At 43.5% G+C, this 72,089-nt stretch overlaps 1 protein-coding gene across 1 annotated transcript; it reads left to right on the plus strand.

Annotated features, from left to right (window-relative positions):
• The first annotated feature begins 13,730 nt into the window (after positions 1-13,730).
• LOC116938763 (integrin alpha-9-like) lies at positions 13,731-55,082 on the plus strand. Its single transcript, XM_076055967.1, has 28 exons — positions 13,731-14,440; positions 15,271-15,380; positions 16,737-16,846; positions 17,932-18,052; positions 19,022-19,098; positions 19,340-19,466; positions 19,680-19,765; positions 20,532-20,594; positions 21,213-21,350; positions 22,015-22,123; positions 22,221-22,315; positions 24,264-24,354; positions 25,752-25,797; positions 25,971-26,125; positions 27,049-27,206; positions 33,451-33,597; positions 34,903-34,979; positions 35,512-35,662; positions 37,763-37,846; positions 37,996-38,075; positions 41,539-41,628; positions 42,233-42,326; positions 42,785-42,892; positions 46,634-46,762; positions 47,264-47,380; positions 48,608-48,694; positions 51,230-51,349; positions 52,605-55,082. Exons 1-28 carry the CDS (start codon positions 14,256-14,258, stop codon positions 52,662-52,664), a joined length of 3,015 nt encoding a protein of 1,004 aa, XP_075912082.1. The 5' UTR covers positions 13,731-14,255; the 3' UTR covers positions 52,665-55,082.
• The last annotated feature ends 17,007 nt before the right edge of the window (positions 55,083-72,089 follow it).

The raw sequence follows: 72,089 nt of genomic DNA on the forward strand, positions 1-72,089 counted from the left end.
GTTATGTGCCACGTGCAGCACCTCCCCTGTTTGGCGCCTACCCTGGCCCAAATGCATGCAGCGCATGCCCTCTGTGCTGCGCCCAGAGAAAACGGGTATCACAAATGCCGCCCACCAGATGACACATTCAGCGTCTGTCCACGTTCAGGGTTGCCAACATTTCGCCAGGCCAAAACCACTTTATATTTCTCGGTCGGCCGAGGTATATCACCACGGCGCAATGCACTATAATAAAATTCAACACAATAGCACCAGAACATCTTATACACAATGTGGATCCACTCACGGCTTCCTCTATATGCAATTATTCCTGGATGGGGATCATATGGTCTGCATGGTCTATGGAGACATTGTTGGTGGATCATTCAGATGCTCTAGGTTGATAAGGTACCCATGTTTAGGGCAATGAGATGATGTAGGGGTGAGTACACCTTTTGATTCTTTTGCAGCTCGGGTGTTGATTTTGAATGTTCTCGCCTTCTTGCCTTGGTATTCTCCAGACGATTCGGAATGCTTTCCTCATGCTCCGATCGGAATTTGCTAAACATCACAAGTGGAGAGCTCCCAAAATGAATAATATAACTCCGTTGAGGCTCTTCTTGGTAAAATAACAAACAATATTTATATACATTAATCCTACGTGTTAAACTGAATATTTATATACAGCACAGTAGTTGTGGTACACACGTTGATGGTGTTAACATTCAATGCATATTTTTCAGGTCACCTGCAGAGATTACATTTTTGTTGTTTTCATAAATCAAATAAATATATTACATTTTTGGTTAATTACGTTCGTAAACAATACAGTACGTTTTTTTTCACCGATTAGCACGTTGTGTTGCTTATAATACGAAATAAGTTCAACATACGTACTAAAAAACTAGTTCCCCTTAATTGAGGTTCATCTGAAAAATTATAATCTGGATTCGTGAAGAGACGCAGTAATGTAAAACCTCATTTTTGTACGGGATTGTACTGAATACACTGGATATTGAAAGGAGGCAAGACTGCGCACCATCCTGATTAAAATGCACTCTTAAGCTGCACCACTAGAGGGAAGATTTGGCATACGTAATTTCCACAAGCAGTGAGCATCACTCGGTAGACGATGGCAAGTTTGCAGAGCTACAACTTAGGAATTTTAAGATACATGTAGATACACCATTACGATATTGCACTACTTATCACGACACGTATGTATGCTGACCTTCTTTCGCACCGTATGTAGCCAACCGTGCTCATCGAAGTTGCGGGGGAATGAAAACAACTAAAATATGTACAATCATATAATTATCATCATCATCAGACATGTTCTAGCCACGGCTAACTAAACAAAAAATGCACATGTACAATCACATAAGCATTGTCAGACATATTCTTAGTTCTTTCGGTAAAGTCACGTTGAAGGGAAACAATAAAATAATAAAATATGTATTGTTATATATCTTTTGTTATATATTGTTATATATTTTATTATTTTATTGTTTCCCTTCAACGTGACTTTACCGAAAGGACTAAGAATATGAATTACTGCAGTCACGAAAGCTTTAAATCAAAAATTGTCAGACATGTTCTAGCCACAACAAACTATATTCTAGCCACAACAAAGTAAAAAAAAAACTATATGATCATCATCATCAGACATGTTCTAGCCACTGCTGGCATCATTATCTCACACGGTGCGCAGTCCGTCTCGGGCCCTACACAAAAGTTGATCTCACTACTACATATCCGCGGGGCAGACGTCTTCCAGGGCGTTGTCACGCCTTTGGCTGTCACTTCGTTATCATCCATTCTCTCCAGAAGGTGCCCTGCCTAAACCCACCTACTCTACTCAACAGTAAATGAGACGTCTCCAGTGTGTGTGTTTATTCTCTGATTCATCTGTTTTCTCGTAAAGCTTATCGGTGCAATTAAAGGAATGTACCGCTCCTTGCTGCTTTGCGTATTTTCTTCTATCTATTGTTCCAGTTTCATTGTCAACTTAAATGTTTCTGATGGATATCACGGTAGGTAATGTGTGCTGACTGGAATGCATTTTTTCCCCTTTAACACATTTGTGTTTATTTCTCCATCCGTCTCTCGTTCGCCTCTTTTTAAAATAATTTTGATCCTGGTCCGCCTTCAATAATAATTGCCCTGAGTATACATGTTCGGCTGTCTGTTCCAGTTGTCTCCCACAATGTTTTTGTTATTTTCGTTTAGCAAAGTTAATGTACGTGACTTTTTGTCTCGTATTTATCTTGAGAACAACTTCACAGCTTTCTTTGTTAAGTTGTTTTTATAATTCTTGGCTCTTTCGGTAAAGTCACGTAGAAGGGAAACAATAACATCATATTTTTTTATTATTTTATTGTTTCCCTTCTACGTGGTTATTTCAGTGTTTAGTCTCTGATTCAGTAAAGTCACGTAGAAGGGAAACAATAAAATAATATTTTTATTAAAAGATTATTAAAAGATTATTATTATTAAATGAACCAAGAATATGAATCGCTGCAGTCACGAAAGCTTTAAATCAAAATTAGTTTTTATAAGTTTCTGCGTTAATTTCCACTGAAATGGTGAAAATATAACTGTTCTCATTTTACTGTGTTCATTGAAATTAATTCATACGTACATTACATATAGTGCAGTATAAATGCTATGTATTGCGGCTCAACCTTTCCTATTATCTGCGATTTTGCGAATAGGAATAACGTGGATAGTAATAGCATGGATGTAACCACTGTTGGCCACAAATTCGATTGTACACAATGAAGTCTCTACTCGTTTTCTTTGACCCTATTTTATGTGAATCCTGTTGACTGCAACCCTGAATCAATCCATACAACTTTTAGTAATTCACAAATCAGGTAATCCAATTTGCGAAAATTTTGCGGATAAAGAGCTGTCCCTATATCTTAATTGACTTCACTGCAATATCGGCGCTCTGCAAAGTATTAAAGATCATAACAGTATGTTGGTCACTTATCAGTGACACTATACATACGTAAAAAAATAAGACTTACTTAAATATAAAATATCACAAAAGTTGAAGTGCAGGACCTTCCTCTTTCGAGTGGAGTTTATTGTTTTTATGTGTGTCAAGCTATGAAATATCAACGCGTAATGAACGTTAACATCTATGATTCACAATTTGTTCATATGCATTTGACCCATAGCCAAAACCGTGGCAGTGGTTTTCCAGTGAGATATGACGGGATATTAATGTTGAAGGTTGACTTGTCGTTTCCATTTCACATCTGTTACAGTGAGGGAAAAAAGTATTTAATCCCCTGCTGATTTTGTACGTTTGCCCACTGACAAAGAAATGATCAGAATATAATTTTAATGGTAGGTTTATTTGAACAGTGAAAGACAGAATAACAACAACAAAATTCAGAAAAACGCATGTCAAAAATGTTATATATATGATTTGCATTTTAATGAGGGAAATAAGTGTTTGACCCCCTCTCAATCAGAAAGATTCCTGGCTCCCAGGTGTCTTTTATACAGGTAACGAGTTGAGATTAGGAGCACACTCTTAAAGGGAGTGCTCCTAATCTCAGCTTGTTACCTGTATAAAGGCACCTGTCCACAGAAGCAATCAATCAGATTCCAAACTCTCCACCATGGCCAAGACCAAAGAGCTCTCCAAGGATGTCAGGGACAAGATTGTAGAGCTACACAAGGCTGGAATGGGCTACAAGACCATTGCCAAGCAGCTTGGTGAGAAGGTGACAACAGTTGGTGCGATTATTCGCAAATGGAAGAAACACAAAAAAACTGTCAATCTTACTCAGCCTGGGGCTCCATGCAAGATCTCACCTCGTGGAGTTGCAATGATCATGAGAACGATGAGGAATCAGCCCAGAACTACAGGGGAGGATCTTGTCAATGATCTCAAGGCAGCTGGGACCATAGTCACCAATAAAACAAATGGTAACACACTACGCCGTGAAGGACTGAAATCCTGCAGCGCCCGCAAGGTCCCCCTGCTCAAGAAAGCACATACATGCCCATCTGAAGTTTGCCAATGAATATCTGAATGATTCAGAGGACAACTGGGTGAAAGTGTTGTGGTCAGATGAGACCAAAATGGAGCTCTTTGGCATCAACTCAACTCGCCGTGTTTGGAGGGGAAGGAATGCTGCCTATGACCCAAGAACACCATCCCCACCGTCAAACATGGAGGTGGAAACATTATGCTTTGGGGGTGTTTTTCTGCTAAGGGGACAGGACAACTTCACCGCATCAAAGGGACGATGGACGGGGCCATGTACCGTCAAACTTGGGTGAGAACCTCCTTCCCTAAGCCAGGACATTGAAAATGGGTCGTAGATGGGTATTCCAGCATGACAATGACCCAAAACACACGGCCAAAGCAACAATGGAATGGCTCAAGAAAAAGCACATTAAGGTCCTGGAGTGGCCTAGCCAGTCTCCAGACCTTAATCCCATAGAAAATATGGGGAGGGAGCTGAAGGTTCGAGTTGCCAAACGTCAGCCTCGAAACCTTAATGACTTGGAGAAGATCTGCAAAGAGGAGTGGGACAAAATCCCTCCTGAGACGTGTGCAAACCTGGTGGCCAACTACAAGAAACGTCTGACCTCTGTGATTGCCAACAAGGGTTTTTCTTCTTTGGTTCTTTCGGTAAAGTCACGTAGAATGAGAATAAAATAATAAATTGATAAAATAAAATAACACATTAATTTTTTTAAAATATTTTATTTTATCAATTTATTATTTTATTCTCATTCTACGTGACTTTACCGAAAGAACCAAAGAAGATGAATCATTGCAGTCACGAAAGCTTTAAATCGAAACAAGGGTTTTGCCACCAAGTACTAGGTCATGTTTTTCAGAGGGGTCAAATACTTATTTCCCTCATTCAAATGCAAATCAATTTATAACATTTTTGACATGCGTTTTTCTGGATTTTTTGGTTGTTATTCTGTCTCTCACTGTTCAAATCAACCTACCATTAAAATTATAGACTGATCATTTCTTTGTCAGTGGGCAAACGTACAAAATCAGCAGGGGATCAAATACTTTTTTCCCTCACTGTAGCAATACAGTATTCTATCCATCTTTTGTAAAACACCCAACAAACACACTTTCATTATTTTCATTCTCTTTACGGGAGAAGCGAAACAGTTCAGACCGTCTGAAAACTTTCAATCGGATGTATTTGTATATGACACACTTCATTATCATCATTAGCCATGTCCCATCCACTGCTGGATGAAGGCCTCCCCAAATCTGTCAACATCTCTCACGCTCACACAATGCATCAATTCAACTAGCACCTGCACACATGCTGATTTCATCACTCCATCTCCACGATGTGGTGTACTGTCGGGCACATTATCTTGGTTTGTCTTCCACTCCACCCTCGGTCTGGACACCAGTCATCGCCCATTCTAGTGATGCATCCTGTCCAAGCACACTTGAGTTACTAAATAGTTTATAGGATGTCTCTAGCTTGCGTTTTGTTTGGGTCTTAAAATTGTGTGTCGTACACCCCCCCGCACCCGACACAGCCAATTAATAAAGTTATCACGTGAACAAACGTACCAATTTATTACTGCTTCAGCACACCAACGGTAACGTTGCAGAGCAATCCACAAAATTAACAATTGGGTACAACGCTTCGCTGGTTAGTTATAACCAGCATGATCGGCAGGTGACAGAATAATATTGGCCGTGAAAGAATGCCTAAGTTTTAAATATGCGTTTGTTCCTTACGCTTGTGGACTCTCCCTGCAACCTCACTCTGGAGCATGGGGGAGCCGGAGTGTAGTGGTTAGCGCGCTGCGCTATGAACCCAGCGGCCCGATTTCGATTCCCACTCACGGACAACACCAGTGACGGTTATCTGAACCGGTTTCGTTAGCCTCCCCTAGATCGACTCAGCCTCAACTGAGTACCTGGTGTGGTGTGTAAACACCGCCAATAGGGAGACAAAGGCGGCCGGGCGTGGTGCTCGTCACCCACCCCCACGTGTGTCGCGCCGGCCTCTATAGATGCTTGCTAACAGCACTTGCCCCTACAGTCTGTTCAGGCTATACGGGGGATCTTTGTCTCTGCTGCCGCACTCAGGAGCACCTTGGTTTGGTTTTTTTTTTTTACAGGGAATGTAGTTTCTACCACAACTTCTGTGTGGGCCGGAGGCTGGCTGGATGAGATAAGAAAGGGGTGTGGTAGATGAGAGTAAATACAATGTAATACACCATTAAGATAAAATACTTATATTTGTTTAATGAAGCTATATGGATTATACTGCAGCATGGAGTTTTGGAATGAATTGGTATTCATTACCTTCTAAGCCAAATCAAAAGCAATATTAAACATCACGTTATTAATGTTAAAGGAACTCACATTGAATATTGTTTCACGTATGTTCTACGTATGTTGAACTTCTTTCGCACCGTACGTAGCCAACCGTGCTAATCGGAGGTTCAAACCTGAAATGCATACATGTAACTCAATATATATGTACATTGTCAATCCATGAAACGTGGGTTCTCAAATTCCTAATTTTGAGAAATTGCGATATCCGCCTGCTGTTTCATTGCTCGGTTTTACCGCACTACCATTGCATGGTTGCCCACAAAGTCGCTCCTCAGCAACACCTGTTTTAATGCATGGAGGTCACCCAAGCACTATCCATCCCCGTCCTGTTGAGCTTACACGATTCAATACGTTGTGGTGTTACAGGTGATGTGGTCATTTGCATTGCATGTACAAACTGATATGCAATAAAGTTTGTTTTGGGTTTGATTGCGTAAATATAGAAATGTGTCGTTAAACCCGCCACCACCCGACACAGCCAATTAGTAAGGGTTGTCACGTTAACAGGTACATGCCAATGCGTTACTAGTAGAGCACTACCGGTGTGTTGGAGAGCAAAGCCACACCATTTACAATCTGAGTACAAATGTAAATGTTGTGGCATTGCTCTCCAACAAACCGGTGTGCTGTACTAGTAACGAATTGGCATGTTCTGTTTACGTGGAAAACCTTACTAATTGGCTGTCAGGTGTTGGCAAGTTTAACGACACATTTATATATTTACGCGATCTGACCCAAAAACAGCTGTATTATGGATGATATTGGTCACGAAAGCCTACGTGTGAAACTGATATTTGATAAAAACAACATATATACATTAATTATATTATTCGCAATGCAGTAAATTCATCGGTTACAATTTTGTAAGCCAAAAATGGTTTGAAATAAGATATCAAAGGGAGTTTCGACACTTGTATTAAAGTTTATTTATTCATGTCCATCGGAATAAAAATGGTCAATTACTTATTTTATTCATCATCGGACCATCAGCTCGATCTGTACCAACAAGTGGCCAAATGTTTGGCTGATAATGTGTGGCGAGGGGATTATACTGGGTGAACCGGAGAAACCGCCTGCTTTGCCAGCCTCAAACAAAAAAAAACAGAGGTCAAAACCACACCGAAAACAACAGCCGCCAGACCTCGTGGCCAGACAGGTCAAGTCGGTCAACTGCAAAGCTGTGAAAAACAAGTAGAAGGAAATATATTTCACTGCAAATGGCATTAAAAATGCATTGCGATACATTACCTCTGCTTCATTAGACTGTACGTGCACAAACCATCACACTGGCCAGCCTTATCATCATCATCATCGTTCATCATCATTGTCAGTTATGATCTCTCCACTCTCGAATTAAAGACCTATCCAAACTGTCCTTTTTTCCCAAAATTAAATTCTTGCTACCCTTTCATCACCTGAAGGACACTCGTATATGTGTGGAGGTGCTTAGTTATTTCCTGCTGGTTATTTACATTTCTGTATTAGGGTTCATTCCAGTATGCAAGAAAGCTGCCAATGTAATCATTTTTTTACAAATCAAACATCAAATTGAAATCATCAGCATTAAAATGTATCCTCATTATTTCCAATCTACAGCTGTACAAAGGTTTACCATAATGTCGCCATGTCATTTGTATCCTGTGCTTTTGAAATACAGTATATATAAACTCCTGTATTTTTCACTCGTTAGCTAATCATCGACTACAGAGCAATGTACTTGGGGCCTCCTCCAGTGATGTTAGAGGGAGCGTTAAAAGTATTGCTTTAGCTTTCTTGTCCGTCATAACAACAGCACAGTTATTATTTCAGTTGTGCATATGAACGGATTATTCAGTACATGTCATACCGTATGATGCTGTCAGAGCTGGGCTTGACCGAATTTAGTACAGTATAACAAATAGCCAAGCTGAGGACGTCCAACTCACTTTGCATACAATATTGTTTTTTTCTTTCTTAAACGGGAGCCTGAGATTCAAGCCTTGGATCATCGCGGTCCTGGTTCACAGCTCCGACACAGGCTCAGCAGGAGCATTAACTCCTCTTTGGGCAGTGAGCCATTACTGCTGCACCTCTTCTTTTAAACATTGCATCGTGGATATCCCATTGTTTGGCAGCCATTGACTCACTATGTATGTTGTTTTTCATTGGTGCTCGTGATTGGCTTTTTTTCACAATTAAGTTATCTTGTGGTAATGACGCTGCATTGGCAAATTTTACCAAAATAAACCCTACACATGTGTCAATGACACTGTGGCCTTCAAAGGACAATATATAATAGGCGATGTTTCAGGCAATGGCCCTTCTCTGTGGCACACCTCGACACTTTAAAAAGAGTACATTTAAAGGTGTTTATTTTCTGTTTCATGTTAGTTGAGAGTCATTAGTGTGACATTGGGATGAACATTTAAAATGCAGTTCCCTGTCTAGATAGATTCATCCACTTTAATTGCAGGCATCTGATGTGTACACAGAGATACGACCGAGTGCACTGCAGATAGGGTACATACACCCAATGAGACAAGGTGTCATGTCAGTCAAAGACAGACTACAAATTAGGTCCAGGCAAGCATGCATAGCAAATGTGAAGTAAACATCAGAAAGTTATTCCATGATAGAATCCTTGCACTATTTAGACAAACGCTGTTTCATTAAAAAAAAACATTGACGAGCTCCGCACTTGTTACCGTGAATCTGAGGTATATCCGTATTTTGTTTTATTTCACGTTATTTATTTTATCGATCAAGAACACAACAAACAAACACACAACCGCGAGTAGGGCACAGGTCACGGACGCAGTCACACGTCGGGGCGACACCCTCTCGAAAAAGGGGACCCGCTGGCAGCGCTTGGGCTCACATAATGATTGTGAGTTCTTCATGTTTGCCGGCAAACATGAAGAACTCACTGGCGCAACATCCGTTCACTATTCCGGTGCATAATTTTTCGGAGGCATAATTTTTGTCAAGCAATGCTGTCTTTAAATCAATCTAACGTGACGTGAATCTTGATTTGAAGCTTTCGTGATTGCAGGAATCCATACCATTTGGCTCTTTCGGTAAAGTCAGTCACGTAGTTAGAAATAAAAAAAACAAATCAAGACGTTTCGATCGCAACACAAGCGGTCGTCATCAGGCAAAGGAGTCAGCCTCTAAAGGCAAACTGTTTAGAAAGGTTTGGGGATGGGGGCCTAGTCCAAGTGTATCAATAGCACCAGCAGCATGGGCGGTGTACGAGTGCCAATGTAGCAACAATGTCAATGCAGCAACAATGTCAATGCAGCAACAATGCCAATGCAGCAACAATGTCAATGCAGCAACAATGTCAATGCAGCAACAATGTCAATGCAGCAGCAATGCCAATGCAGCAACAATGCCAATGCAGCAACAATGCCAATGTAGCAACAATGTCAATGCAGCAACAATGTCAATGCAGCAACAATGCCAATGCAGCAACAATGTCAATGCAGCAACAATGTCAATGCAGCAGCAATACCAATGCAGCAACAATGCCAATGCAGCAACAATGCCAATGCAGCAACAATGCCAATGCAGCAACAATGCCAATGCAGCAACAATGCCAATGCAGCAACAATGTCAATGGAGCAACAATGCCAATGCAGCAACAATGTCAATGTAGTAACAATGCCAATGTAGCAACAATGCCAATGCAGCAACAATGTCAATGTAGCAACAATGCCAATGTAGCAACAATGTCAATGCAGCAACAATGTCAATGTAGCAACAATGCCAATGCAACAACAATGTCAATGCAGCAACAATGTCAATGTAGCAACAATGCCAATGTAGCAACAATGTCAATGCAGCAACAATGTCAATGCAGCAACAATGTCAATGTAGCAACAATGTCAATGTAGCAACAATGTCAATGTAGCAACAATGTCAATGCAGCAATAATGTCAATGTAGCAACAATGTCAATGTAGCAACAATGCCAATGCAGCAACAATGTCAATGCAGCAACAATGTCAATGCAGCAACAATGCCAATGCAGCAACAATGCCAATGCAGCAACAATGCCAATGCAGCAACAATGTCAATGGAGCAACAATGCCAATGCAGCAACAATGTCAATGTAGTAACAATGCCAATGTAGCAACAATGCCAATGCAGCAACAATGTCAATGTAGCAACAATGCCAATGTAGCAACAATGTCAATGCAGCAACAATGTCAATGTAGCAACAATGCCAATGCAGCAACAATGTCAATGCAGCAACAATGTCAATGTAGCAACAATGCCAATGTAGCAACAATGTCAATGCAGCAACAATGTCAATGCAGCAACAATGTCAATGTAGCAACAATGTCAATGTAGCAACAATGTCAATGTAGCAACAATGTCAATGCAGCAATAATGTCAATGTAGCAACAATGTCAATGTAGCAACAATGTCAATGCAGCAAAAATGCCAATGCAGTGGGCGAGTGTTCCGTCCAGAACAGTGTCAGAATTTTGCCAACAAGAATAGTGTGCATATATTTTGTAGACAAGGATTAATTATATTGTCAACAGTGCAAGGACAAGTCACTGAGGTGATATGTTATAACTTCTTGTCAAAAACACAAATCTCAATGTCTCAATATATGAACTTTAAATGACGCAGTTTTCATTTTAGTTGGATTATGTAATAGTTTACACATTACAAATAATTTACTTAGCAAAAAAATCCCTAATTGCCATTAAACAAATGTATATCCAAAAGTGGAGATCAAATATTTTCTTACTAGCCTTTTGCCCCTCGTGGGACGGAAGCTGTAATATTTGGGCTATTTTAGTAGCAACAAAAGTGATAACGGGTGCATGATCTTCATTTACATTTGCAACTGATACAGAGTTCTCAATTTTTTAAGGCAACCACAAGGTTTTATAAAAACGGTGATACATGTAATAAAACACCTACTGCAATCCTTGCATTTTAGGGAGAACATTAAAGTGCCTTTTTTTCTTTTCTTCAAATAATGGTACATAAAAAAATAAAAAAACAAAAGTGTTCTTTTCTTTTCTTCAAACAATGGTACATAAAAAAAATTAAAAACCATAACAAGTGTTGAAAAAGTATACACTAAAACCTATAGGGTTCCTTACCTGAAAAAGCGGAATCATATTATTGAATGTACCAAATATATGTGTGCTCCTTCTCTCTCTCCCTACATCAAATACGGAATGCCTAATGCTTTACTTTTATGAGACATGTTGCTTTAATTCTAATAGCGTATAAAAAAATGTATTTAATATTCAGTGCTAATCAGGATATATACTATGCATATGCATTAGCTGCGCACCGGCACACCCCGTATATACCTTACAGCTCCGGGGAGGGCAGAGGTGACTTTAAAAATGAGAACGTGAGTGGGAATTGGTGCGGTGCCCCCCCCCCCCCAGCAAGCACGTAACTCTGGCACAGGCAAACACCACACCCCACCCCACCATCTGTCACAGCGTCTCCCCTTGCGTAATGCCACAGCACTTACTCGCAGCATGAATTTTCGTAGGGTGGCAGATTTATTTAAGCGCCGTGCAAGAAAAGCCACGGCAAACACTTGTGACAGCCCCCGACGCACGAAAGGAGCTGGCTTCCAAGTAAATAAATAACGCAAGCATGTACATTTTAAACAAGCTCGAGCAATTATGACCGTCATCGTGGCGAGTGAGTTCTTGTAAGTGGAGAAAATATTTTGCTGCGGTGTATTCCATCACAGTGTGTTCAGCCAAGTTTCAGTAAATACCCCAATGCTTTTTGCATTGCTAAAAAAATGTACAATTAAAATCACGTTGGGCTCCAGTATATATGTATATAATGAATTGTTGAATATTCTAAATCAGTGATACTGATTTGGAATTTTCCAATGTTAAGTACTGAATTGCATGATAGAACAATTAAATATACAAAATGTTTCGTATTCTTATGGAAATCTGTCATCGGTAACAATTTCAAATTAATCCCACCTGAATAAATGTGTATTGCCTAATAAACATCCTCACGTGCGTTTAGGTATACACAATGTCATATATTTAATAGCTTTAACGACTTCAATTGTAACTAAGATAACACATGTGCTGACTTATTGCAACAGTGGATAAACCATGATGACAGTACGTTTTTTGTCAACTTCAACTTTTAATTTGAAAAGGTAAGGCCCACTGAGCTATTAGCTTCTTTTTCAGAAGCGACCAGGCCACAAATGGTAGCTCAACGAAGTGGCTTGTCATGTTGAAATGATTAGCAACCAAATACTCTAAACGAATGTTGATTCTAAATGTGGTAGGAAAAACCGGAGGACCCGGATAAAAATCTACGCGATCACGGGGAGAACATGTAAACTCAAAATATACAGGCGTCAGGGTCGGAATCGAACCCACGACCAACTAAGTCAACTAAGTCAAGGTCTTGACCATAACTTTAAAATGGTTGTGCCTACATTTTAAACGATAATTTCAAATTGTGACGTAAGTAAAAATAACATTGTACAATTTGTATACAGCATTGCACAATGAAAATTATATTGATGTAATTTTTTTGTTTTGTAACTGAAATCAGATATTTTCAACATGAAATTGCAAAAATAAAACATCCTTTTGATATTGTTTATGTTGTGGATTGTTTTTCACTTCACTTGCAGAGTTATCTCCAAAGTTCCAAATATTCACTGACGTTTATGATCATATTCAGGACTTATATTGGCACAGTGCAATACAAGATACTGAATTAATGTAATTGTTACGCAAATAAAACTAATACATTAAACAATATATTCAGTACAGCTGTATCATACAACTATTAACCATGCTCATTTTCAGTGACTAAAAATGATGTGTTGTGCAATGTCAACATCAATTTAAGTTTCTGTGGAACATTCTACGTGACACGAAGTTGTCTCGCGACTGCTGACCGCAGACCACATCAACAGGTGACCGAATGTTCAGGCTAAGCGTGATCCAGGGCTTCAGTCACACTGTGAATATTTGTGCAATAGTGGACACATCTGCCACACTTTCTCAAGAATACCACAATTTGTGGGAACAATTTTGTGAAAACATGCTTCTCCTTTCATACATCTTTGACAACTATGCCATGTCCTCTCGCGTAAATGGTTTTTCAATAACACCGCTCCATTTCTACACATCCCTGTGTTGTCTTGAGTGTGTATTTAGACATTATTTCAATTACTGTCGGCATATTCAACAGTTCATCCAAGGTCTTATGCTCCTTTGAACAATGTATAACCTGTATGCAACAAAAGTGAGTGTCCATTTTTCTAATGCTGGTAGCTCATATTTACAGAATATTAATGACATCTCTAATTGATATCACTTTCCGTAGTATTTGAATAATATGGCAGATAATTCACATTAATTTAACGTAAAAAAACCGAGTCACAATTTCACCTGGCTGACCTGTAGCTGGCTGAGAGCACTTTGAGACAATAGCATATATTGTACAAGAGACGCGTGTAGGGGCGTGCGGGTGTTAATAGAGTATAAAGGCGTGCAGTCTCTCTTTAAAATTATAATCATTCATAAGTTTACTAGAGATCCCCAAACCTTGCTACTGCACTCGGACACATCAAGGCATGCAAAAGCATCACAAACCCGCTGTCCCACGCACCTCCGTACGATGCGAAAGAAGTTCAACATACGGTACATACATGTATGCTTCCCTACCACGTAATTCGGATAATAATACATAATTTATGTTAATTAATTAGTATAATTATTAATTACATAGTCATAGCGTGTGTGTGAAAAGCGCATGATTCACCCCTAAGTTATGATAATAATTAATTAACAAAGTTGCTCTTATTCATTATTTTATTATTATTATCATTGATTACGTACAGTCATCGCCTGTGCAAAGCACATGTTTCATTCGGCACCACGAGCACAGGCAGCTGCTGTGCCATGCCCCGTGCCGCTGGCCTCTTTGCCTGCCGCCTGCTGCTGCTGCTGGCTCACGTCACCTGCACTGCCCTGCGTGGTGCGCTGGCGTACAACCTGGACGTGGCAGGCGCAGCTCCCATACGGGGAGCCAAGGGCACTTTCTTTGGATTCTCGGTGTTGCAGCATGCCTATGAGAATGACACTTGGTAGGTGCATGCTCTTTCTGGACTTGTGCGTGTCTCGACTATATTTAAGTAATGCACTTATAAACAGGAGACGTAGCTACTGAGTTGTGTGCAATGTATTGTCGGCTCAATAGTTGTATATTTGTTTGTGTGTGTGTGTGTGGAAACTGGAATCGTGCACAATGAGTGAGTGTATTCATATTCTTGGTTCTTTCGGTAAAGTCACCACGTAGAAGGGAAACAATAAAATATTAAAAATATAAAACAATAAAATTCTCACGACGTTTCGACTGCAACACAAGCAATCATCATCAGGTGTGAAAACCACAACAAGAAAATATAAAGAATATAAATCCCTGCAGTCACGAAATTTTTAAATCAAAATAAAAGTGAGTGTATTGTATATGCAAACCATGTGTATATATGTCACACAATGGTAAGTGAAACGTGCATTGGTATTTGTATACGTGATTGAAAAATAAAAGGGTTAAGATGCGTACAACTGTCTTCTTAACATCACCGACATATTGTATGTGTCACTCCTGTATATGACAATTTAAAGTGAGTAAACTACAAATGCAATTTAAATTCGTTTACCGATTACATAACCACACCTGGCATGGGAAATAAACCACGGAGCGGACGAAATTGTCTCCAGATGGTGACCCATGCATCAACATATTCATAAATATGAGGATTCTATCATCGTATAAAGGAATAGAGAAAAATACAGCACTGCAATTTCCACCACTGACTTATGCATACGCTAATGCGCGTGCATGCACACACACGCATGTGTTGCGTTAGGCGCCAGCGGAGAAAATCTGTACGGCTTGCGTTGTTTGTGCCAGGGTGTTGATTGGGGCTCCTCAAGCGCAGTCAGGCGCTGAGCGCTCTGGCGCCGTGTTTAAATGCCACGAGGACGGCGCAGGAGGGTACAGCTGCAGCGAATTACCCATAGGTATGCTCACTGCCTGGCTGGCTTGCGTGCGTCTCGTTAACAGTACCTGCTCACGCATATTTATGTATGTATGGGGTAGGGTGAGGAGGGGGGGATCAGTCAATCATCTTTTTACCACTCAGATAATAAAACCACCCGCATTGTTTTTTGAGTGTTTTTAATATCCACCATGTTTTCACCATGTAAAAAAAAGCGAAATTCAGAGCAGTGGCTGATGGAGGTTTTTTTTGATGTACAAATTCGCTCAAGATTCACGATCTTGAATATCGGTAAATAAGCAAAATCTCTTTTGCAGAATGGAGCTAAGTACGAGGCGGGATTATGGGTCTGGTGACACTTGCCTTTACTCCATAATTTTGAAATCAGGAAGTTTTGGTGGATCACATTCATACGCTAAATGTAATTTTATGATGCCTAAGTGGTAAAATATATATTTTTTCCACAACAATTGCCATCAGACTAAGTCTGTTAATTATCACATCGGTGACGAGAAGCCATTTAAATCATAGTCAAAGTTGTAAAGAGCAGATGAGCAATGTAATTTGTCATGACATCACACAGACACAGAATGGAAATAGTTTTGAATGCCCTGAAAAACACATCCATTGAGTCTAAAATGTGCTACAATTCAAGACATGCGTAAATATCAGAGACCAAATATAGGCACCCTTGCAGAATACAGCGATAGTAATCGTGCAATGAGCACGGCGAATATGGCACTTCAACTGAGACGGACTTCTAAAAGAAGCCTTAATACGTAGGCTTTCGTGACCAATATTATCCATAATAGAGGTTTTTGTTGGGTTAGATCGTGTAAATATGTCGTTAAACCCGCCACCACCCGACACAGCTAATTAGTAAGGTTTGTCACGTAAACAAAACATGCCAATTCGCGACTAGTTTAGCACACCGGTGTGTTGGAGAGTAAACCCACAATATTTAAAGGTGCACCCCTACAATTGCTTGCTCACCCCACCGCTGGCAGAAAGGCCTCCACTAGAAAAAACTACAGACAACATATTTATAGGGTACATTGGCCTACTCTTCCATGGTGACCAGACGTATTGGAAGAGGTGTGATCACCCACACTTGATCCCACCACACCGGACCTGTCGCTCGCCTAAGGCGGGTAGATTAACAAAACAAAAACTCGCTCATTATTTCCACTGTCGCGCCGGGATATCACACCAAGCTGGCGACCTCCGGATTGCCAACCATTACCCTATGGGGGCATCTTTCCTATGTGTACTGTACGTCAAATGTGCTTTTTTAAAATTCGTTGTCATTATCCACATTAAGATGCAGCAAAGTGATTTTTTTTTTTGGTTTGATATGGCATTTGCCGCATGTCCACAGATAAGCGGACTGGAAATGTGTGTGGGACCTTATGTCGGGAGACGCGTGCAGACCAGTGGCTGGGGGTGTCACTGGCGAGGGAGGCTGGTGGTGGTGAGAGCAAGGTCATGGTGAGCGCTTTATGAACAGTGCGCACAAGCATTGAGGCCCCCCCCCGAGACAAAGATCCCCCTGTGTAGCCTTAACAGACTGTTGGGGCAAGTGCTTTTAGCGAGCACTTATCAAGGCTGGCATGGCACACGAGGGGGTAGTTGGCCAGTACCACGCCCGGCCACCCTTCGTCTCCCTCGTGGCAATATTTGCACACTGCATCAGGTACTCATTTGAGGCTGAGTCGACCTAGGCGAGGCCCAGGACCGGTTCGGATAATTGTCACTGGGTGTTGGCCGTAGTACTGCTGTTCTGCACCCTTCCCTGCACCCACAGAACCTAGCCGTGAAAATCAAGTGAGCAATGGAAATGTTCTTCAAAGTTGGAAATCCAAAAATAGATCTATTAAGGAGAGTCTTGGAAGAAAATCATATTTTATCAGACCGTGGAATCTGCATTAATCGATTATATATTTCTGGACCATTTTTATATATTTTTAGGACTACATTGCTTGAAATCTACGTGCCACACAAAATTAAATTGTTTAATATTGCATTCTAAATTTATTGTTCTCAGATAACACATTACATGGTGCAGAACTCAAAATGATGGTTATAATGTAATCTTCAGCGTAGATATTTCTGTGGCAGAGCTGTTATCTCACAAGCAGCAGATTATGAGTTCACATTTCAGTCGGGGGCTGACTCAGCCTATATCTATTATGGGTCAATAAATAAGTAAGTGGTTGTCCTAAAGAGGGACTTCCCCTGAATACAAGAATGTGGATTTCCTCTGCTGACTCAAGACTGCTAAAAGATGAATATTGCCCAGTGCTCTGTTGATATTGATGACATTCTGGCTTTTAAAAAATATCACATGATCACGTCGCACTCAATACATAGCGGTACCATAATGCTATGAGTTCTGATAACTGTTTTAACATAAAATCATAATGCATATAGAGGGACTGCGATCCTTTGAGCTCTGTTACGCGTTTTAAAATAAAAACACGTTTTGTTCAATGCATAGAGGCACCGTAATGCTACGAGTTCTCTGAACGGTATTATTAACCTTGATGCGTCATGCTCGTTGTTAATGTGCCCAGGCCTGTGCCCATCGCCGGGCCAACGTAAACCCAGACGACATCTTTCCTCACGGCATCTGTTTTCTCATTCCTCCTGACCTGAAGCCCGATGCAGTGACTCACACCAGCCCCTGCAGTATCGGTAAAGGCCTGCATTGTTCAATATCCCTGCAATGCGAGTGACGGTTGCCAGTGCTCCATGGGTGTGCAGGCATGCACCGTGTAGCACAATTAATGGAATAGCACAAGGGCATGCGAGGAAAATGGCTATGGAGCAGTTTGGTTTATGAAATAATGAATCTACATTTCATATGTCCAGCACTGGGGATTGTTTCAGTTGTACGATTGCTCGTTACCTTACCCACGGACATTTCAGAAAGCAACACAGCGATAATGTAACAGGGTCTTGCGACAAAGCTGTGCGCCTTTGGCTGTTCTGAACTCTAATATATAGTAATTTATGATGTGCTATAAATATGATGTTTATGATTTGGAGCTTATTTGGAACGAATTCCGAGTTCATCAGCACACAAGTGATAGTGAACGTGCATGAACTAACACTTGTTCAGTTCGAAGCAAGCGTTCGTAACATAATTTATCAGGTCGCCTTGGCTAATGGCCTGTGCTAGTTGCTGTGGCATCATGTCTGTGGCCAGGCCCTGCAAATCCCAAACTTGGGGGAAGAATGTGTTTTCCTTCGTCCCAGAAGGTACAACTGGACTGGACTTTTAGTTTATTTTAAACACAATACATATCCTTGGATGCCAATGTGTCACAGCAATGTGGCTTGCAAATTCGATGGTTGCGACTCAAAATGTGGATTTGACTCCTCTATTAAAATAAAATCTGTATCACTTTGCGGGCAGCCACGGTGGTTGCCTTATACTCTGACTTGCCTCCGTCATAATAATGTAATTTGTTCATTATTGTGATGTGCACCTTCTATCACTGGTTCAGGATATGAGCATTTCCCAGTACTCATTTAAGCTGAAAACCACTTTGAGTTTGAAACGTGATATTTAATTATGACCAGATTGGTTCTATAGCTTAAAAGCAAGGTGGTCATGAGGACCGTGCTGGTGTGAATGTGATTGTTTCACCCTCCGTGCAGGTGCAGTCGACGCCCACGATGAAATGCGGCAACATGCCTCCTGCCAGGCTGGAATGGCTGCCTCCTCCGCCACACAGGTGGACATCTGTTGAAAAAGAGCTTCATAGATAATCGAATTCCTCCAGTATGAATCCATGTTCTGATTCTGAGGTGGTACCACCCCCCTCCCCCCCAAATGAGATAAGGCAATTGTGTGTTTGTTAAAGTTGGCAACAAATACAAACATCTATTTTATGCGACGTAACAATCAGTTGACTTCACAGATGTATTCAATTGACATTCAGTTGCTGTAACGTTCGTGGGACCGTGTCGTCGTAGAACTTCATGGTGCTGGGCGGTCCTGGATCCTTTAACTGGGCAGGCACTGTGATGCTGCACAACGTGAGCTCCGGCTTTACGCACTTCTCCACCCCTGACACCGTCGTCACGAAGGACAGCTACCTCGGTGGGTCCGAACGCATCGCAGTCACGCATCCACCGCACGCCTCTCCACACACGGCAACCAATTCACTCCCAACATGGAAAAACGTTTTACGTTGACGACAAATTACCTAAACACCAAGCAATGTATATTCCAATACCGTGTTTGAAATAATTCTAAATTGTTGTGTTGACTTTTTTTGTTTGTTTGTTTGTTGTGTTGACTTTTAACATGCAGGCTATTCGGTATCAGCTGGGATTTTTTATAATCGAACGAGCCTGGGTGTCATAGCTGGAGCTCCGCGTCAAGACAACGTGGGCAAAGTAAGAACCAACATTCATGGCCCTGGGTTATTGAATGAGAATTATGATCCCTGAAACTCTTTAATCAGCAGCTTTTCAACAGCCGCTGTGACAAAGAGGCAGTCGCGTGGAACTGCTTACCGTGGAACAGTGATCATTCTATGTTTAGACTGGGCTCTGCCATGGGAATGTGGAATTTCCACCACTAGCCCGGAACTGCCACTGGAGATGACCACCACTCCACGCTTGGTTGAGCGGTCAATGTATAGAATGAAGAAAAAAAACGTAATGTAGTGTACAATGATTTACACATCCGTGCACAGTATTGTGCACGACAGGAAGAAACATCGTGCATAGAACCTCACTTGGAGGTTGGCAGTACGTGAGCTGGGCCCTCTTAGGAGACAAGATGGAGACCGGATGGCACGTATTCTTCCGCGGCAGCATTATCGCGAGCAGTGCAGTTACGATGCGCAGAGGAATCTTGCGATCAACCGCGAATGGTCGAACCACTGGGGCGCGATCGGCAAAGTGTTCTAAATTTGAAGCGGATGGTCAAATCCGCGATGGGAAAACCGGCGATGGGCAAGGATTTGCTGTATACAAGTTGGAGTCTGGTGATTTGTTGGTCGTTGCTTTGCATTGCATATTTTCATTGTATTGATGATTATTGATGGTTGGCTTTACTTTTTGGAATTCATTGGGTTGTCCAAATGAGCGGGAAATAGCAATGTACGTTACGGCCATGCAATTTGGTAAAAAGCGTTTGTGTTATATTGCACACCAGGTGTACCTGCTGACATTAGTGGAGGGTGAACTGCAAATAACATGGCAATCCTCGGGAAAACAGGTATGTATGTAAGTGTAATGATTCGTTAACAGTCATGTACTCGTTGTGAATAAACCTTGGTGTATGCAGGATGTTGGAGAGCTATGTGATCGTCGGCACGCTGGCAATAATTTAGTTTGCATGGGGTTCACAGTTCGAATTCCAAAGTGGCCTAATAATAATAATGCACAGGTTTAAGAACTCTGTGATATTACTGACAACAGTGTGTAATTTATGGCCAGTGTCAAAATCCAGCATCCAAGTGGACTCACAATCACATAAACACATTCTGCCAGTTGTGTATTATTTATGCAGATGCGAGCATCAAATTGCTCGCTTCATTAAGTAAATATTGTATCTACGTGGGCCCACACCTGCTTTGGCAAAAGTCACTGAATGAAATGCATTACAAAAAAAAAAATCCGATGGAAAAGTCCGCTCGTCTTTTTGCCGTTCCTCAACTTACCCGAGCATCCTTCGCACCGATGCATTTCATTCCGCTCGCGATTCAGCCGCCCCGCCAGTGATGAATGGTCCCAAAAATAGAGAGTCCATCGAGTTAGCGGAGCGGCGGCAACTCGCCTCTGCGTCGGTCGCGCAGCCGGTGACCGTGGGGCGTCTCTGTGCTGTCGTCGGCAGCTCGGCTCGTACTTCGGCTCCGCCACATGCGCCGTGGACCTGGACGCCGACGGCCTGGCGGACCTACTGGTCGGGGCGCCGCAGCACAGCGAGACGCGCGACGAGGGCAGGGTGCATGTGTTCATGAACGCCGGCCAGGTGTGCGAGGCTGGTCACGGGAGGGTGGGGACGGGGCTTCAGCTGTACCGAGCGGGGAAGAGGGAGGCAGCACGAGCCGCTGCAGTCTTCACGACTGACCCTCGCTATGTTTACGCATGAACGTATGGCCACTGTTGCCCGTATGTCTGTGCAACTGGTGTTCGCTGATGTGTGTGTGTGTGTGGTGTGTAAGTAATTTCTTTCGTATGGCTGATGTGGAAGAAGAGCAACAGCTGCAATTTCACACTCGGGTGGTTAAGGCAGATAAATGCGTCCGGAGCAGTTTGGCCCTGCAGAGGGCCTTTGGCGTGGCTTGTGTTGTTGCTCAAGAGACCGGGAGATCGATTATCGATGTTCGGTACCCGCCCCGTTGATAAGTAATGCAAACTATGGAATGTCCACCTGGTGCTCCAATGGTGCCATCAGAAATTAACACTGCTGAATGTTACGTTACTGTGACGCAGTGGGGATACGTCCTGTACAGATGCAACGTAACCGTGATGCAGCATTGGGATTTTCACATTCCCTTGGTTTATGAAAGAGCAAAGCGTACTGTTGGCTGTGTATGTGAGTAACGTTGCGTTAATTGATTCTAACAATGTATGACAGTCCGATTGCCTTCCTCCAGTCTAAATAAAGATACTGGTTTTCTTACGTGGCACAGGGAAATTTGGTAGAACAGAAGTCTCTTCTCTCCGGAGCCAATGCATACAACGCTCACTTTGGACAAGTCATTGTGGCCCTGGGCGATATAAATGATGATAGATTTGAAGGTGAGTGACAAATCCGCCAGACGTCTCTACATCGGAACATCATCGTTGCCTGTAAAAAGAAAAGAAAACTTGTCCGCCTCTTTCTTTTGAGAACCAGATGTGGCGATTGGCGCTCCGCATGAAGATGACCTGCGTGGTGCTGTGTACATCTACAATGGGGGGCCGTCTGGAATTTCCCACTCTTTTTCACAGGTAGCAGTTGGAATTGGGGTGTCAATGTGTTTACCACTCTGCCACCACACAACCTACTCAGTCAACCACACACAACGACATTTATCTCCAATTTAGTTGAAGAAACTTGGAAGCAAATACTGATAGCGAGCACCTATTAAGCCGCACACACACACACACAGAGGTGCCATGGTAGCGATATGATGAGTGCCTCGCCTGGTGAACAGCTCGTGGGTTTGATCCCGGCCCTGCTGCCTGTATATTTGGAGTTTGCATGTTCTCCCCGTGGTCACGTGGATTTTTTTTTGTACGGGTCCTCTGGGTTTCCCTCCACATTTTTCAACATGCTTTTACAGAGTATTTGGCTGCTATAAATATCCACATGATGAACCACTTCGTTGAGCTATAATTTGTGGCCAGGTCGCTTCTGAAAAGGAGCTATACAGCTCAGTGGGCCTTACCTGGTAAAATTAAATAGTTTATAGTTTTAATAATTGCAAAATAACTCTACTTTGAATCTAGATTTGAAGTTTTCCTAATTTACACCTACTTGACTTTACCGAAAGAACTCTACTTTTGCTTTGTAAACCATAGGGGCATGTGCTGTTAGCTCGCACCTATCGTGGCTGCTATGGTACACGAGGATCAGGTGGTTTGGCCATCATTCTGCCACTTCGACTTTGTTTCCCCAATGCCGATGTTTACATATTCCACCGAGTGGGCGACTCCTTTAAGGCTGTGTTGACTCAGGGAAGATTCAATACCACTTGCCATTGATGTATGCATGTACGGAAATCTAAACCAGATCGCTGGAATATATTTTAGTTTAGTGTGTTAACCACAACACCGCCATGTCCATACAAATATCCTCCATATAGCCTTTAATAGACTGTTAAAGTAAGTGCTGTTAGCGAGCACCTATGAAGGCACACTAGGCGGTGGGTGGCCAGCGCCGCACCCGCCGCCTTTGTCTTCCGAGTGGCGATGTTAACATATCGCACTAGGCACTCCTTTGAGGCTGAGTCGACCTCGAAAAAGCCCATAACCGTTTTGGATAATTGAACCTTATGGCGGTACCCCGGGGTACCAATAGTACCCCGGCTCTCGCATAATGTCCGTGGTGCAGTCATGTTTAGTCTGTTGATGGTCGGCGATGCGGCAATCGACTCATCTCGACGAGCTGTGCTCACGAAGCACCACCACCACCACCACGGTGCGTTCGAGCGTTCAGGGTTTCAGCGCAATCGTCCTCGCTGTGTTTCGACATCGCGGAGTAGCACTGATTTCGGATTGATTGGTACCCCAGTCGCGGAGTGAAGTACACCCCTGGAAAAAATAGTGTCCAAGAAATAAAATATTTAATTGCCTTGGCCATTTTGTATTATTTGGTACCCCGGGGTACCGCTATAAGGTACAATTGTCACCCATGTTTGTCTTGAGCGGGAATCTATCTCGGATCGCTGAGTTTGTAGCGCAGCATGCTAACCACTCCCCCCACACACACATACACACACGTGACGGCAAAGATAACCTGTTAAGCTTTCAAGACTTGGGGCGAGTCCCAAAAGTGAGCACCCACATATCCACCAATAGTTTCGTTAAAGCAATTAGAGGTGTTTGTGAGCACCTATTAAGTCTGGCACAACTCACAAGGAGGTGGAGTGGCAACCACTATGCCTGGATTCCTTTGTGAGCCAAAAACACCGATGTTTACACACTGCATCAAGTACTCGTTTAATGACTGAATTGACCTTGCATAAGCTCTGGACAAGATAGGGGTGTGCATGATGCTACGTGCATTTTTCCTCCGGTCGGTCTTGGAAATGATGGGAGCAAGGTCTGCTAGCGAGTGCATATGAATAAGTACATTTATGTATGCATTATTTAATATCACTTACATGTAACTTTTTTCTCACTCATTTGTTTTTGTTATTTTATACCAATGTGCAATGACGTGGCTTTTGAGAAGAGGATCCTGGGTCGAAGCGTGAACGGAGAACTGAGCATGTTCGGACATTCCATATCAGGAGTCATCGACATGGACAGAAATGGCTACCCAGGTGAGAAGTCGCACGTGGACAGAAATGGTGACCCAGGTGAGGAGTCGGACAAGGACAGAAATGGTGACCCAGGTGAGGAGTCGGACAAGGAGAGAAATGGTGACCCAGATGAGGAGTCGGACAAGGAGAGAAATGGTGACCCAGGTGAGGAGTCGGACAAGGACAGAAATGGTGACCCAGATGAGAAGTCGCACGTGGACAGAAATGGTGACCCAGGTGAGGAGTCGGACAAGGAGAGAAATGGTGACCCAGGTGAGGAGTCAGACAAGGAGAGAAATGGTGACCCAGGTGAGGAGTCGGACAAGGACGGAAATGGTGACCCAGGTGAGGAGTCGGACAAGGAGTGAAATGGTTACCCATGTGAGGAGTCGGACAAGGAGAGAAATGGTGACCCAGGTGAGGAGTCGGACAAGGAGTGAAATGGTTACCCAGGTGAGGAGTCGGACAAGGATAGAAATGGTTACCCAGGTGAGAAGTCGCACGTGGACAGAAATGGTTACCCAGGTGAGGAGTCGGACAAGGAGTGAAATGGTTACCCAGGTGAGGAGTCGGACAAGGAGTGAAATGGTTACCCAGGTGAGGAGTCGGACAAGGATAGAAATGGTGACCCAGGTGAGGAGTCGGACAAGGACAGAAATGGTTACCCAGGTGAGGAGTCGGACAAGGATAGAAATGGTGACCCAGGTGAGGAGTCGGACAAGGACAGAAATGGTGACCCAGGTGAGGAGTCGGACAAGGAGAGAAATGGCGACCCAGGTGAGGAGTCGGACAAGGAGAGAAATGGCGACCCAGGTGAGGAGTCGGACAAGGAGAGAAATGGCGACCCAGGTGAGGAGTCGGACAAGGATAGAAATGGTTACCCAGGTGAGGAGTCGGACAAGGAGATAAATGGTGACCCATGTGAGGAGTCAGACAAGGAGAGAAATGGTTACCCAGGTGAGGAGTCGGACAAGAACAGAAATGGTGACCCATGTGAGGAGTCAGACAAGGAGAGAAATGGTTACCCAGGTGACGCACGTTGTCCACAGCATGATTCATCTACTATTCTATATTTCGGATTTATATTGCGCCCTTTCCAGGGTGATTTACTGATGGGCGTTTCAGAACGAGTTCATGAATGATGATGATGATGATTTTGTAACCATTGCAATACTTAGCAATTACAAACACAATGACACAACACGTTGCTCAGCTGAGCTTATTGAGCAAATGTGTCTCGGTTTTGTAGTATCACAATAATTGTCAACATCGAGTAAAACACATTGGTAACTTTGTATGGTGTGTGTACATTCATATGCTTATCATCTCAAGGTTTCATACATATATATGAACGAGTCAATGTGTCATGAAAAAAACAACATTCAAACACGTGATGCTTTGTTTTTTTGTCATTTCAGATGTGACTGTTGGTGCTTTTAACTCTGACGCTGCAGTGGTGTTCAGGTAGTCAAATAATTGTCACCGATTTCCAGGACACTAACATGCATACAATCGAATGGCTTGACACATTTTGTTTCATTATGTGGCTGTATCGTGTGACGGTGGTTCAGTACTGACAAGCACCTGTGCTAATTGCCCTGCGGTGACTCACATTTCACATCTCTCTGTTGCCGCAGAGCTAAGGCGGTGGTGACGGTGAGAGCCCACGTGTCGCTCCCATCCACCGTTAACGCAAGCAGCTCGGTCTGTCCAGGCACTCATCAACCAGTCACTTGCATCATCATCAGGGTGTGCTTCACAATCACCGGACGGAACCTACCCAGCGTAATAGGTGACTTGTCGGTGTATATGCCTGCGTATGCGCGTAAGGGGAGCGGTGGAGCAGCGAATAGTGCCCTGCGTTACGAACGCGGCCACCCGATTATCTGAAGCGGTCCTGGGCCATTAGGGAGACAAAGGCGGCCGGGCGTGGTGCTGGCCACCCACCCCCTCGTGTGCCGTGCCGACCTGCTCGCTGGTAGCACTTGCCTCAAAAGTCTGTTTAAGCTATACGGGGAATCTTTGTCTTGCATTTGTCGTTGGTGGAAACATGGGAGAAGGCAGAGAGTTGTCACAAGTGTTTTGCTTCGCGTGAATATCGCTGCTATCCCGATGCACATGAGTGCCAAGGCCTGTATGTCCTGTCGATTCAGCATTAAATGAACACTTTGTTGCGATATGTAAACATGAGGAAGACAAAGGTGGCCACGTGGGCTGCTGTCCACACACCACCTAGTGTGCCACAGCTGTCTTGATATTTGCTAGCTAATGGCATTTGCCCCCGTGGTCTATGAAGATAAATGAGGAAGGGCTGTTATGACTCTGTGTGTGCTTACACATTTACCAGCATGTGCTTAACTTCTGTTGATGACTCCCAATGATTAATTTCGCTCAATACAATCTTCCTTGAAAGCTAAAAGTCATCCCTTGATATTTCATGTAATTAAAGCCACGACAGCGGGGGGGGAGGGGGGGGTGGATGTTCGTTGAAAACATAATAACAATCAGAAAAAAAGTTTTTCAAAATTCAACCTGGCACCAATCCATTGCTGGATGAGGGTATGCTCGTGCCCTTTCATGCACAGAGGTTATTAACCAAAGCCACCAGTTCATGGTTGGAATTTCACCTTAGATCGCCAGGTTCACTCGAGGTGAGAAGACTGCAGTGAGCTCGCCACACACCTCTTGAGTTATTTGTGCGTGCTGGTTCACCAGGCTTGCAGTACAATCTCACTGCTGATATCAGAAGACGGGAGCTGGGGTTCCAGTCCCGAATGACAGTGGGATCGCTCAACAATTCTGCCAGCTTTGTATCCAGGCATTTGGCTGTGCGTCTTGGTGACAATTGCCAAGAGAGCTTAGGGATTATCAAGGTGAGCTAAAGATCACACTCCCTCATTTAGACTGAGGTATAAATGTGGTAAATTAGATGCTGCATGTCATGATACATACTAAGATACTGCTATTGCGAGTATTTTTTTCGTAATTTTACTCGAAGGTTAGTGAAAGTACTCCTTATAAACTATATAGACCAATCCATACTAAAGTGTATACATAGAACAACTCTTTACGTGTGTATGATTTTATATATACAGTACATGCGTATGAAATAGCTTTGTACACAATATAATTTTATGCATTTATTCTGAATGATGCACAGTATTCACAATACCACTGTTACGTATACACAAACACACACATACTTGCATGCATGCATAGAGTTAGGCAAATGGCAACACAATAGTTGCAAAAAACACCTTTCTATCAATGGCATAATCTGAACGCGGTCTTTGGAATGTCTCTGCCAAAAACATTGCTACCTCTCATATTCCTCAGCTTCACGTCTTCATTAGGTACGCCTTCATACACTTGGTAAGCTTAATTTCCAGGCATGGACTTAAATCATCTTCATGTACTGCACACAATTCGCTTTACGTTAATGAGGCACCAGGTTCCAGGTACTAATTTTCAGCTGCATCAACCTAAGAGAAGCCCATTTTTTTTAGGCCCAGTCAACTAAGGAGAGGCCCAGGCCTGAAACTGAATATACATTACCACTGCAAATGGCTCAAGGATTAAACTTAGCTCACTGGGATGGTAGTGTAGTGTATGAGCTACTACATCATTCCAGCTCAGAGGTCAAATTCAAGATACACACAAATCTGTGTAAAGCCACAGGATTGATTCATAAATCAGAAACATTTCCATCATCCCTTATATTCCATTAATGTATATTTTTGCAAAAACATGCGTGGACTGCAAGTCAGAGGTGCACAATTGAAATATTAGTTAATTCCTTAATTAATTTCAATCCCATCCTTGTACGCTCACCGAGGTAAAAAGCATCTGTGCTGCGTCAAGAAGGGGTCCCCCTTGGAGAAACTGTCACAAAGCCAGTAATTGGCATGCACAAGATGAATCAATGAATAATTAATGTGTGAACTGTTATTTATTAAATTTATTTAATGAATTATGGATTATTTTCATTTTTTGTAATTATTCTTTATTGTTATTTCATGGTGATAATGATCACAATCGTGAAGGAAACATCATCATCATTAGAGTAATGGTGATGGCCATGGTCGTTAAAATATTTACTATCTCAATACCAAATAATAATCATCCAATTTCAATCATTCTTAAAATAATATTCAGCTATACGAACGCATCCCACACTGGTCAGTGTGAGTTGGTGAAGGTTAGGTGCCAAGACCAATTCTGATTACTGTTGGTAGCGATGTCTAGGAATTTATTTCATGTCACTGGATTTACTTGCCGTGGACTAACCATTTCACAATGGCTCCCCCGTCACAATCATACCCAGTGCTCCAAACCAATCTGGAACATCTGTGCACTTTCACAAATCACGGATCATATATCCATGGAATATGTTTCTACCCTCAGCTGTCCTCTTGAGGACAACGTGTTTAACCTACACTGTAATGTTGAATACAAAATAAGATCTGCCAGGTAAAGAAATGCCACATTCTCGCTCATCAACATTTTGAGAGGTTGATGTTTCTGCATGAGTACACTGCCAGCAAAGAATGTCCCATTAGTTGTTTTTTTTATTACATTAATATATGCCAGGATTATTTTTATGATTTGCATAATTATTTCCCTTCATCCATGTGTCAACCTCATCATTTTCTCCTCTTTCCCCAATTGGCAATATAGGTCACACCTAAATAACCATTGCTTGTTGCTGCAACTATCAAGAACCCTACGCTTTAAACGTTGGTCGCCTTGGAAAAAACAGGACCCCGGGCTCTTTGTGGCAGTCTCTCTGATGAGCCCTTATGAGGGTGAGATGTGTTGACGTCTCGTATGTGGTGATGTCTGTAGACTGTCTAGCCCTAATGAATCTCTGGGAGGTACGTTGCCTGCGGGATTCACTACATTTGCCATGAGTAAATTGCATCCTTTTCTTGAAAGATGCTTTCGTTTAGTGCTCTCAATGAAGCACCATTCATGTAATTTATATACACGATTCTGTGTGGATGAAACGTCTCTTCTTGTTTATTCTCAATGCAATGCCCTCCTTCCCTTCAATTGCCTCCAGCAAACACTGCATCGTGCCCTGCTGTTCAAATTCATCCCTGTTGAGTCAAGGACCAGATTATACTTTAATAACAATGCTGCAGTCTAGAGGTGTATCGATCTACCTCCCTGCCAGTTCAATGAATTGTCATAATTCAAGGCCGGCTTTTTTACTCAAGAAACGATTATTTGGTTAACATTGTAGTAATACATGCTAGGGCTTCTAGTGACTGCATGAGTGATGTGAACCCGTTAAATACACGATAAAACCGCAACTAATAATGTATTGATTCTTACACATTAAATTCGACGCATGTATTGCGTCCTTAGGAATCCGCATTTATTTGATCAATAACTGTCAATGCATCACTCCTGTTGGCGTCTCACCCAATATAACTGATTCCAACAAAACAAGACATTTTACGGCTTCCAATGCGGCACATTTAAGCAGGAATTTAAAGGAGCGGTCAGTTTTTCGCACTGATATTCCACAAAGTAGTGCTCATTAAATTGATATCGGTACCACCACACCTGGACATTTACTTGAGGTTCCGTACGTGGGGCTATTTAAATTATCCATATTGCACGTAGGGAACACTGGGAGTTCAATCCCCAAATCATATCACATGTCGCACCTTATACTGTCTACTCGTACGATATAGTGTATAATAACTGCTGCTGCTGCACAGTGCGTTACCTTCAGCAGTACTGAACTGCGGTGCAGTGTTATTGTGTCGTGCTTACAGCGCTCGTGCAGCGCCGGAATGAGTCCAGCATGGAGAGAGGCAATGTGATTGCCCTTATCGATTTTGCCAATCTCTTGCACCTCCGTTTAGCACGGGTGGCTACATACGGTGTGTATGGTGTGAAAGAAGTTCAACGTACATACAAGAAAGGCCATTGCCCAAAACATCACCGATTACATTTTATATTTTTTCCCCTTTCAGGGCAGTGTAATAGACAAATGTTGTTATTTTTTTTCTGTGATGCGTGCTTGTGCTCCACTGCCAACGCACAATCACGATAAAAAGTGTTAATCTTTTCCAAGATATCATCTGCTTTCTCTGAGCTGTATGATAAGGTTTTGAGGAAAAAAAGGTCCATGTGTAATATCTCGGCTATGCGTTTCAAGGGAGAGGTCTCCTCAGGTCTGGCTTTTCGTTAGTGCTGCATTGGTGAATGCCTGTGTTAAAGGGTAAATGTCGCTACCATCCCAGAGAGCAAAGCAGCTACTGCAATAATAGAATGCAGCGTACCAATTGGGTCGAGGCTCAAAAGAAAGCCGTCCCTTGATGTGGACCAATCAGTTTCGGACAATGCATATATTATCATAGTATGTTTTTTGTTTGCATTGCAGGTATTGTGGTTAATGCAGACATGAATCCTCGTAAAAAGGTTTCAGTTTTGTTGCCAGAAAAAAAGGGGAAAAACCCTATTATTACATTTTGGTACTGGCAAATGAGGTCTAATGAAGTTGCTTGTTTTTTGGGCAGCCCGACCACTTGCTGTGAAGGAATTGCATGGCGACTTCAATTAATACAGCAGATATGGATTTTTTTCATGAATGCACTTCTAGTATTTGTTTTTTTTCTGGCCAATGCGGTGACACACGATAGCCTTTCTCCCTGGCCTGTGCTCAAACAAATTAATATTTGACAGTACTCTTTATATATTACGTCTCCTAATGGGCTTTCTGTGTCCTGCCAATGTTCAAACCCACCCGCCGCCACTGATAGTTTATGCATACATCAAATTACCGTAGCCCTATAGTATTATTATAATCATCATATGATCGTAAAATTAAAGCCAAACGTTTTATTTCTCAACGCTATTTATTTTAATCTCCTAGCACAGAGCAAATGCGTCATTTGTCAAGGCAACATACAGGGACTCCTCTACTTGCAAACGTTCGAGTTACGAACTTTCAGAGATACAAACCTGTCAAGTTGCCTGTTCGAACCGAGAGTCGTAAGTTCAACCGCCGTGCAATAGATGGCGGTGGTGGCATCTACATCTGCAGAACACTAAGAACCAGTGGCATCTACATCTACAGGAGATTATACAACTTTAAATCCATTCCCCGTGTTTAGTGTACATGCCGAACAACATGTTTGGAATCAACAGGAGTAAAGTTGGACTTACGAGCAAATTGACTTACGAACAGACCACTGGGACCAAACGCGTTCGCAAGTAGAGGAGTCCCTGTATGTGTTCCAGTGAAAATATTAGTGTTTCCATTGGGCACACGATGCAATGATGCACACGTATAGTTATCAAAGTTGGTTGACAGTAGCATCAGAAATATCCCCTTCGGTTAGAACGAGTACGGGAATAAGAGTCAATCTGTAGTTGTGGCATAAAGTGAGCCTTCATTTCGAGTGCAAGGAACTGACGACGGTTTTTTTTTTCTTGGCATTGCCAATGAGGGCTGGAAATTTGTGGAGCCAGTCCCCCTGTATCTGATTGCTCAGTATTTTCCAACTCACGCGAGCTGACACAGTTAGGGGCGCGCGAGCTCGCGGTCAGTCCTTCGCAACTGTGGGGTTTTGTGTTTCACGAAAAAAACACACACACGCCCCACATCAGCCCACCATAACCGACGTGCCACGCGTGCCGTTCTGCGCTGGCACGTGGCACCGGGAGGCGGAATTGAAGATATCCATCTCGCGGCCACACCCAGACCAGTGCTAGAGCGTGGCTGAATTGTCACCCGCGCTCGTGCGACCGCAGACATTTTGGGAAAAGGGCATTGGCATTTAGTCTACGATGACACACGCAGGGCGGTGAGGCAGGCCCTCGTCTCGTGTTTTCCATCAATAACATGTGAGCACAAAATGTGGACTGTTGCACACGGGATTCGTAGTCAACAACCGACATTCTACATGTACAGCCGTTTGTCATTCTACTGGTCGATTAGGACCATCCCTCATCCAACTTCATAAATAGTATGACCCATACTCTTTGGTTCTTTCGGTAAAGTCACGTGGGTATAAAAATAATAGATCACGACGTTTCGATCGCAACACAAGCGACCGTCATCAGGTGAGACAATCACAGCAGCAGTTTCCCTGCTGCTGTGATTTAGCAGCCGTTATCCCTGCTGCTGTGATCGTCTCACCTGATGACGGTCGCTTGTGTTGCGATCGAAACGTCGTGATCCATTATTTTTATACCCACGTGGCTTTACCGAAAGAACCAAAGAGTATGGATTCCTGCAGTCACGAAAGCTTCAAATCTAGCATGACCCAGTCTGATCATGACGGCTAAGTATAATTCTGGCCCTTTTAAAAGAAGCATTGCATTCGTACACCTTGATTAGCAAGCCCCTGTTTATGGACGAAAGACGACTCAAGAGAGCGAAATCACAAGACACACAAAGCCTCACTCGTACATTAATGTGCCCTCTGGTATGACTGTTGACTTGGGTTCAATAAAAACAAGAAAAAAAGCATTGCATTCTAACTTTAACCCTGTTTGGAAACCCAGTAATCCATTCTTGTTTGGATTGTGCTGGTGTATATTTCTAAACATTCTTCTAGCTTACTTTGTTAACCTAACATTAAGTAGGAATCTAAATATAAGCCACATTTTCCTTAAGCGCGTAAAAGGTATAACAGTATGTATAACGCGTTGTTTGTACAACATATGTCACAGTCTTACTGGAGCAGGAAACAATCACGAATGGAATGAGGCACTGGCCGAGCCATGCCGGCAGGCTGGTGCTGCACACTACTCTGGCTCGCCGGGCATCTTCCCCTTGAGAGCTGGGGGCCAGTTCGAGCAATGCGCCCGCTGTAGTCAATTCTTTAACGGTGGGGCTGGCGGATCGCTCTGAGATCATGCGTTTGGAACACCCGCCTCCAGGAGCAGCGAGATGCCAGTGAGAGGAAGCAAAGAATATGTTTTGGACCTGGGTATCATTTCTGAATTATTATTTGGGAAAACAGAAAGTTAGGCGATTACTTCATTGTCCTTCCTTAGTCGGTTATTCTTCGCCCACACCTCGGATTCGCACAGTTGGCTACGTACGGTGCGAAAGGAGTTCAACATACATTAAAACTATTTCCTTCTTTCCAGCGGGAAGTCGTCGATGTTTTCCAACCGGTGGTGGTGGAGGTGACCTATGGCCTCCTTGCGGTGGCTGCGGGGCCCAGTGATGTCCCCCCACATCCCCTCCAGCCCATGCTGCGACCAAGAGCCCAGGGACACGTGGCCTGGAGCCAGGTCAGCCAGGCAGCAGGGCCACCACACGCCCCCAAGAGACCACACTCGTTAACGCCCCCCTACCGCTCCGTGTCATCCTGTATGTCAATGAGCCAAGTAACACTCTCAACTTACAGAAAAGTCCTCTCATGTGCCACATGCTCAGTGATCTACACTGCCTGGAGAACTTGGGAGGGCCTATTTCAAGCAGGCTTAAGTTATCTGCTAAGAGTTTCAGCAGTGCTTGTAATTGTATTAATTAGCATTAGTTCCATTTTTGGGTATGCCATCCTTAAACCATCTGGAATGTACACAGTAGATTTACTGCAATGCGAGCCCTGAGGCATAAATATTGACTGAAACGAAGTTATAATTAGGCGTTTCTATAAAAACAGAGAGACGTGTTTTACTGAACTTTTTTGTACATGAAAGCTTGCTTCGCAAGCTATACTGATAAAATATACTATGTGTTAGTGTCCTGATATCAATAGCAGGGATTGTGTTGAATATATATAAATACAATGTTTTTTTGTAGAAAAAGTCCTGATGTAATTACATAAATTATCGATTTCAACAATATATTCACACGCATTTGTCAACTTCACATTCTAACAAATAACGTTGAGATTTACACGAGCAGAGTATGCAAACATGACAGTATATTTTTATATATATAAAACATTACAACAAACTCTTTTGTTTTATTCGGTAAAGTCACTTTACCGAATAAAACCAAAGAGTATGAATCATTGCAGTTACGAAAGCTTCAAATCTAGAATGAACATTACAACAAACCTAATATTCCCTGCAAAAACAGATTTGTTATGTATAATACACCTATTTAAATGTCTGTGTAAAAACACTGGAGGCAGACATTCTAGAGTGGTTGCTTAAGCACCAGTGGTAAAAAGTAATACTGTCATGCTAGATGTGGTGGAGGATACCACATTACAAATTATCTATGACCAAATCACCATTCATGCACCAGATCTCGTTGGATCTTTTGAAGCTAAACAGGTTCGGGCCTGGTTCGGGCTTGGTTGGGTGACCACCAACTCGTCCCAGGTGTTGCAGACGTGGAGCTTTGATGTGGCCAGGAGACGGCGGTGTTGTGTGGTGGTTTTTTTCTGGCTCCTGCGGTTTCCACACCACACACTCAATTCTTCTAAGCAGCTGGACCCACCTGAAAGATAGTCTCAAAACTCGGCAAAATGAATAACTTCGGCACAATTGTTATTAAACAATGGCGCGATATTCACGTAGATTGATTTTTTTTTTACGTATGCTTCGTATTATTTACTTTCTCCTTTTGCGAATGTGTTCCAGACTTTGCTCCAGTGCCACTCTGTGACCACAAACTGTACACCTGACCTCTGGGTGGAGGTCGTGTTTATTCATTCTGGGTACGCAATCTCGTCTATATGTGTACTGCTGCATGAAGTTCGATGCCCTCTCGAGTGTGATCTCTCCTTTGGCTGCCACTGTTGTCAGTACTCTCAGCCACCGGTCATGATCCCTTCCAGACAATGTCTCCTGCCCAAGGCCACTTTACTTAAGAAGATCTCAAATCCATGTATTCCTCTTCCTGTCACGCGGTCGAATTCCAAGCGTGCACTACTCCACGCTTCTTACGAAACAAATTGGTTTTTATTTTATGTCTACGTTGGCATTCGTGATCCATATGTCATAGCAGGTCATAAGCAATAATTACCTTGATTAAATGCTTTACGGTGACCGGCCGCCTTTGGGAGACAAAGGCTGCCGGGCGCGGTGCTGGCCACCCACCTCCTCGTGTGCCGCTTCTAGTTGCTCATGAACAGCACTTGCCCCAACACTCTGTTCAGGCTACACGGGGGATCTTTGTGTGTATGTATATGTGTTTAACGCCTTTCGCACCGTACATAATCTTCGTCTTTGTTCTGTCATTCTGTGTAGCTCCGAGCATCCTGGGAACAACGTGGTGGCTGGAAACACACGCACACTGCTGATGCACGTTAGCGTACACAACCGCGGAGACTCTGCCCATGGCTCCTCTCTCTCTGTGGCCTTCCCACGCCCGCTGCACTACATCAAGGCTCTCGTACAGGTCTGCCCACACGTGTACGCTTTGTATGTATGTATGTTGAACTTCTTTCACACCGTAAGCATCCAACCGTGCTAATCGGAGGTGCTTTCAATCTCAGGAGCCCTGTCAGGATAACGTGCATTGATTTACTGACAGCAATTAAATCTAATATTTTTATTTGGATACTGTAATTCTGGATAGATCCATTGAGATGAATATACCTCATTTACAAGGACATGAAGCTCCCACAGGGGACACATTGATTTTTAACAAATTTTCAAGATTATTTTTTCACCTTCCATATGTATATTATGTGCAGTAACTAATTTTCGGTGTAGCAACGAGTTGCATGCGTTCTTTAATGTCCACAGGTTTAAAACGGACATCAGTCTGAAGTCTACTACCATAGCCCCTCCCTGCAGTGCCCCCTAGCACTAGCTGGGACATTGCATGATCTCTGCTGCGTTGGAGAGGGGGATGCATTATCTTCCCAAAGCATACAACACCATGTACACTAATAACCTGATTTTCTTTGTAGAATGGGTAGTGATTTTTTTTTTATGTAGCATTTAAACCATTGGCCTGGTGCTTCTGGGTCAAAGCATCTTCGTACATTTAACTTATTAAAAGGCAAATGTTGGACCAATGTTGGCTCCACTGTGTTCTTGACAAGGGATGATACTTGATATTCCGATATCACGGATGAGAGAGCCATTCAAGAAAATGCACTCAGTATGGAGTGCAGCAATGTGCTGTATAGTAAATGCTCAAAACGATTTATACTCGTAGCTCACAGTTCCTTTTGTAAATTCACTGCCGGATGAAGGTTTTATCACATGCACCATTGGCCATGGGGATTGTTTGACCATACTTTACCACTTTGATTTATTCAGATGTCATGCACCACTGATGTGAATCACTGTTGGGAATCAAACTCCTGCCACTGGGTTCATATAGTCCAGTGCATGAACCACGGTGCCTCCCCCCCCCCCCCCCCCCACATACAAAAGTGCACTTAATTTACACGTAATTAACTCTTTGCTGCTGTCTGTCCAAGTGCTTGTTGAGTCATTGAAGTTCGACAAGGACATTCCTCTAGGCAACATAACTGCGGAAATTTACCAAAAACTATGGTTACACTGATTTGATAGTCCCGGCGATATACCGTAGTTTCATGAGTATCGCCTTTATAAATATAACATTACCTATTGGTTTGCACGCAGTGATGTCTTCTGTCGTACCAAAGTGCAGTCTATCTCGAGTTGTTTGCTGCTGGTGATGTTTCTGGTCTGCGTGAGAACGGTTGTGAAATGCATCGTGCTGAGGTGCAAGCAGCACTTGTCACCGCAGGCATGAGGTGCTTGGCTAATTAATCGACCGTCTTGCATGTTTCGGGGAGTATTGGAGAAATGTTAACACTGATGGGTCTTCATACTCCACTAATAACTGTATCGTAGCACAGTATATCTCATAGAGTCTGTACTCTGTTTCCCCTTACACTATGATTGAGTAGTTTAAGCATCGAAGTCATTCGTCAGCACCAAAGTAAATAATTCCATGTCATAAGTTAATATCCTATTATACGTTCGATAAAGAATGCGACATTATGAGGTCAAACTTTATCAAATGGGGGTCACTCTTTCAGGATATGAGGGGTTGTTGCCCTGCTATCTTAGCAGGAAGAGAGGACACGTCTGGTTATCCAGTGCCATCGTGAGGATATGTTTTTTTCTTTAGCTTCAACGATCGTGGTACCAGCCACATTGAGCGGCATGGAGAACAGAGCACCACGACCATAGCAAACACGTGTAGGGTCCAACTCCGGTTTTATTGTGAGATACTCAGTCATGCTGCTGCTGCTACTAATAGACTGAAAATTGGTCATCAGAAATCATTTTGAAAATTGTAATTCTCATCAGGCACCATTGTGTAAAGTGCAATCACCAACTCGTATTGTCCTGTGGCCTATTCATGTGCCATGGAGAAGAGCCATTACCCAAAACGTTACCGATTATATACGTGTCCTTTTTAGCCCACGGTGTTATTAATGAGTGCGTTGAGTGCTGTTTTTTTTTCCATAAATATATAAACTGATAATTATTTTGCTCCCGTATTTCGCAGGGTGATGAGCATCATAGTTGTGCACCTACAGCTTCATCACTGGTGTGCAACTTAGGACCCCAGTTGATTGAACACAACTCAACGGTTTGTACAACCTTGTCCGCTTGCACGTCACCATTAAAGCACAGATGCTGTGCTTAATCTGCATTTATCAGCATGGCTCGATGAGCACGTGAAAAGAAGTTCACCATATATACATTAACCATGCATTTTTGTGCATTTTTCCTTTGCAGAGGAAAGTCGGCATTTTGTTTGACACCAACATGCTTACCGGGGATGAGGGAGAGTTGCCGTTTAATATAACTGTGAAAAGGTGAGAATAAAATCCCATGCTCTTCGTCAATTTCACACTTTTACAACAATGCTTTGCTGTTTAAATATTGATGTGCAATTAAAATGTCCTAGACACAATGATTTTAGTTGTTACGAGTATTCCTTGCGAGACACTCACGATCACTGAGACTTACAAATGTAAGTGCTCCAACCACTTCAGAGGAAAGCCGGTCACTATCCACGGGATGTTGAATTGGTGACCTTGCTAATCCAATTTGACAAAATATATTTTCGACCGGCAGGTGATGCAAGCCATACATGAGACACCCACCTGCTGGGATAAGAGCTGCGCTGAAGGCAGGACAGCGATAAGGCCGTTGACCTATCAGTGTGCATTTTGATTGTCTCCCCTTCGGCAAAACATTTTCTCGTGGTGCTGTCGATTCCTCGATCTCTTTTAGAATGCGCAGAATTCAGTGGTGCATTGGATTAGGTAGCATGAATGGTGTTCCATGAATCCTGTATCAAAGACGAAAATTTCCTCATGGAAAAATCTGGAAGACCTATCAAATGTCACGCTAGGAGAATTTAGTATTAAAGCCACTGAGCTACGGGACCTTCTTTTGCCAGTGTTGCGCCAAGGCGCTGTAGGTCGCTTTACCTGCCACCAAGCTCAGGGGCCGACAGGGGTCAAAAAACGAGCTGTGTAGGAGTTGACCAAAGGTAACCCCCCCCCCCCCCCCCTGGGTGGTCCGTGACCGGAGGTTGACACCCCAGACCCCCAAGGGCTGGGGGCTGGGGGGATAGGGGCCACAGGCCGATTTTAAGACCCTTTAAGATTTAAGACCCTTTAAGATTTAAGACCCTTGAAGACCTTTCCAGAACCTCCCAGACATTTCTGGAAGGTTCTGGAGACGGGGTGATGAGGGGAGGGGTAAGCCCGACCTGGGGATAAAAGCCGGCCCTCTGAACAGGTCCGGTAGTGTTCGCCAACTCAAGCCTGAAGACGTCCGAAGACCTGAAGACTGGACCAGCACCCTGGGACCATCAACCGAGTTGTCAGAGCCAGGTTGTAGTGGACCGGTGGTGGGACCAGCACCCTGGGACCCTCAACCGAGTTGTCTGAGCCAGGTTGTAGCAGACCGGTGGTGGGATCAGCACCCTGGAACCATCAACCGAGGCTCTTATCAGAGCCCGGTTGTAGCGGACCAGTGATGGGACCAGCACCCTGGCTGGGTCGGGTCGGTCTAGCCTCCCTTAGCGGCCATGGCCAGGGAGTGTGTGGAGCGTAGCCGGGGTGTGTAGGACACACTATAAGGGAGGCTGTACCTCCCTTAGGCTGTCGCGTTGAAGGGGCCGTACCCCTTCGTGTTACAGTCGCTGTCAGTTGAGTCTGTTGCTTAATAAACGCGTTGCCTCCAGAAGCCGTCTCCATGTAGTTAGCTCGACACACAACGGCTTCACCCTTTCTGGAAATGACCCAGGTGTTGAGATGTTCAAGAGACACCGATTGCAAGGCATCAATGCTGCGCTAACCACACATTATTGTGGCAAAAAATGCAAACAAACATGCTCTGATGATAATATATGCATCGTCTTTGAAACTCATTGGCCTACACCAGAGACAGCCTTCTTTATGGCCTTGTCTCACCAGACCAGAGAACACCAATAGGCGAAGAGTACAAAGGAAATGCAAATATCGAAGCATTAATAGCTCTGGTTGAGCAGTTACATCTAAGGGACCTTTAAATGCAATCATCAGAGAATATTTGTCTCCGTGTTTTGCCACAAGTCTGTGTGGCTAACGCAGACTTTGTGCCTTGCAATGGGCGTCTGTCTGGTGTTTGAACATCTGACCACCGCCAGTGTTGTTGCCAGAAAGGGTAAATAAAGCCTCGTTCTTCTTAAGTCGATGAGCGTGAATCGCCACAGTTGTGTAGTCAGGGATTTATTTCTCAATGAATATTTTGCAGCGGGCCCTGGTCCCCTGAACCGCATGCCATCGAATCCTCTCAACATCAGGGTGGGGTTTTGACTTAAAACTTTCGTGATTGCAGGAATTCAGATTGTTGGTTCTTTCGGTAAAGTCACGTAGATAGAAAATAAAAATACAAGATAATCAAATTAAAGATCGCAACACAAGCGGTCTTCATCCGGCGATCGAAACGTCGTGGGTTCTTTGCTTTAATTATTTTCATTTTTTAAATTTTATTTTATTATCTTTTATTTTCATTTTATTTTCTATCTACGTGACTTTACCGAAAGAACCAAGAATATAGCAGGGTGGGAGTGCGGGGGAGGATATTTTCTGGAGCTTAGCCACAGGGAGCTGTAACTGAACTGAAGCAGACAAATCTCCCGATTTGCTCTTTTATATGTTACACGGACTTACCCGGGTTTACTGAGCATTGTGAAAGTCATGCAAACAGTAATTGCACTAAATATGAGACCCCTCCAACAACAGCATGTACTGTATATAGTAGATACATTGAACCAAACTTGAGCTGTTTACCAGACATACAATTGATACCTTGGTAATTGCATTGCGTCTAATTTTATTGTAGGCATGGAGATTTATAATGGTGTTATAATCAGGTCCTCCCTATTAGCAGGATCGGTATAATGGAGTTGATTTATGGACGATACTGTTAATGTAACTTAATGATTCTCTCTTCAAAATAAATTAGACATTAGCAAAAGTACGACGGTTAATGATCTGGCACGATGAATTGTCTTGGTCCTGCATCAACAGGGTGACACACAAACATACTTACCGCTCTCCTGCCTACGGGAATGAATAATGAGGGCATAAATACACGTAATATATCATATATTTAAATACTTATATATATATAACACACTACATCAATAGAATTTGGATTTATAGAGCATGTACATGCAAGTGCATGTTAAGACACTAGACACAAAGCAGGATTTGTGCATCACCCGGATGAAAGGGATGTGTTTACGTTTTTCAAGTAATGTCCGGTTGTAGTCACTTTACAGATGTCATGCAGTCCGTTATAGGCAGAAGAAGGTCTGACTTGAACAGGAGCAGGGAGCTGGTGGCACGGATGGTTGGGGGGGGGGGGGTGAGAATACTCAACTTGGAGGGTAGCAGCAGAGAATTAGTGACTTCCCATTGAGCGTAGGATGGTTGAGAGCTTTTGCCAACAGCGCTAGTTTGCTGCTGCAGAGAGCACATTGAGGCGAGTAGAGTGAGGTGAGAGGGCAAACGTAGGGAGGGGACGAGTCCATGGAGGTGAATTGACCATACTTCGCCAGTGATCGGCTGCTGAGACAAGGGCCCAGGACCAATTCAGAAATCTCTCGCCACTCGTGTGAGCTGTGGTCAGGTATGAAACTCAGGTCGATTATGACTTCTAACTATTACTGACCATGCTCAACTTGAGATCTAAGGGGGGTTTTTTTGTCCTAGTCCTGTTTTATAAGAAACTGTGATGTGGCAATGAATGGACTGTGGTGTTCTGCTTTGAACGCAGTGAGACTCCTGAAGCAGAGTCCACCCTAGAGGACAATTACAAGAAGGCTGTAGTCCACGTCACCAATGCAGCTACAGCGATCATCAATGGGTAAGAATTATAATCTTTGAAGAAATGCCCTGCGACTAATCCACGTGACTTACCATTAGCACAGAACTGTAATGCCCTAAGAAATGAAAAATGAATGCAAAAAATTAGTACCCTAAATTTTGGATATTAACAGTGGTTATGCTTTGAATAGACCATAGCAATGGTAATATTTAATTTTCAGCTCTGCTGTATGGCTGCAATTAAACATGAGCTATGCCCAACATTAGCTTGAGAATAAGGATATTCAAAAATATCTATTCTCTAAACTGTGGGAGATGTTAACTACTCCGACCCTGACACTTGTATATTTAGAGTTTACATGTTTTTCCCGTGGTCGCATGGAGTTTTCTCCAAGTCCTCCGGTTTTTCCCTCCATATTTAGAATCAACGTGCGTTTTAGAGTATTTGGCTACTATAAATTGATAAGCCACTTAATTGAGCTATCACTTGTGGCCAGGTCGCTGCAGAAAAATAACTATATAACTCAGTTGACCTTACCTGGTAAAACAAAGTTTAGTTTTAGATTTATTTTTATCGAATTAAAATACTCGACATCATTTATTCCAAACACACTGTGGATCTCGTGACTGTTGTTTGTTTGTAGAACGGTGTCTCCAGCGCTATTTTACTTCGGCGAAGCTGCCAAGGGGGACCAAACCTCAGAGTGCTTGCAACAGACGGTCCTCTTCTCAATAAAGGTGAGCTTCCTCTAAACCCTGATAGCAGGTATCCCAACCCACACGCCTCTCTGCTGACCGTCCATCAATGCGTGCATTCCTTCTTATTAGTGAATGTTATAATTCTGTCCGCTTCATATTACCATTCCAAGCCTTTACCCAAGTGTATTCAATTTTAAAGTGGCCATTGTTTGCGCAGGAAGACACCGACTTTTTATTTTGACTTTTATCAACGTCTCTTCTTCCCACCACTTCTCCTCTCTCCCTTATTCCTCTTCGTCATCTCTCACACTTCAACCAAGTCAGCATCTCGCCCCCCCCCTCCCAAGCCTATCGGATAGGGTGGGGAAAAAAAACGTCTCACTGATTTTCGCGCATCCCTCGTCCATATTATCCTCATTATGTCCATGACCCTGGCTGTGTTTGCCCCAGCTGGTGTTTCACTATCGTCAACAAACGGATGTTTTCCCCTGTGCGAGGTGACGAATATGGGTCCCAGCAGAGTGCGTGCAGCCTGGGTGCAGCTCCTGGTCCCTGGGCAACTGTCGAGCGACGCTCCCAAGCTCTTCACTGTACTGGAGACCAAGGTGCACCTTCTCCTCTGCCAAATTTTACACGTATATGATGAAATGCCTTGCCTCTCTAGAAATTAAGAACACCTGTTGATTCGATCATTTGCCGATGAGTGCTAGAAGCGCCTAACCAGCATGGAAGAATGGGCCAAAGCAGGCTCTTGGGTTACTCTCTAAAGTGTCGTATAAGCAGAGGCCCTTTCTGCCAACAGTGGCGTGAGTAATGCGTTGCGGGGTGGCATCTTTACTTTGGGCAATTCTCAGTCAGATAGCACGGATGGCTGAGGTTAATTGTGGGATATTATTGTATTGAGGCGGTGAGATCTCCTGGTGAATGCATAAGGAGTCTCGCGATTATGTACTATACGATACACTGTTGACATTTTTACATTGGTTTATGCATTGCTCGAATGAAGCATTGGATGCAACAAACGTCACCATTGTCAAACATCCCATGCCCAAGTAAGTATACATTTGTATGTGTGTATATGTTGAACTGTTTTTGCATCGTATGGAGCCAACCGTGCGAATCGGAGGTGCAGGAAAATGAGTGTACATTATACTTGGTTATTTCTACACATTATTGTTGTCACCCGTTGTGATGTTGCGCTCAACCTCAAGAAAATGCAGCAACAACACGTTAGGGGCCGCCCATTAATGACGTCACCCGATTTTGGCCGATTTTTGACCCCACCCCCCTCCTCGTCACACGGCGTCACAAAAAGTCAGACCCTCCTCAAATATGACGTCACAAAGCTCTGCCCCCGCCCCCTCCCCCAAAACCATATTTCCATTTTGAAAATGAAACATGCTTCAAATCGCTTTAAATTATTGTCATTGTAGTGCGTAGTTAATGTGGCGCTGCACTCTGATGTTGTAGGAGAAAACATTTATTAAAAAGGAGGCGTTGGAAAGCTGAAATTTAGCACAAAAATCACTTTTAAATATTCAACGTCTAACTAAAACTGCAGATGTTCAGAATATTATATTAAAATTCTCTTATAATAATAAAATATTAAAAGTAATTATAACTATAAAAAATACTTGAAACTTTGTAGTTGAACGAAGCAAAATGGAAAGTACAATTATAATAATCTCATATTCATTCCACAGAATGAAAAGCCCTGGTAGAATAATTAGAATCAAAATGATTCTCCCATGGGATTTTAAAAGTATTATTCGAAACTATCAATCGTTTTTAATATACTTCCTGACGAAGTATTATTCTCGAAAAAAGTGTGACGTAGTTTGACTTCCGGTTCTTATGTTTAACATTATAATATAATCTATACTATTAATAAAAGGTGACCTTAATCAATTGAAATAATAATAAAATTTAATCATGAAAATTAATCAAAATTAGTGTTGTTATAACAATTCTATTTAATTAAGTAGAACGTATTCTTGGTTCTTTCGGTAAAGTCACATAGAAGGGAAACAATAAAACAATAAAAAAACAATATAAAACAATAACATTTCTAGATTTAAAGCTTTTGTGACTGCAAGGATCCATACTCTTTGGTTCTATTGGGTAAAGTCACGTAGGTAAAAAATTAAATAACAAAAATCACGACGTTTCGGCCACAACACAAGCGGCCTTCATCAGGCGAAGGGACGAGACTGTCTGACGAGACTGTCAGCGCTGTCCTCCAGACAGTCTCGTCCCTTCACCTGATGAAGGCCGCTTGTGTTGTGGCCGAAACGTCGTGATTTTTGTTATTTTATTTTTTACCTACGTGACTTTACCCAATAGAACCAAAGAGTACAATAACATTTTATTGTTTTATATTGTTTTTTTGTTTCCCTTCTACATGACTTTACAATAAAATATTATTGTTTTTTTTAATTGTTTTATTGTTTCCCTTCTACGTGACTTTACCGAAAGAACCAAGAATATGAATCCCTGCAGTCACGAAAGCTTTAAATCAAAATTTAAGTAGAACGTGTTGTTTAAATGTATTTAAAGTTGCGCATTTTGTTGTGACGTCACATTTCTCAAACCCCCCCCTCCCCCCTCGTCACACATCGTCACAAATGTCTGACCCCTCTCCCCCCCCGCTTAGGTGCGTGACGTCATTTATGGACGGCCTTCTATTAAAGCTTGCACAATGCATGCCATCGTTGGCCTCATTAATATTCTCACTGATTTACATTTACATGCACGTGTACACTTGCGAAGGGTACCGGAGCCACTGGGATGTATGAGTGAATGAATAATGGAGAGGCAGCGTTCGTGTGATTGTGTTCCCTTTCTGGCTGGGCCATACACGTGTCAGAAGCTGCGGGTTAAAGGCATTGACAATTATTTAATAAATGTTTCATTTCTTGGGGATTAAAGGTGAAGGGATTAATATCACACTCATTTAATATTAAAATAAGTGCTCTTGTTAAAATCTTGCAGATAAGCTAATTTGATAAGGAGAAAGAATGATCACTTGCAAATATGCTCTTGGGATAATATATAACCTGTTTAATTTGATGCAAATGAGAATGGTTATCTACTCTTAACATGGGTGTGTTGAACTGTCTCTTGACATTTATATATTATGGTAGAAATAGCTTCATTGTTGAAAAGGGGAAATAGACAATTTTGTGGACTGAGAGCCGTCCATGAGAAGATTTCCCAAGGCATTTGTTTCAACAAGGTAAACACGGAGGCTGGCATTTACTTATGTGAAATGCATAAGCATGGCATATCTATTTATTGAAAAAAAATGGCAGAGTACAGTGGAGTTATATACTACACTGCCACTTTAATACCGATATCTTCCTCCACGTGACACACAATCATTCATTAAAATCAACCAACATCACGTGTCAGTGAGGCTTGTTGTATAGTTGATGAGACTTGTTTTAAATGTGTCGTCGGTTTTTCGTGCTGGAACTTTAAACTTTTTTTTAATAAACATTCCTGGAAACTTGTTTCATTACAATAATAACACTGTATAACAACAAATAAATTGTTCCTGGGTACTAAGTGTTATTTCCTAATTGTTTATGCCTCAAAAGTACAGAAAATGGCTATTATTACCTACAAACTTTGCTTTTGTGACCAGGACATTGATATTTTGAAATGCACCTATTTTCAATGAGAAAACGTGGTGTGCATTTGTGTCATTGCTTCATATAAAGTCCTGGTCACGAAATCAAAGCTTGTGGAGAATAATAGCCATTTTCTAAACTGTTTAGGCATAAGCAATAAAAAAGAGAACACTTACTATCCAGGGAAAATAAATCGTGTTACATAGTGTAATTTACGAAGCAGGACAAAAAGTCTTGCTTCGAATTAGAAAGACATATCTGGGAGCGATCGCTAACGTGTAGGTTTATGGATAAATGCACAAGCACAGGAGTAGTAAGTAATACAAATACTCTCCAGTTTCCTCCTACAATACTAACCACCCGATAGTCAACACCTGCACAGTTATAGTAAAAGAGGAGTAACACACATACATACAATGGGGGTAACACACAAAGCTTCTAACAGAGAGATGCAAGAATCCATTTCTGTACTCCCATTATCTGTCCACCTCACAGGCCAAGCCGACAACACCTCTGTCATTCTCAGGCAACCTCCCATCCAGCCGCTAACCAGGGTTAACGATGCATAGCATCTGAACAACGATCCAAATGGGTGCATTCATTGTGATTTTGTTGTCGGCTTGTGGAGTGGAAAACGACTGTTTCAGTGTTAAAGATAAAATACCTCGGATCCAAGTGTTTTATTCTAAGTAAACACGTGTTTTCTCTTCGCAGGTAGGAGGCCAGGCAGCCAATTGTGTAATTGACGGTTCAGCTGAAAATTGTCACCACCCGGATGTGAAAAGCAACCCTGGATTTTTTCAAAACTTGATCAACATCATCAATTCTAAGCACCTGAAAGTGGTGAGTAAAATGACCATCAAATAGTTGTCCCGGGCAAACAGAACTCCTCTTTAAAAATAGTCCGAGTCTGCAGCCTGCTGTAATGGAATGTTAAAGATCATGTCACATTGTTTTGAAGGCGATGCTGTGGCAGAGCATGCAACTCACACGTGGAATCTTGAGCATTAACATTAGTTCATTGACCCGTTATCCCTCCAAGTTTCATAAAACAAGTGCGGTCCCGTGTCAAGTTAAGAGTGGATTTACTTAGTAATGGCACAATTTCTACCAATGGCGTATGGCCACTGTTATAGAGGAATATGGCCCCTTTGCTCTTTTAAACATGGAAGCACATTGAATTGACTTTTCGTAATTTATTATATCCTGGTTCTCCAGGATATAATAAATACCAATGATAGATAAATAAAACATCGTATGATTGATTGATGCGCAATAAATGGAAAAAGGATTTTGAAATGTAGGTGCTGTATAAAGTGTGCTCCTGCGTGATCTGCCTTGTAGACATGCGGTGGCATGGCCAGGTGTGTGAACATCACCTGCCCTCTCGGCAGCTTGCACAAGGGGAGTGTTCGTGATGTGGACATCAGGACTTTGCTGGACACACGCGTGCTGGAGATGGTGAGAAATTGACTCAATATAAATATGAATTTCTTGTGGTTATCCAGGCTCATGTCAGCACTTCCCAATGTCCATTATTTTGTTGAAGCTCAAATGCTATTCATTTAAGGTTTTTTACGTGTTTTAAAGCTTTCCTTATTAAACAGACTTAAGACAGACTTAAGTGTTAGCTAAACCCTTTATTTCTATATCAACACAAGTTGCTCAGCCTTGAAATTCCTTGTTTTAGATGGGAAACTGAACAGTGTTATACCTCTAAATGATGCCAGATCCTCATCGAATTTTTAATGTCATTAAATGCAGTTTTCGTGGAAGACATTGATTTCCAGTTGGCCCTCCTTTTCCGTCCAAGAATGATCTCTAACCAGAACATCAACTAGACACAGGGAAGCACTCATCATCATTAATGGCCATCAATGCATTCAGGTTGATTTGGTCGTAGGCTTGTGGAGTGGAAAGATGCGTTTAGAAGATTTGGCTGCTGTACATTTACACACGATAAGCCACTTCGTTGAGCTATCAATTGTGGCCAGGTCGCTGATGAAAAAGAGCTATATAGCCCAGTGGGCTTTATCTAGTACAATACCAAAAAAATAGCTCATAGTTTAGTTGAGATGGAAATTCCACGCAGTGAATGATGAAGGTCAGCCTCTCCGTAGAGAGAGCACGGCTGTCTCCCTTTAATAAACCACGGGGGGGTGGTGGCCGCGTTGACCACGGACTGAGAATTAAATTCACTACCTCGCGAGTAGCGAATTCTTTTTTTTTACAACAGAACCTCCCCCTACTGTAATTTTAATCCCATCCTTACCCCTAACCGTAACCTAAATCTCACTCCAAACCCTCATCATAATTCTAACACCAAATCTATCGGTGCTTTTTTTTTACCCACCCCCCGCCCCGCCACCTTCATCATTAATGACCATCACTCGCAAACATTTGCTTTGCAGCAAAACATTTATTTAAAAAAAAAAACATTCCCAGAGGGCCCGGCATTAGTTTTGATGTCCGGAAATATTTTGTTTGTGACAGCCTCTGGGTCTCGCCGTAGCCGTGGGGGGGGGGGGAACCTTTCTGCCGTTATTGAGCGCCTGGTCCCCTGAGCTGCCGCTGCCTCTGCCTCTGCCACCGCCGCTGCTGCTGCTGCTGCTGCTCGTGCAGCTGCAGCTGCTGCTGCTGCTGCGGCTGCTGTCCGTGATGGGCCCCCCTGTGCGCGCGTGCTGTCAGGACCGTGCGGCGTGGGTGCAGCTCGACGCGGAGGCGAGCGTCACGCTGCACGGAGTCGTCCCGGACGGCGGGCCCGCACGCGCCACGGTCAGCACGCGCGCGCGCGCCGCTTTAATTGGATTTGCTCCGTCAATCTCCGCGCTAAATTACCCCGCGATGCAATAAAGTGCCGCGAAATGTCCTGGTGGCGCGGCGTGCGTGCTTGCGCGTCGATTGCATGCGTGCACGGTGGTGGAGAGCACCTGTTAAAGCCAGCGTGACTCTTGGTCTAATAGTCCCCCCCTTGCATCCTTGTGAAAAGGGGGGGGGGGGAGGGCGGGCTGGGATATGTCTTGTGTTTCAGAGGGTGCGCATGTCTGCGTTACCGAACACTTGCGCAGCTTGAGCATTATTCCGAGGAGGGGGGGGGAAATTGTGAATCGATTTCCCTCTGATGGAGTCACGCATCACCATTTGGCATGCTCATGAGAGGTGTTTTGAAACTATATTAATTTAAGATTATCATTTCGGAATTAAACGTCATCGGCAGTCGTTACAGAATATGCAGCTAAGCCCAGGCAGGTGCTGTCTCTACATTTTTGGAGCCAGGATACCGTCCCCCCCACCCCCCTGAATAAAACTGCCTCATTCAAATGGTTCCCAGACAATGCATAACCTAATCACTCATGAGTGCTTCCACAGTACGAAGTAAATACAATTACATCTGCACCCTGCATAATTCAATTTCTGGCACAGATTTACATTTTGGTACAAAGGCCAGTTTTTTTTTGTGTAGAAAAGGCTGTAATTCTGTTAGTCATTGTGCATGCAAATGTACCGCACGGCTTGTTGTATTTTTTATATTAGAAAGTTCAGTACCCATTTAAAAAAAAGGTAAACATATTTTTCCTTGCCAACTCTATGTTTAACATGTAGGCTTTCGCGACCAATATCATCCATAAGAGGTTTTTGGGTTAGATCGCGTTAATATATAAATGTGCCGTTAAAACCCACCACCACCCGACACAGCCAACTCTAGGTTGTAGCGTGCCCATCACTATCACCATTCATTACTCAACAATGACAATTGCTATGGCGAGTGTTGTATTATCATAAACGAAACTCTATCTCCAAACATGTGTCGTCGATAGGTTTAATCTGGAAATTCATGTGGGTAATGTTCCTAATATCCCTGTGATCACCGCACGGTTAACCTCACTGTCAATGCTGTGTGCTCCGTTGCTCCAAACAAATTGGACAACGGTGTCAGTTTTCCACAATGTAAGAATATCACATTATCAGGAAATTATTATCAGGGGGCTAAGATAGTATTTGTGGAGCTGAGGTTGGTTTCAACCCCACAAGGCCTGAACCCAGAAGCAATCATGCTAATCACTATATCACACATCTAGCCCCATGATAGTATAATTTATAATAGCAGTTTATTTTAGTTTTTGCAATATATTACACTGATTAGCATAGAGAAACTTAAGAAAATCTAGTCTATTGTTAAAGAAAAACCAAAAGACCTACTAGCAAAACATTTACACATTTATTTTAAGAAGTAGAGAAACTTTTAATAATGATGTTATTTATGTATTTTTTTATTTTGTTAGACCTGCAGTGAATGGGGCATGACCCTGGTACTCATGTGAACTATTGTTTATACAGTCCCATTTTTAGCTGGCGGGCAGGTGTTATTACTAACTACGGCAGCTGCGTACAATATGCCTTTCATTGACTCTTGATACAATGTACGATTATTGCACACTCGTGATTATAAGAGTTGCACGTTTATAAACGTACTTACTTAGATGTGGTGAAGATGGTAGCACCCTTGCGCAACTCTACATTATAAAACAATTTACATTATAAAACAATTTACATTATGAAACAATTTATATTATAAAACAATGTATAATGTTCCCTGAGATCGCAAAGACAATTGAAATGTAACTAATAATGAACCTGCACAACATTTATAAACGAGTGGAACGGCTGCAATGAGGATGTGAGCACGCTTACGATGATGAAAGGAGGAGTGGTGGGCCATTTGATGCTTTAACTCAAGGCAACTCTACGTACTCACAATCACGGTATTGTGGGACAAGCTTGGATGTAATGTTCTGGCACATCCAACGTACATCCCAAAACTAGCCACTTCAAATTTCTATCTTTGCGGACCGCCAAATGAAACTTAATGTGGACGGTTGTTTGACGGTCTTGGTACAGTCTTGGATTAAGTACCAACCTAAAAAATGCGGGTAACTTTTTCAGAAGAGGCAATGTTGTTTCATATGTCTCAATGGGTTTATGTCATTTACTGGTCAAAAAAAAGGTTACATACATTCAATCTGCTTCTCAGCTGGAAAAAGTCATCTGTTTGTCCTGTTGGTACTCACTGTTCTCTAAAAATGGACTTTCATCTCTTTGCTGTAGTTATTCAAACACCCCCATAATTAGTGACGTTTGCATTGTCTGTGTGCCAACTCGATCATTAATTTACAGAAACAAAGATTTCACGATTTTGCAAAGGATACGACTTTAAGGAGCATTCCTGCAATTGGAGTAATCCACTGCTTTAATGCTTAAGCAGAGCACTTGACGGTTTGGAAATTCGCGTGGACTTTGTTGGTCCTGCAGGTCACCGCGGACGCCAAGTACGAGCCGCGAGAAGTGGTCGACGTTGTGACGTGGAGCGTTGTGCTCAGCTCTCTGGCAGGGGTGCTCGTGCTCAGCGCCATCGCGTTCGTTCTGTGGCAGGTACCTGTCGCACGTCATGCAGAGCGCAAGGTGCAAGCCCACGCTGAGCCCACAAAGGTGCCAACCTCGCGTCCGCTCGCAGACTCACGGAGCCAGCAAAGTGACTACGCACCGGCTGCAAAATAACCCGCTTTGAATCGTATCCATAATTAAGGCAGCAGAGTCATTGTGCATGTAAATTATATGAACGATGGGAATCTACTTGAAGTATACATATGTGGGATGGGCTGTTGGTATTCACTATCCTTATTATGATGAAGCTACAACTGCCGTTGTGTTGATGTAGAATGTCATCGCGTGTGGCATTTTAGCACATACATGGCAACAGACGGCAGGAAGGGCTTGTGCCTGGGTAGGAAGTTACAGCAGCTCTAACAATTGCCATTGTAGTTAAGTAGTCATTGTGGTTGGAGTGGACGTTGCTTGCAATTGCATTTAGCAACATGATGTATTTTGTGATGCCACATTTGTAGATCAGATATTTTAATCTTTTTTCAAATTATATACATTTTTGATGACATTCATGTTGTATTGCTAATCCACATTCCAATATACGATTGTCCCGAGAGAAGAACGTGTTCAAGCAGTGCACATTACAGAAGCATGGGAAGGTACATGATTGGATATATACTGAGAAACTGAAAGAAGAACATCTGGACCAGGGAACGAATAAGAATTATATTGTTTGTTAAGAAAAGTAAGTGGACTTAGGCAGGCCTTGTCGCTGGATGGAATTATGACAGTAATCACGAATAATGACAGAATGGGAGTGAAGTGAAGGATCACACTGGAAGAGGATAACCACGGCAGATATGGAGTAAATAATGAGATCAGCTCATGTGCAGGAAAGAGACAGATTGTGGGACTTTGAGGCCATGATAGATGGTGATGGTATGGTTATCTTTTATCCAGCAGTTGATAGAACATGGTTGATGATGATGCCTTGGTCAACAGATTTGATGATATTACGTGACATTGAAATTTAAATACTGTATTTGTTAAATTTCGATTTACTGTTAAAATTGGATTTACTCTATTTGTTAAATTTCGATACTGTATTTGTGTTCAGTTTTCATGTTCAAATATTTTTTCTGCTTCTGCACTCATCCAGTCATGAATTAATCTTTGATAAATCCATAGATACTGTCACTTTCGGCACTTATGAAGAAGACTCGTACATATATGCACAGTGTAAGGTGTAAGAAATATTGCTCACTTGGTAGAGTTGCTGACTCTCCTGTGTCTGTCCCTGTAGGTTGGCTTCTGCAAACGAACGATACCAGTGAGAAAGCCTCGCCGGAGAAACGCCTACTGAGTGGGATAATTGTGAATCCTTTACACTGCAGGAGGCGCCAAAGGCGAGGTGTTAACTACCTCGCCTGGTATGCAGGAGGTCGTGGGTTCGATCCCGACCATCACACCCGTATATTTGGAGTTTGCATGTCTCTCCCCCCTGTGGTCGCGTGGATTTCGTCTCTGGGTCCTCCGGTTTTTCCTTCCACATTTCGAATCAATATGAGTTTAGATTATTTGGCTGCTCTAAATATCCATGTAATAAGTCACTTCGTTGAGCTATCATTTGTGGCCAGGTTGCTTTTGAAAGAGAGCTATGTAACTCAGTGGGCCTTACCTGGTAAATAAAAACAAAAGTTTAGTTTATACACCAGAGCTGTCAAGTATGGAGATGGTCAATGCATGACACTGGCAAGCGGGGGCAGGAGGGAAGGCATTAGATTTGCCAGCCTCACAGACGGCTGGGTAGCTCAGAGGTGACAGAGCAAAAGCTGGCACCGCTGAAATCCTGGGCGTTAAAATTTGGCCAGATGTCCGTGATTAAACCCGGTTCTGAAGTGCAGCGAGTTGATGGGCTCTGTCCAGTCTCCAATGTCTGTGCAAAAAAATATCATAAATCCATAATAACTTTTAACATGAGTTGAGACAATTTGGTTAGATTTCAGTCGTAATAATAATAAAAAAAATATCAGCCTCACCGTCATGTGACGAACATTTGTCTCTGTCGAAAGGGGGGTGGAAAAGTGTTGCCTCCTTGTACGGATACGCGGTCACTTTAAAAAATTTCAGAAGCAGTGCTGTGGTCCGTCTTTCCGCTGAATTGTTCTCTCACGCGGTGTGACTCCCTGCCCTGCCATGCGAAATTTCTGAATGCATTCTTATTCATTTATCTCGTGACGTTGATAGCACACTCGGGATCAAACAGTGGGAAGAGACAAAAGAGATTGGCTTGTCTACACGTGACTGCCAGTTTAAATGACACAAACAACGAGGAGGGAGAGTGATGCCATCATAGTTTCGTAAACTTAACTGGTCAGTTGCCACCAGCTTAGGGGTAGAGAGAGGATGCTGTCACAGGATTGCAGGCAAACAAAACATTCGGTCGTTCCTTCTGCAATTTCATCTCAGGAATGTGCGAGCTATGGTGTCAGCGTGAGAATGTTAGAAAGCTTCCCAATATTGTACACGAGTGTCATACCAAGACACGATATTTGATGCATACACACATATACATACATCAAGAAAGTATTGATTCGCCCCTCCGCCGAGACCGAATTCATTTTCACTAACTAATCCGGCCCAAAATTATATTAAAGAATCGATTTATGTTTGTCTCCTTTTTTTCCCAATCCCTTTTGTATTGATTTAGTTATTTCTACCTGGTGTATACAGTTGTATCCTCTTCATTAGTCTATGTAGTGTTGACATATACTTTGCATGAGTTATAAATAATCGCTTTTCACATGCATGATTCGATACGTGTATAATGAACAAATGAATCGATTTCAATTAAAGAAGAACTGATTAATCAATTCATCATCATATGCCTAGCATACGCACTCTCGACATCTACACACACCTATTTCTTACATAGTAATTACAAATGCATATATCAGTTTAAACCAAGAATTCCATACCAGGGTTATCATTACCACTAATGGACCTACCACCACATTTGTATTCGCAAAAATCTGATGTAAATGCAAAATGTTGCTGGTTTAGTCTCAAAACGTATTACAAAACACGCTTTACAAGGGATCTGCTTGTACAAATAACTACCAGCATATTTTCCTGGGATAATAGTTACGATACACCTTTATTGTTATTTCACGTGCCTTCTTCTCTGACATTCCAGCTGGGGAATACCTTTTAATAAATTATATTACAGTGATTTTTTTTTAGATTACAAAAAAATGTAGACGTCCATTTTGAAATCCTGCCGTGATGTCATACAATGCTGTTGTTAGTTATTGTTACTGGTTACACGCTGAATATACGTCATTTGAGGGCTGCTATAAAAATGTGTTTTTATCTGTCGAGCACGTTCATCGTTGTGAATCATACCGGGTGGGTGTGTCACAGAGTGCTCCACGCACAATTAATTGGGAGGCTGCAATTTCAATTCCAGTTCAGGGGTTTGTCCAGCCCATTATTGTTGCAGGGTTGATAATAAAAATCAGTAACACTTTTGTATGGTGTCAAAAGTTGGCTGTCTCGTGGAGAAGCTGGCCACTATAGTGGGAAATCTTAATCTACGCCGGATAACTCGGGGCAAAAAACGAGGATATAATCACTATCCTTAATTTTTATTTGTTGTATCTATTGATAAACTTTGTGATTGTGAATATTAAACCTGTGTCGCTTCTGAAGAGTGTTTTATGAACAGACACTGTCAGTGGTAATAAAACAACAACAACAGTCGTTGGCCATTACCGTAAAATGTCTTGCTCACCCTTCAGAAAGACGCAAGGTGGCTTGGTAGTTTTCTATATAAATATATATATATGGATTTGTCAGTAACATTTTATTCACTAGTTATTTTATGGTTCAACATTTCAATGCAGCAAACAAACTAAACAAAAACATATTTCATCATGTGTGCAGTAACATGCATCAACCACGCACGGATGTATTACTTCAGTACATATAAAACCAGCTCCAGGTGCTGTTAATTACTTTAGAAAGTATGTCAAGCTGCATATCAACCAGGTGATTGTTTGGGTTGTTTGTTCAGACATGCACGGAGGTGGTGGCGATAGTCTACATGGCTTGGTGAGGTGGGACGTTATTTACGTATTTGTAGTTGCATAATATTTTGCTTGGATTGCACGTGGCAGAGGCTGCAAGCAGAGAGTGAAAATTGTGTTCTCAGTGTTGGGAATAAGAAGCAATTGTGTAATAGGAAGCAGTTTTTTTTCATCCAGCAAAACAAAATGAATGTATAATTTTCCACAATACAGCCTTACATGAAGCTAGTATCACAAACAGCGGATGGTTCGTATTTCGTGTTGACTGGGCTATATATATATCTGGGTTGACAAAGCTTCTGGCTTGAAAGCTTCTTTCATGAGATTACCCCATCCGAAACAAATCTTTGTGTCCAGCCTGAGTAGGTGCATGATTGCAGGTTAAGCTTTTTTTTTGTTGTTGCAAACAGTCGATTGTGCTTCTTAGCGGATTTAGGCAGCAAAGCGCGTGCCGTGGCCTCGGGGAACGGTGAGACGCCAACGGCAACAGCTGTGTGTTTGTTGATGCTGTGTGTTTGTTGACGCTGTGTGTTTGTTGATGCTGTGTGTTTGTTGATGCTGTGTGTTTGTTGATGCTGTGTGTTTGTTGACGCTGTGTGTTTGTTGATGCTGTGTGTTTGTTGATGCTGTGTGTTTGTTGACGCTGTGTGTTTGTCGATGCTGTGTGGTTGTTGATGCTGTGTGTTTGTTGATGCTGTGTGTTTGTTGACGCTGTGTGTTTGTTGACGCTGTGTGTTTGTTGATGCTGTGTGTTTGTTGATGATGTGTGTTTGTTGATGCTGTGTGTTTGTTGATGCTGTGTGTTTGTTGATGCTGTGTGTTTGTTGACGCTGTGTGTTTGTTGATGCTGTGTGTTTGTTGATGCTGTGTGCTTGTTGATGCTGTGTGTTTGTTGATGCTGTGTGTTTGTTGATGCTGTGTGTTTGTTGATGCTGTGTGTTTGTTGATGCTGTGTGTTTGTTGATGCTGTGTGTTTGTTGATGCTGTGTGTTTGTTGATGCTGTGTGTTTGTTGACCCTGTGTGTTTGTTGATGCTGTGTGTTTGTTGATGCTGTGTGTTTGTTGACGCTGTGTGTTTGTTGACGCTGTGTGTTTGTTGACGCTGTGTGTTTGTTGATGCTGTGTGTTTGTTGATGCTGTGTGTTTGTTGACGCTGTGTGTTTGTCGATGCTGTGTGTTTGTTGATGCTGTGTGTTTGTTGATGCTGTGTGTTTGTGGATGCTGTGTGTTTGTTGATGCTGTGTGTTTGTTGATGCTGTGTGTTTGTTGATGCTGTGTGTTTGTTGATGTTGTGTGTTTGTTGATGTTGTGTGTTTGTTGATGCTGTGTGTTTGTTGACGCTGTGTGTTTGTTGACGCTGTCTGTTTGTTGACGCTGTGTGTTTGTTGACGCTGTGTGTTTGTTGACGCTGCGTGTTTGTTGATGCTGTGTGTTTGTTGACGCTGTGTGTTTGTCGATGCTGTGTGTTTGTCGATGCTGTGTGTTTGTTGATGCTGTGTGTTTGTTGATGCTGTGTGCTTGTTGATGCTGTGTGCTTGTTGATGCTGTGTGTTTGTTGATGCTGTGTGTTTGTTGATGCTGTTTGTTTGTTGACGCTGTGTGTTTGTTGACGCTGTGTGTTTGTTGACGCTGTGTGTTTGTTGATGCTGTGTGTTTGTTGATGCTGTGTGTTTGTCGATGCTGTGTGTTTGTCGATGCTGTGTGTTTGTCGATGCTGTGTGTTTGTTGATGCTGTGTGTTTGTTGATGCTGTGTGGTTGTTGATGCTGTGTGTTTGTTGATGCTGTGTGTTTGTTGATGCTGTGTGTTTGTTGATGCTGTGTGTTTGTTGATGCTGTGTGTTTGTTGACGCTGTGTGTTTGTCGATGCTGTGTGTTTGTCGATGCTGTGTGTTTGTCGATGCTGTGTGTTTGTTGATGCTGTGTGTTTGTTGATGCTGTGTGTTTGTTGATGCTGTGTGGTTGTTGATGCTGTGTGGTTGTTGATGCTGTGTGGTTGTTGATGCTGTGTTTGTTGATGCTGTGTGTTTGTTGATGCTGTGTGTTTGTTGATGCTGTGTGGTTGTTGATGCTGTGTGTTTGTTGATGCTGTGTGTTTGTTGATGCTGTGTGTTTGTTGATGCTGAGTGTTTGTTGATGCTGTGTGTTTGTTGATGCTGTGTGTTTGTTGATGCTGTGTGTTTGTTGATGCTGTGTGTTTGTTGATGCTGTGTGTTTGTTGATGCTGTGTGTTTGTTGATGCTGTGTGTTTGTTGATGCTGTGTGTTTGTTGACGCTGTGTGTTTGTTGATGCTGTGTGTTTGTTGACGCTGTGTGTTTGTTGACGCTGTGTGTTTGTCGATGCTGTGTGGTTGTTGATGCTGTGTGTTTGTTGATGCTGTGTGTTTGTTGACGCTGTGTGTTTGTTGACGCTGTGTGTTTGTTGATGCTGTGTGTTTGTTGATGCTGTGTGTTTGTTGATGCTGTGTGTTTGTTGATGCTGTGTGTTTGTTGACGCTGTGTGTTTGTTGACGCTGTGTGTTTGTTGACGCTGTGTGTTTGTTGACGCTGTGTGCTTGTTGACGCTGTGTGTTTGTTGACGCTGTGTGTTTGTTGATGCTGTGTGTTTGTTGATGCTGTGTGTTTGTTGATGCTGTGTGTTTGTTGATGCTGTGTGTTTGTTGATGCTGTGTGTTTGTTGATGCTGTGTGTTTGTTGATGCTGTGTGTTTGTTGATGCTGTGTGTTTGTTGATGCTGTGTGTTTGTTGACGCTGTGTGTTTGTTGATGCTGTGTGTTTGTTGACGCTGTGTGTTTGTTGACGCTGTGTGTTTGTTGACGCTGTGTGTTTGTTGACGCTGTGTATTTGTTGACGCTGTGTGTTTGTTGATGCTGTGTGTTTGTTGATGCTGTGTGTTTGTCGACGCTGTGTGTTTGTCGATGCTGTGTGTTTGTTGATGCTGTGTGTTTGTGGATGCTGTGTGTTTGTTGATGCTGTGTGTTTGTTGATGCTGTGTGTTTGTTGATGCTGTGTGTTTGTTGATGCTGTGTGTTTGTTGATGTTGTGTGTTTGTTGATGTTGTGTGTTTGTTGACGCTGTGTGTTTGTTGACGCTGTGTGTTTGTTGACGCTGTGTGTTTGTTGACGCTGTGTGTTTGTTGACGCTGTGTGTTTGTTGACGCTGTGTGTTTGTCGATGCTGTGTGTTTGTCGATGCTGTGTGTTTGTCGATGCTGTGTGTTTGTCGATGCTGTGTGTTTGTTGATGCTGTGTGCTTGTTGATGCTGTGTGCTTGTTGATGCTGTGTGCTTGTTGATGCTGTGTGCTTGTTGATGCTGTGTGTTTGTTGATGCTGTGTGTTTGTTGATGCTGTTTGTTTGTTGACGCTGTGTGTTTGTTGACGCTGTGTGTTTGTTGATGCTGTGTGTTTGTTGATGCTGTGTGTTTGTCGATGCTGTGTGTTTGTCGATGCTGTGTGTTTGTCGATGCTGTGTGTTTGTCGATGCTGTGTGTTTGTTGATGCTGTGTGGTTGTTGATGCTGTGTGTTTGTTGACGCTGTGTGTTTGTTGATGCTGTGTGTTTGTTGACGCTGTGTGTTTGTCGACGCTGTGTGTTTGTCGATGCTGTGTGTTTGTCGATGCTGTGTGTTTGTCGATGCTGTGTGTTTGTTGATGCTGTGTGTTTGTTGATGCTGTGTGGTTGTTGATGCTGTGTGTTTGTTGATGCTGTGTGGTTGTTGATGCTGTGTTTGTTGATGCTGTGTGTTTGTTGATGCTGTGTGTTTGTTGATGCTGTGTGGTTGTTGATGCTGTGTGTTTGTTGATGCTGTGTGTTTGTTGATGCTGTGTGTTTGTTGATGCTGTGTGTTTGTTGATGCTGTGTGTTTGTTGATGCTGTGTGTTTGTTGATGCTGTGTGTTTGTTGATGCTGTGTGTTTGTTGATGCTGTGTGCGTGTTGATGCTGTGTGTTTGTTGATGCTGTGTGTTTGTTGACGCTGTGTGTTTGTTGACGCTGTGTGTTTGTTGACGCTGTGTGTTTGTTGACGCTGTGTGTTTGTTGACGCTGTGTGTTTGTTGACGCTGTGTGTTTGTTGACGCTGTGTGTTTGTTGACGCTGTGTGTTTGTCGACGCTGTGTGTTTGTCGATGCTGTGTGTTTGTCGATGCTGTGTGTTTGTCGATGCTGTGTGTTTGTCGATGCTGTGTGTTTGTCGATGCTGTGTGTTTGTCGATGCTGTGTGTTTGTCGATGCTGTGTGTTTGTCGATGCTGTGTGGTTGTCGATGCTGTGTGTTTGTCGATGCTGTGTGTTTGTCGATGCTGTGTGGTTGTCGATGCTGTGTGGTTGTCGATGCTGTGTGTTTGTCGATGCTGTGTGTTTGTCGATGCTGTGTGTTTGTCGATGCTGTGTGGTTGTCGATGCTGTGTGTTTGTCGATGCTGTGTGTTTGTTGATGCTGTGTGTTTGTCGATGCTGTGTGTTTGTCGATGCTGTGTGTTTGTCGATGCTGTGTGTTTGTCGATGCTGTGTGTTTGTCGATGCTGTGTGTTTGTCGATGCTGTGTGTTTGTCGATGCTGTGTGTTTGTCGATGCTGTGTGTTTGTCGATGCTGTGTGTTTGTCGATGCTGTGTGGTTGTCGATGCTGTGTGTTTGTCGATGCTGTGTGTTTGTCGATGCTGTGTGTTTGTCGATGCTGTGTGTTTGTCGATGCTGTGTGTTTGTCGATGCTGTGTGTTTGTCGATGCTGTGTGGTTGTCGATGCTGTGTGTTTGTCGATGCTGTGTGTTTGTCGATGCTGTGTGTTTGTTGATGCTGTGTGGTTGTTGATGCTGTGTGTTTGTTGATGCTGTGTGTTTGTTGATGCTGTGTGTTTGTTGATGCTGTGTGTTTGTTGATGCTGTGTGTTTGTTGATGCTGTGTGTTTGTTGATGCTGTGTGTTTGTTGATGCTGTGTGTTTGTTGATGCTGTGTGTTTGTTGATGCTGTGTGTTTGTTGATGCTGTGTGTTTGTTGATGCTGTGTGTTTGTTGATGCTGTGTGTTTGTTGATGCTGTGTGTTTGTTGATGCTGTGTGTTTGTTGATGCTGTGTGTTTGTTGATGCTGTGTGTTTGTTGATGCTGTGCAACCCAGGCGGGCGTCTCTGAGAAATCCACGGTGTTCTTATTTCGCAATACCTCTCAGCGCACGCACTCGATGTGCCCCCTATGTGTTATAATCCGAGTAGTTATTAACTCTCAGAACACACGTGCGTACGTGCACACCTTAAGCTGCATAAAAAAACACATTAATTTGATTACATTGTCAAGTTGGGGTTTGTTTGTATCACATACTATCCAGTAGAGGTCATACACAATTCAGACTCAGCATGCTATGTTGTTGAGTTGAGATTGGCTGTATGCGCAATGTGTGTATTTTGAACTTCTTTCGCACCGTACGTGGCCAACCATGCGAATCGGAGGTGCGAAAATGTGATTCGATGGGCTACACTCGTGGTACTGTACATCAATTACTCTACGTGAGATAGAAAATAACGTTCTAGTAATATTGCTACAGCAGGTCATCGATTATCCGGCGGCTTAGGGGGGAGGTGTTATGTGATTTTTTTTGTCTTAAAAATGTTTCTACTATATGAAGCTGCCATAAATGAACACACAAATAGACAAAAATAAATATCCTGTAAACAAAGTTACTGCATTTACTGTACCGTATTTACCACTCCAATCTTGACGACTCTGCATGGGGTGATGTGTATAGTGCAGTATTTTCATTGTTTACGTTGTTATGTAGTGTATAATGTACTGTATACATGTGTAGAGACAGTGCGGGTGCAGGGACAGTGCGTGGCCTAGCGGTCACGAGTAGTAATTGCAGGGGTTCATGTTGATAGAGGGCGAGTTGAGACAAGGGGGGAACCATCTGGGAAGTTCGGGAACGGGCCAGATAGTTTGAGAAAGGGGGCGTGGCCCGGGGGCGGAGTGAGGGCCACGCCGGGGATAAAAGGAGGCGAAAGGCAAGGTTTGGGGCTGCCGTGGGATCGGGATCGACTGCGGGCCGTCGCTGTCTTCGCGTCGTCACTGCCTTCGGTGTCATCGCCACTTGCGTGCAATCCCTGGCCAAGTTATCTGCATGAAGCGCGCTAAATAATAAAGCAACCATCTACAGTTCGTGTTGTCCGAGAGACATTACACATGTAACACTGAAATCAAGCGTAGCTACTTTTTTTGTCACGCGCATGGTGCCAATCACTGGACTGGTTACAGCATTTGGAGCGGTTTTGCCGGTTTTTGCGGATCGGTCCAGGAACCGCTGGATAATGTTGGAAGCCGGATAATTGATGATCAACTGTAGTTAAGCAACTGCAAAAACAAAAATTGCTCCATGGAGGTGGCCAGGTGGCTCAGTTCAGAGTTCAGGGCGCTGAGCTGGCACCGTTGAGATCCTGGGATCTAATTGCTAAATTCGGTTGTGAGAATTCAACTTACTGGTGAGCAAAAATATAAATTGTAGCATCAAATGCTTGTGCACGTGGCAATGTAATTTGTTTAGCTATGTTGGGTGGTGGAGGGTCTTCATGACACTAATTTGTCCAGACCATTGCGTGGCCTCACCCAAAATCAAGTGTGAATTGTGATTTAACTGGGTTCTAAAATGTAATGAGTTGATGGTCTCTATAAGGTCGCCAATGACTACAGGGAAAAAAACATCAACTTTTTTTGGTTCTGTACTTAAATTAACTACTTGTAGCTTCGAGAATTTAAAATATCAGTTTACTGTCACGTGTATGCGAAAGTGCTGCCTCCTAGTGTGTGGATCAGAGGTCACTTGAAGTGATCTCAGAAGTAGTTCTATGATATCTGCTTCCACGGGTCGTTTAGAGCAGGGGTCCCCTACCCCCGGGCCGCGGACCGGTACCAGTCCGTGGCCTGTTAGGAACTGGGCCGCACAGCAGGAGGTGAGAGCGGTGAGTCCGCGCATGGCCCGCCCCCATTATTTTATTTACCACTTCCGTCCGCGCCTCTTTTGCGCACTGCGCACTTGTCTCAGTCACAGTTTTGGTAAGTCCACAAGCTAACCCCTAGCCAAAATGAGTACAAAACAAATGTCGCTGGAGAGCTTCTTTGAAAAGGGGGAAAGACCCAATGATGAACCCCCCCGCCCCCCCCCCCCCCGGTTCATGAAAAAAATGTCTTCCACAAAACCGGTCCCTGGTGCCAAAAAGGTTGGGGACCACTGGTTTAGAGTATTTGGCTGCTTTAACTTTCCATATGATAAGCCATTTCGTTGAGCTATAATTTTTGGCCAGGTCATTTCTCAAAAAAAGCTATATAGCTCGGTGGGCCTTACCTGGAAAAATGGTTTAGTTTTAGTTTCCCAACACAAAGGGTTTCACTTATCTGCAAAAGTTCTGCATCAAGTTTCCCTTTTGCGCGATGACACCGCCGGATAAAATTGATGTGTAGGGAGTCTAACTGAGTCGCAGACGTTGTTTCTTTTAGAGGCAACACATTTATTGTAACACCGTAACACAAAGGGGTAACTGCCCCTTTGCCAGATACAGCTTAGGATGGTGACCACCCAGCTAACTACACTATACAGAGGAGTTACTGCTACCAAGGGATGGACCCTCACTCGGGTCTCCGACCACGTGGTTGCCTCGTAAGACCAAGAGCTTTCAGCTTGAGACGTAGAGCTTCCAGCTTCCAGATGTTGAGCTTCCAGCTTGTAGAATGCAGCGACTGCGGTCCCTCTCGGGGACCCGCCTTACATCCCCCTACGGTCGGGGCCGCTACGCCCTCGGCCCCGCCCGCCTTCTCGAGCATTCTCGTTCCCTCTCGATCCTTCTCAAGAGCTCTCCCCGGACACGTGATCACGCACTAGCCCCCCCACCTGGGGCCCCATGTGTGGACACTCTAGATCACGTGTCTATGGGGTCAACCATAGTGCCATGGCCTGGGGCAACCCTGCCCCTGGGCTGACGCTCACCCCTCCCCCTCAGGGGAGCCCCCACCACACGCTGTGCGTGGTGCCCGCACTATCCCAGTGCTCACCAAGCCCCGCTAGGGCTGGTGTCACACACAGCCACACACACGGTGCTGTCCACGCTAGGGCTGGTGTTACACACAGCCACCCACACGGTGCTGTCCACGCTAGGGCTGGTGCTACACACAGCCACCCACACGGTGCTGTCCACGCTAGGGCTGGTGTTACACACAGCCACCCACACGGTGCTGTCCACGCTAGGGCTGGTGCTACACACAGCCACCCTCACGGTGCTGTCCACGCTAGGGCTGGTGCTACACACAGCCACCCACACGGCGCTGTCCACGCTAGGGCTGGTGTTACACACAGCCACCCACACGGTGCTGTCCACGCTAGGGCTGGTGCTACACACAGCCACCCTCACGGTGCTGTCCACGCTAGGGCTGGTGCTACACACAGCCACCCACACGGCGCTGTCCACGCTAGGGCTGGTGTTACACACAGCCACCCACACGGTGCTGTCCACGCTAGGGCTGGTGCTACACACAGCCACCCTCACGGCGCTGTCCACGCTAGGGCTGGTACTACACACAGCCACCCACACGGTGCTGTCCACGCTAGGGCTGGTGTTACACACAGCCACCCACACGGTGCTGTCCACGTTAGGGCTGGTGCTACACACAGCCACCCACACGGTGCTGTCCACGCTAGGGCTGGTGCTACACACAGCCACCCTCACGGCGCTGTCCACGCTAGGGCTGGTGTTACACACAGCCACCCACACGGTGCTGTCCACGTTAGGGCTGGTGCTACACACAGCCACCCTCACGGCGCTGTCCACGCTAGGGCTGGTGTTACACACAGCCACACACACGGTGCTATCCACGCTAGGGCTGGTGTCACACACAGCTACACACACGGTGCTGTCCACGCTAGGGCTGGTGTTACACACAGCCACCCACACGGTGCTGTCCACGCTAGGGCTGGTGCTACACACAGCCACCCACACGGTGCTGTCCACGCTAGGGCTGGTGTTACACACAGCCACCCACACGGTGCTGTCCACGCTAGGGCTGGTACTACACACAGCCACCCTCACGGTGCTGTCCACGCTAGGGCTGGTGTTACACACAGCCACCCACACGGTGCTGTCCACGCTAGGGCTGGTACTACACACAGCCACCCACACGGTGCTGTCCACGCTAGGGCTGGTGTCACACACAGCCACCCACACGGTGCTGTCCACGCTAGGGCTGGTGTCACACACAGCCACCCTCACGGTGCTGTCCACGATGTAGGAACATCGAACGGCACGACCCTTCCGGGCCGGCACCATACAGTGACATCCCTGATGTAGTGACATCCCTGATGTAGTGGCATCCCTGATGTAGTGACATCCCTGATGTAGTGACATCCCTGATGTAGTGACATCCCTGATGTAGTGGCATCCCTGATGTAGTGGCATCCCTGATGTAGTGGCATCCCTGATGCAGTGACATCCCTGATGTAGTGACATCCCTGATGTAGTGACATCCCTGATGCAGTGACATCCCTGATGCAGTGACATCCCTGATGTAGTGGCATCCCTGATGTAGTGGCATCCCTGATGTAGTGACATCCCTGATGTAGTGACATCCCTGATGTAGTGGCATCCCTGATGTAGTGACATCCCTGATGTAGTGACATCCCTGATGTAGTGACATCCCTGATGCAGTGACATCCCTGATGTCACTACAGATGGATAGAGACAACAATTCCCCGAAATAGCTCCATCATTTATTTTATAATTTCCTGTTTTCAACAATTAAACAACAACATTTATACGGGGTTGGCAGTAATGCATACAGATAGTATGAGTAGTGTGTTAAAACAGACTACAATATTGTGATGTACAATACTGTAATTTACACATATATAGCAGTACTACATATTTGACCTAGGGAACTCTGAAGAATATTAGACTGGAATCACAATTCCATTTTAGGAATCAAATAAGATTACTGAAACAGGATTGCCAGAATGATCGAATTGGGAGTTTGGAAAGAATATAGGGGCTTTGTGGCATCAACCAGTATCACCACAATCATCATGAAAACATATAGCCGATGCCTAGTGCATAGAATTGACCTGATTCTGGTGTTTATATTCCAGCATATTAATAGGACAACTAAGTCTCTGTATAACCTTGTCAATACATTTAACTACTCCAGGTAGTTCAACTACACATGGGTGCAGGATAGGCAGTCCAGAATCGCTGTTCTAGACAGTTGTAATTTGTAATGCTTAGCTCAGCAAATCATGCATGAAGCTTATCTAAACTAGATTCACAATATTCTTTGGGTCTTTCGGTAAAGTCCCGTAGATAGGTTCAAAATTAATTAGAAAAAATAAACAAAAATGAACCATGACGTTTCGATCACAACACGAGCGATCGTCTTCAGGTGGAAAAAAAGGGGGGGGGGGGGGAGAAGCTCCCAAAGGCAAGCTGCTTTTAAAGGTTTAAGATAGGCGTAGCCCAAGTGTCAACTTTATTATTTTTTGTTCACTTTATAAATGTTGAACCTATCTACGTGACTTTACTGAAAGACCCAGAGAAAATGAATTCCTGCAGTTACGAAAGCTTTGAGTCAATATTTAGATTCACAATAGAATGATAATATTACCCCCATCCTATTGCACGGATCTTACATGGCACAATCGCTGTTAGAATAACACGGGAATCACCAAGAGCATTGGTTGTCTTGTAAAGTACAGTACAATTCCCATTTCTTAACTTTTGATAATGTATTTTTCTCACCTTTTCATGTTGAGTACATTGAATGAGTATTATATACTTTTGCTATAACAATAATACGAAAAAAAATAATGTCGTTAAAAGTTTCGATTTAAAGCTTTCGTGACTGCAAGGATTCATCTTCTTTGGTTCTTTCGGTAAAGTCACGTAGAACGAGAATAAAATAATAAATTGATAAAATAAAATAACACAATGATATTCTCACGACGTTTCGGCCACAACACAAGCTCACTCCAGCGCTGTCCTACCAGACAGTCTCGTCCCTTCACCTGATGAAGGCCGCTTGTGTTGTGGCCGAAACGTCGTGAGAATATTATTGTGTTATTTTATTTTATCAATTTATTATTTTATTCTCATTCTACGTTACTTTACCGAAAGAACCAAAGTCGTTAAAAGTGTTAAAATAATTTAATCACAACACGTCCCACGTTTAAAACTCATTCTGTAACAAGATGACGTGCCACGCCTTAAACCGCACTGGCATATTTCGTTTTACCTTAATCTAATTGCATCGTGCGTGCAATCGTCATCACTGTTATAAATCAACGAAATCAACAGAAATTTGTAAATGTAATTCCCTGCATTCTGAAATCCTACTCATGAGAACAGGAAGTTGGATGGACGCATGCCATCTATCATCATGGACCATCGCGCTTGGTCGTCAGTGATTGTTTTTCACACGTAATACCAAGGATAATACCATGGCACGTTGTCAAGTAGCGGTGCCATTATCAGCGTTGTATGCCGCCTGCTCTGTGCCACCTCCAAATGCGAAAATGCTCGTTTCGTGTCTCCGAATGATCATAATCATTACAATTATCATCATTACATTCGCTGCTTCAAGCTGCTTGTGCTTATGGCACTGTGCAGGGGTTCATGCCCGTTTAGCACATGGGGGCGTAGGGGGGGCAATTAGGCGGCCCTGGCCAGGGCAAATGGGATGTCAAGATGGAATGTGCTTTACCGGCAGGCTGGCTGCAGTTTGGATGTGACACTGCTTCTGATTACCGTAGTTGCAAATTGTGAATACAATACCAAATTAAAACATCTCACTTTCTATCTTGAAAACTAATTTCTTTAGAACCGCTTTTGTGTTTAGTTTGTTGTCATTTACACCCCCCCCCCCACCGCACATCCGATTAGTAGGGTTTGGTTACGCACGGCGCACAAAAACTTCAACATCTCATTACCGTACATACACATCTACTGGAATTTAAAATTTTCTGTTTATTTAGTAACACAAGTGTAAATCTAGGCGAGGTGTGTTTAAGCATGGCGAGTGCATTGTCTGCTTGCTCCACCAGTTTTACTCCCCTGTGTTACAGGCACTCCCACCAATACTTAACATTTTTATACCCGGACACACTGCTGGGGCAGACCTCACAAAACATGTTTTTTTCTTCTTCTTCAAAAGCTTAAGCTATAGAAAATAATCATTAGATACATTTAGAAAGTATCAAAATACAAAGGCATCTCTTAGCAGCCATACAATATGAAAAACTAAATATACACAGGTAAATAAGAATAATAAATCAAAATATAAAATAAGACCTGGGCAGCATAAGCAGGGGTCCAACATTGCACTCGACGCCTGTCTCAATCGCTCCGACCCCATGCTCATTATGATTTGTGCAATCACACGCACACATCGCCATCTTAGCAGTTCTTAACGGTGCAGTGAGTGAATGAAGTAGTCTTATTTGGTTGGTAAGCTGAACTAAGAAGCCACCTGTTTCTGCGTTACTTTGGACCGTGCATCCAGACTCATTTTTCCGTAACAAAAAATGTATTCCGACTTGTTCACCTTAGAGGGCTCGAACGAAAATACGTAACGAAATAAAGAGAAGGGTTTAGAAGAAGGAAGAAAAACAAAAGTAAAGACGTTTTTTGAGGGGTCCAAGTGACGGACGGACAATCTTCGTGTTGCCACACGCCCTCGACGGAATGGCAAGTGAAGCAGTGGCTGGCCTGCAAGCCCACCCCAGTAAACATGCAACGTTGGCCCAACTTGAACGGTTAATGTTGATTTTGTTTTATTACAATTCCCGCATGCATGGGGTTCAGCTGTTGGGATTCGCAACACCGGTGATACGAGGAAGGAAAAGGAGGTTTTCTTGCACTTGCATAAACATCTGTTCTCGTGCCACTGACACTCAGATATCTCCCGCGACCCCCTGTTTTGAAATTCTCATGTACACAAACTTCTCTGGCAGACATTGAGATATAGGCCCTCCAGGAAGTGCTGCGCGCACCCTCAAGAGATCTAATCAGGACCGCCCTCATCCGAGACAGCGTGGTGATATGTAACTGCAGGTGGCTTTTCGAAGTGGCACTAAACTCGGCCAATTCCATTTTCGACCAACCGTGAGGGTGTTACCAAAGCTGAGGGTGTGACTTCCAAGTGAGACTGCACCAAAACAAGACGGTCATTCTACTGTCGGCTGAGCATATACCAAAAGTGGAGGATGTTCATCTTTTCTTAAATAATTCTTAACATTTATTCCACGAGATCTGGCTGGTATTGAGATTATAGAGTTTTTCAATTTGGGTTAATGATAATGAATAGGCACATTTATTTTTAAAAAAAAATCTACAAAATTCAGCCGGATAGTGCCTAGTTTTTTTTTCTCGAGTTAATTACCTGAGTGCAATGTGGTAGCAAGGTTGCACTTCTTCCCCACCGTCAGAATGTGGAATTTGCACCGTGAAAATGTTCAGGTAGATGCTCTATCATGGAAACAACTTTAAGTGACTTTAATTGAGACAATAGACGTGACTTTACCGATAGACGTGGCTTTCGGGAAAGTCATCTACGTGACTTTACCGAAAGATCCAAATAACATTATTTTACTTTTATTTTCCTCCAATTATGAGCAAAGCTGACGCCATAAACACACAACAGACATTTGTGTAACATTTGTATAAATAAAATATTTGGAAAATATGGTATTTTGCGTTCGAAAATAAACAATCTCTAAAACATTGCTAAACGCGATATTTTTTGTACTTTTTATACATTTTCAGGCATATCCCCATCTCTTTCTCACGGTGCTTGGAGAAACGGTGCCATTTAAAATTCCGTGCGAAATATACTGGCAATGTTTTTTTTCTTGCATTCTTACACCCCCCCATCCCCCTTCCCAAATAATGGAACAGCTTGGGGGGGGGGCTGGGTTTGTGGGGGGTGGGTTACAGGGTGGTGTGCGGGGAGGTACGAAAGCCCCTCGCGCGATTCAATTCCATCACTAACGACAGCAGCCGGTGCGATCGACAGCGAATTAATTAACACCAGCCAATCAAGGCCGTCTGCCCGCATTGCAGTGACGTGAGGTCGCACGCACCTGTCAACGGCTCCGAGCGGGAGCAGTGATCTCCCATCCATCTTCGGCTCACCCCGCCTGCCACGCTAACCGCCACCGACACATGGGATGGATCCCCCCGATCGTAACCGATCTCCGCCACCCAACAATTGCATGACAGCGCGGCGGAGCCCTGAGCAGGTGACGCCTCGCCGCATTTGCCCAAATAATGGATGTGCATGCAAACGAGCAGCGTCTGCGCGCGACATTCGCGCGCACGTTTGCGGCCGCATCGGCACCGGCGCGATGCTCATCGAGAAATCACCCCGACGTCCATGCTGTCCTCCCTACACGTCTATCAAGACTCACCCGAATTCCCCCCACTCACCACCCACCCTGCAACCAAAACGCATTTTCTCACTCACACGTTTGCTCATTTCTGCAGTTCAATTAGCATAATTAACGAAGCAACATGCATATTCATAAGTTTCTTCACTGCGCGCCCCCCCCCCCACTGCTCCCCTCCACCCTACGATACCACCCCGCCAACCTCCCCACAGTCTGCCCTTAATGAAGTTGCACATTAGAGGAGAGGGAGGAGATGCCAGGCGAGTGGCGGGTAATGACTCGGCCGCAGCCAAGCGTGTGACTGACTCCACCGCCGTGCCCGCACTGAGCGGGTGCAGCTGGTAGAAAGCGGCATTTCTGGCAGCGCACCCACTCGAGCTAACAGCGTGCTCGCTGTTCAAGGTAACCTTCCAGGACCAGACACTTTGCAAACTAAGTGTTCTAATGCTATTAAAGTAAGCATATGGAGTACACGGAATGTGTGCATGACACCGTACAATAAAAATAATGATTTTAGAAGAAAAAAATAATGTTCTGTTTCATTTAACGTTTTAATTATTTTTTTTCACGGAAGCCTAAGCAGTAGTGTGAAATGCACAAGAGTATGATCCTCCTGTGCACATTACTGTAAAGATATGTGAGAGTGATTGTTGAACTCAGTCGAGTGCAGTACAGTGAGCTGCAAATAAAAGCCACCCAACGTACTGACGCTCATCTGAACCCAATTCTTATTTGGCTGATTAATGTAAATTGCGAATAGAGTGTACTTGCGCAGAAAAGATGCCTCAAACTTATTTGGGAGTTTTAAGATGCTGCCATGTCGTGGGAAGGGAACAGTAATGGTCCTGTGGAAAGACTGACCCCCCAACATTACAATGTACAATTGCCACCACTGGCTTGAAGCTGCCTCGTGCTGCATGTTGTCTCGGTGTGCAATTTGAGCACAAATTCACACCTACGGTTCAAAAGTTTCTGATCGACAGCAATTGGTTCTCGTATTTGTATTGGGCACAGGTGTATTAGAAAATGGCAGCACATTTACCGTTTCAAGATGGAATTCAGGAACTTTCATGGGTGTGACGTTTAAGAGTCACACGAAACTATTTCCAGCATGATATGAAGTACGGAACTTTACACAAAGGTTGGCATTTGCAAAAATCATTCCCGCATGTAACCGATCATTCTTAAGAAAAAAAAGCATGCTGACAAAACGCAATCCTTTATTGCCTGTCACAGGCATAACGGTAAATACTAATTGTGGAGGTTCCAAGGCGCAACGTGACCTAAATCTGGCACAACAACTCCTGACAGATGAAAATTAAACTGGTTGTTCAAAATGTGATATTCACTGAACCACAGTTCAGTGGCTCATCGAAGGGACCACTTTGCATTATTTTTTATGATTAAAACTCTCACAATAATCAAACGTTAATGTCAGATGAGATCTTCCCACAGTAGTTATCGTTGCAAATGTTGACTTTAAATGGACATTTTAAGTGCAGGGCTGTTAAACTCAACACATAACCTCTCTGGATCTGCTGACCGATGTCAACTCTTAGAAAATAATATGCAGACCACCACGCAAATTATTGTTCTGTGAGAAAAACCTCGTGTATTTGCAACACTTCACAGCTGTTAGCAAGCACCTAAGAAGGCCAACACAGCGCGCGAGAGGGTGGGTGGCCAAAACTACATGAATCCGCCTTTGTCTCCTCCGTGCTGTTGTTTACAAACCGTACTAGTTACTCATTTGTGGCTGATTCGACCGAGTAGAGAGGCCCAGGACAGGTTCAGTTATTCGTCATTGATGTTAGCCGTGAGCTGGAATGGAACTGGGTTGGCCGGTTTCGTAACTCTACGGCAAGGACCATTCTACAAAGACAAAGATCCCCCGTATAGCCTTAACAGTATGTTGGGGCAAGTGTTGTTAGCGAGAACCGATGAAGGCCAGCACGGCACACGAGGGGGTGGATGATCAGTACCACGCCCTTGGCCGCCTTTGTCTCCCCGGTGGCGATGTTTACACACCGCCCTAGGTGCTCATTTGAGGCCGAGGCGACCTAGGTGGAGGCCCGGGACCGGTTCAGATGATCGTCGCCGCTGTTGGCCGCGTGCGGGAATCGTGTTCGGGTCGCGCTGACCGCTCCGCTGCCGCTCGACAAAGACGCGCGCGCGTGCGTGCGCGCGCATGCAAATGCACCGCTCGAAACGTGCACGCACACCACATGCAGAGAGGCACGGCTCACTCTCCGTGTGCTGACTCGTGAGGCGTGGAGTCAAAAAAAGCCCCATTGTAATTTGTA

Source organism: Petromyzon marinus, chromosome 4 (assembly GCF_048934315.1).
Source record: "Petromyzon marinus isolate PM22_M1 ecotype Great Lakes invasive population chromosome 4, UKy_Petmar_22M1.pri1.0, whole genome shotgun sequence".
NCBI lineage: Eukaryota > Metazoa > Chordata > Hyperoartia > Petromyzontiformes > Petromyzontidae > Petromyzon > Petromyzon marinus.

Bases quoted from the DNA above. Each gene is read 5' to 3' on its own strand.
- LOC116938763 (XM_076055967.1), top strand. From the start codon at position 14,256: ATGCCCCGTGCCGCTGGCCTCTTTGCCTGCCGCCTGCTGCTGCTGCTG. The intron at 21,351-22,014 runs GTGTGCGAGGCT...TACGTGGCACAG, and splicing joins TGTTCATGAACGCCGGCCAG to GGAAATTTGGTAGAACAGAA. The intron at 38,076-41,538 runs GTGAGAATAAAA...CTTTGAACGCAG, and splicing joins TTTAATATAACTGTGAAAAG to TGAGACTCCTGAAGCAGAGT.